The 66,483-nt window shown below is 44.3% G+C and overlaps 4 protein-coding genes across 5 annotated transcripts in view; 2 read left to right on the forward strand and 2 right to left on the reverse strand.

Annotated features, from left to right (window-relative positions):
- LOC124675177 (trimethyltridecatetraene synthase-like) overlaps positions 1-1,400 on the forward strand; it is a 1,832-nt gene extending 432 nt beyond the window's left edge. The window contains exon 1 of the mRNA XM_047211248.1: positions 1-1,400. This exon is cut by the window's left edge and continues 432 nt beyond it. Within this exon, the coding sequence (XP_047067204.1) occupies positions 1-1,248 (1,248 nt within the window). The 3' untranslated portion in view covers positions 1,249-1,400.
- A 32,803-nt stretch (positions 1,401-34,203) lies between these two features.
- LOC124674625 (fasciclin-like arabinogalactan protein 16) lies at positions 34,204-37,279 on the forward strand. The gene is made up of 2 exons (XM_047210668.1): positions 34,204-35,744; positions 36,868-37,279. Exons 1-2 carry the CDS (start codon positions 34,358-34,360, stop codon positions 36,942-36,944), a joined length of 1,464 nt encoding a protein of 487 aa, XP_047066624.1. The 5' UTR covers positions 34,204-34,357; the 3' UTR covers positions 36,945-37,279.
- Positions 37,280-37,948: 669 nt separating this feature from the next.
- On the reverse strand, positions 37,949-41,302 carry LOC124677180 (CST complex subunit TEN1-like). 2 transcript variants are annotated; one of them, XM_047213178.1, is made up of 4 exons: positions 41,213-41,302; positions 38,759-38,875; positions 38,511-38,664; positions 37,949-38,426 (listed from the first exon to the last, which is right to left on the reverse strand). In XM_047213178.1, the coding sequence occupies exons 2-4, from the start codon at positions 38,860-38,862 to the stop codon at positions 38,307-38,309; spliced, it is 378 nt and encodes a 125-aa protein (XP_047069134.1). In that variant the 5' UTR covers positions 38,863-38,875; positions 41,213-41,302; the 3' UTR covers positions 37,949-38,306. The 2 variants fall into 2 exon arrangements, with proteins under 2 accessions (XP_047069134.1, XP_047069133.1); XM_047213177.1 differs by lacking the exon at positions 41,213-41,302 and having other exon boundaries at positions 38,759-41,118.
- A 110-nt stretch (positions 41,303-41,412) lies between these two features.
- LOC124677179 lies at positions 41,413-42,359 on the reverse strand. Its single transcript, XM_047213176.1, has one exon. It carries the CDS (start codon positions 42,154-42,156, stop codon positions 41,551-41,553), a length of 606 nt encoding a protein of 201 aa, XP_047069132.1. The 5' UTR covers positions 42,157-42,359; the 3' UTR covers positions 41,413-41,550.
- Between the last annotated feature and the right edge of the window lie 24,124 nt (positions 42,360-66,483).

Here is a 66,483-nt window from a genome sequence, read left to right on the forward strand (position 1 = left end):
GGCATAGTGCACACACCCTACGGGGCGTACTGGCGCATGGCACGCAGGCTCTGCGCCACCGAGCTCTTCTCTACGCGCCGCGTCGACTCCTACGAGTACATCCGGACGCAGGAGCTCCGGGCGCTCATGCGCGGCCTGTTCGAGCGAGCCGGCCGTGCTGTCGAAGTCAGAGAGCATCTGGCGGACGCCGCGCTGCGGAACGTGCTGCGCATGGCGGTCGGAGGGAAGTGGTCCGGCTGCTACGGCAGCGGTGACGGCGAGGCGTTCCGTCGTACGCTGGACGAGGCGTTCACGGTGACTGGCGCCGTAAGCAACGTAAGTGAGTGGGTGCCCTGGCTCGGATGGCTCGACGTGCAGGGCTGTGTTAGGAGCATGAAGCGGCTGAGCAAGGTGTATGACCGGTTCCTCGAAAGGATTCTCGACGACCACGACGAGGAGCGGCGACGGCAGCGTGAGGCTACGACATACACCGCAGCAGCCAAGCCTGCGGCGGCGTCGAAGGACCTTGTCGACGTGCTGCTGCAGCTCTCTGAGGAGGAGGACGAGACGGTTGGGACATCAGCGTCGGAAGCCAGGCTCACCCGCGACGGCGTAAAGGCGTTCATCCAGGACATCATAGCAGGAGGCACGGAGAGCTCGGCGGTGACCATGGAATGGGCCCTATCGGAGCTCCTCCGCAGGCCGGACGCCGCAGCTGCCGTCACCGAGGAGCTCGACCGTGTCGTGGGCCGCGGCCGATGGGTCGAGGAGCGCGACCTGGAGCACCTCCCTTACATCGACGCCGTGGTCAAGGAGACGATGCGGCTGCACCCGGTGGGCCCTCTCCTCGTCCCGCACATGGCCCGGGAGCACACGGTGGTCGCCGGCTACGACATCCCCGCCGGCGCGCGCGTGCTAGTGAACGTGTGGGCCATTGCGCGAGACCCGGCGTCGTGGCCCGACCGGCCCGACGAGTTCCGGCCGGAGCGGTTCATCGGGAGCGCCGTGGACGTGCGCGGGCAGCACTTCGAACTGCTGCCGTTCGGCGCCGGGCGGCGTATTTGCCCGGCGCACGGCCTGGCAATGAAGGTTGTCGGCGCCGGTTTGGCGAACCTCTTGCACGGTTTCGCGTGGCGGCTGCCTGACGGGGTGTCGCCGGAGGACGTGAGCATGGAGGAGCTCTTCGGGCTGTCCACGCGACGGAAGGTGCCGCTCGTTGCTCTCCCAGAGCCCAGACTGCCGGCGCACCTCTACGCAGCCGATGACTGATCGATTGAGGCAAAGCATGCATGCAACTTCTCGAAGGTTCTATTGATATGTGCCCTAGTTGCCACCCAAGTTACAAATGTTCTACTGTACCAATTTGTGCAACAAGCTGCACTACCGGTGGCAGTATTGCCAGTATTAGCAACCGCGTGTCATTTTCTCTTTTCCGTTTGCAAGCCGTTCGGCCTCGGCCTTTGAACGTTTTGGATGTGCATAGCTCAAGATACACAGGCCCAAACTGAACCTTTCAACAAAACTGAAATCAACTCTCTGTCTCTAGTCTCTACTGAGTGGGCGACGTCTTTCAACCTGGCTGAAAAGTGCAATTTGATCTGATAATTGAGGAGGAAATTTTGATGCCTTGACTCTTTATAAAGTTCTACTGCTTCTTTTTTTTTTTTTTGAACTGAGTTCTACTGCTTCAATAAAAGAGGCCTTTTCCCCCTTTCATAAATTATAAAGAGACGTTAACTGTGAGTATCATATTTGCCTGACATCTGTTTCGAAGATGCTTTGTCTTCAGTTGTAGGGCCTTTTTGTGTTGCTGGGCTGGGCTACATTGGCTGGTGAATATACATTAGAGAGTCACACTAGTGGAAATACACAAAATTTCTAGAAAAGGGCTAACCCTGTTTTTTTTAGAGCAACCAATATTTCATTAATAGAAAATCATTTTTTTAAGGAAAGCCTGATGCCGCTTTATTGCATAGAGAGTATAGTTACATCATTCAACACCAACGGTTTGATGAATCCCAGAGGATCACCATCCCAAACTAAATATTGTTTTGACATAAAAGCATTCCTAGCTAATTGATGCACCACCTGATTTGCATCCCCGAACAATGCCAAAACGATATTCCTCTCATTGTGCTATTTTTTTATGAAACACTCTGCCATGCTCACGGAATTTGGGGTCCGAACCTCGATCTCACCATTACATGATTGGATCAACTCCAAAGAATCGAACTCATTAGACACGATTTGTCCTCCCTAGTTGGTTCAAGGAACTCTACACCTCGTAAAAGAGCCAGAGCTTCGGCAATCACAACACTAAGAATATTTTCAAGGACACATGACAGTGATTGCTTCTCCTGTGTGATTCCGTAGTACTGCTCCTACTGCCCCTGATCCATTGGCATGGTAAGACGCATCAACGTCTAGCTTGTATAATCTCGGTGTTGGTTTTGCCCACTTCTTTCTACTTAGACTTCGACTCCGCCGCATTAAAGTTTGTTGCAAGTGTCTGGATTGAGAATGCCGAGCTACTCGGTGGTGCCACATTTTTGAGAAACACAGTACAAATGTAGACGCTCACATACACGCGCATACACTCACCCCTATGAACGCACACACGCACACCCTACCCCTATGAGCACCTCCGGAAGACTGAGCTGGCGGATTGGATCTTGAAATTGACGAAGTCACCACAGGCGCCTCGCTATCGACGGGAACGTCACCTCCCACTGAATGAATATTCCACCTTTATGAGACACACAGATGTCAAACCTGGGGTTTGAACTCTGGTGGGCTGGGGGTACAACCACCCTCCTAGCCACCCAACCTCAGATTGGTTCTCTCGGTGGTGCCACATTTAATAGAAAATCAAGTCACATGAACAAAAAGACGTGGAAACTAACAGACATGCCAGGAGAAAACAATCGTCCTGAAAACTTTGTAGATAGAACCCTAAAGAAAAGAAAAATATAAAATTATTTGTAGGGTTTCTTGCACTCGTTGAAGCCGTCGGCCGCCGCCAAACTCCAAGAATACACGTTGGAAGAGACACCGAGTCTCCACCATTGCCAGGTACAAAGAAGCACTGATGGCGTGTATTTCACACGTTCGTTGGGCAACCCCAAGAGGAAGGTATGATGCGCACAGCAGCAAGTTTTCCCTCAGAAAGAAACCAAGGTTTATCGAACCAGGAGGAGCCAAGAAGCACGTTGAAGGTTGATGGCGGCGGGATGTAGTGCGGCGCAACACCGGGGATTCCGGCGCCAACGTGGAACCTGCACAACACAACCAAAGTACTTTTCCCCAACGAAACAGCTGAGGTTGTCAATCTCACCGGCTTGCCGTAACAAAGGATTAACCGAATTGTGTGGAAGATGATTGTTTGCAGAGAAAACAAGTAAAAACAAGTATTGCAGCAGATTTGTATTTCAAGTATTAAAAGAATGGACCGGGGTCCACAGCTCACTAGAGGTGTCTCTCCCATAAGATAAAAGCATGTTGGGTGAACAAATTACAGTCGGGCAATTGACAAATAGAGAGGGCATAACAATGCACATACATGGCATGATAAGTATAGTGAGATTTAATTGGGCATTACGACAAAGTACATAGACCGCCATCCAACCGCATCTATGCCTAAAAAGTCCACCTTCAGAGTTATCGTCCGAACCCCTTCCAGTATTAAGTTGCAAAGCAACGGACAATTGCATTAAGTATGGTGCGTAATGTAATCAACAACTACATCCTCGGACATAGCGCCAATGTTTTATCCCTAGTGGCAACAAGACAACACAACCTTAGAACTTTTCGTCACTCGTCCCGGTGTCAATGCGAGCATGAACCCACTATCGAGCATAAATACTCCCTCTTGGAGTTAAAAGCAAAAACTTGGCCAGAGCCTCTACTAGTAACGGAGAGCATGCAAGATCATAAACAACACATATGTAATAACTTGATAATTAACATAACATGGTATTCTCTATCCATCGGATCCCGACAAACACAACATAGAGTATTACGGATAGATGATCTTGATCATGTTAGGCAGCTCACAAGATCCAACAATGAAGCACAATGAGGAGAAGACAACCATCTAGCTACTGCTATGGACCCATAGTCCAGGGGTGAACTACTCACTCATCACTCCGGAGGCGACCATGGCGGTGTAGAGTCCTCCGGGAGATGAATCCCCTCTCCGGCAGGGTGCCGGAGGAGATCTCCGAATCCCCCGAGATGGGATCGGCGGCGGCGGCGTCTCGCAAGGTTTTCCGTATCGTGGTTTTCCGTATCGTGGGTTTCGCGACGGAGGCTTTAAGTAGGCGGAAGGGCAGAGTCGGGGGGCTGACGAGGGGCCCACACCACAGGGCGGCGCGGGCCCCCCCTTGGCCGCGCCGCCTTGTGGTTTGGCCACCTCGTGGCCCCACTTTCGTATGCTCTTCGGTCTTCTGGAAGGTTCGTGGCAAAATAGGCCCCTGGGTCTTCGTTTCGTCCAATTCCGAGAATATTTTGTTACTAGGATTTCGAAACCAAAAACAACAGTAAAACGAGAACCGGCACTTCGGCATCTTGTTAATAGGTTAGTTCCGTAAAATGCACGAATATGACATAAAGTGTGCATAAAACATGTAGGTATCATCAATAATATGGCATAGAACATAAGAAATTATCGATACGTCGGAGACGTATCAAGCATCCCCAAGCTTAGTTCTCGCTCGTCCCGAGCAGTGTAAAACGATAACAAAGATAATTTCTGAAGTGACATGCCATCATAACCTTGATCATACTATTTGTAAACATATGTAGTGGATGCAGCGATCAAAACAATGGTAATGACATGAGTAAACAAGTGAATCATAAAGCAAAGACTTTTCATGAATAGTACTTCGAGACAAGTATTAATAAGTCTCGCATAAGAGTTAACTCATAAAGCAATAAATCAAAGTAAAGGTATTGAAGCAACACAAAGGAAGATTAAGTTTCAGCGGTTGCTTTCAACTTGTAACATGTATATCTCATGGATAATTGTCAACATAGAGTAATATAACAAGTACAATATGCAAGTATGTAGGAATCAATGCACAGTTCACACAAGTGTTTGCTTCTTGAGGTGGAGAGAGATAGGTGAACTGACTCAACATAAAAGTAAAGAGAATGGTCCTTCAAAGAGGAAAGCATCGATTGCTATATTTGTGCTAGAGCTTTTATTTTGAAAACATGAAACAATTTTGTCAACGGTAGTAATAAAGCATATGAGTTATGTAAATTATATCTTACAAGTTGCAAGCCTCATGCATAGTATACTAATAGTGCCCGCACCTTGTCCTAATTAGCTTGGACTACCGGATCTTTGCAATGCACACGTTTTAACCAAGTGTCACAATGGGGTACCTCCATGCCGCCTGTACAAAGGTCTAAGGAGAAAGCTCGCATTTTGTATTTCTCGCTTTTGATTATTCTCAACTTAGACATCCATACCGGGACAACATGGACAACGAGATAATGGACTCCTCTTTAATGCATAAGCATGTGGCAACAATTATTATTCTCATATGAGATTGAGGATATATGTCCAAGACCGAAACTTCCACCATGAATCATGGCTTTAGTTAGCGGCCCAAAGTTCTTCTCTAACAATATGCATGCTCCAACCATGAAGGTGGTAGATCTCTCTTACTTCAGACAAGACGGACATGCATAGCAACTCACATGATATTCAACAAAGAATAGTTGATGGCGTGTGGTGACCCGGCATACCACTGCATGGTGTAGTATGCAAGTCTGATATAACACCAATGAAACACCGTTCCACTAGTATTATATCGCTCAGAGTGGTACAACAGAAACATATGCGGGTCCAAGGCATGTCTATAGAATTACAACACCGACTCGTTACATAAGATCATCATAGCCTCCTACTTTACAATGAGGTAAACTGCAAATAAACTCCAGAAGATCGTCTCGTAGTCTAATCCTAACACGAACTCTGTTTGAAGAGTATTTAACTAGCTACAGAGGCTATGAATAGATTCTAGCTAAATAGGAGCTAGGTTTAGGAAGCTAGTTCCCTTCTATGGCTAACTAGGTTTTCTCCTTGTTGGATGAGGAATCTGACTCTTCTGACAAGGTCCTGTCTCGTGAAGTAGTTGTTGACTCCTCGGCCTTCGAGTTGTACTGTAGATCCTCCTTCGATGCCTCCATATCTAAGCGGGGATTTAAGAGTGGGATGAGTACGAGCGTACTCAACAAGTTCATTATAGGAAAGAGGTGTTTAATGCACTAGCTACGGCATTAGACCGTAAAGTCTAATACCAATGCAAGTTTTCATAACCATTTCTTCAAAAGAGTTGCTTTTATTCGGAAGAACTATGTCCGTCAGCCTTCACCGGTTTACTAGAACTTCATGGAGCTCCTTTCCGGCCGCGTTCGCAGCTCCATATCCCGAACGAGGAGTGACAGGTCACGCTTGTTACACTCTGCAGAGGTGTGTTGCTTTACCCATAAGAGATCTTAACCTTGGTGCCAACCGGCGTACTCCCCGTCCACACTTCCTTTGGTGTGAGGCCCGGTATAAGGTCTAGCCAATCATGTTCCTCCGCTACCTCGAACACCCACCCTTTTGTAAGATTGTCCTCCCCTATATCCATGATGAGACCGTTCCGGGCATTCATATGCCTTCCCCTATCATCATGGATAGACCGTTCCGGACACCTTACAATCCCTCATAGACCGCAATACCGTGGGGACTTAAGGCTTCCCCAGCCAACCGCTTGCACTTCGAGCGACAAGTGTCTACGGACTATGCCGTGGGGACTTAAGGCTTCCCCACCAACCGCTTGCCCTGACAGATACAAGTGTCTACGGTAAAGCGCATCCGTTGATGAACGAGAGGTGGAAACACTTTTGACTACTCCGTCCCACTCCGGATCTTATGGTTAACACGGGTATTACGGCACAAGAATCACTGGCGACATTTGTTGTTTAATCCTAGATGGATATAAACCCGTGCAATGGAACCTCCACCATATCAACACAATCCATGGTTCCATTGCCCACCACATAGTCATATTCATAGTTATGAAAGTAGTGGTTTTGATTTTTGTGCAATAGTGATAACCATAATACTTTGCCAGTAATTTGATAAAAATACTTCAAATGACATGAGCAAGTGATGAACTTGCCTTTCTTGGCTGCAAGATTATGCAGACAAGGTCTTCGATGCGTAATAACTCCAAATTCTGAAATAGCATCATCGTCCGGTAAGGATGATGTTTAAAAGATTGGCAAGGATGCAATAATGCGTAAGAATGAGATGCAATCGCTCTAAGCGTGACCTAACCCCGATGATTTAGGATTAGTGAGTGGTAATAATTGATTCAGGGTGTGTTGCACTTTTAGAGTGATTCACAAACAAGGTTCTTATTCAGGTTTGTGTTGCTTTAGAATCATAAGAAAGTGGTATAATTCAAAGTAACAGATCATACACACCAAAGATTAGTAGTAGTATAGTAAGTAAAGAGCAGGTTGTCAGCTTTAATACTATATGGCATGGTTAATGATTACTTATTATATTCTTCAAAAGAATAACTTTTGAAGAACATGTTCTTTAATAAAGAACAAGTATAACAATTGGGTTTGTGGTCTGCTATAATTTATTCTGGTTCCAGGTAGTTTCTGGGTAAGTATAAGATGGATCACAACATAGTTGGATTTATCAGCAACTAAGCTTGATTGGTTTTACTTAAGCATGAGCAACTTAAGCAATTAATTATTCATGGTTGCTATCAAGGTGGATTCATCTTGCTGATGGTTGCTAGCTAGGGTTTATAGGTCCTTATAAGCAGGGTTGATGATGATTCTTTATTTTCTTCAAAAGAATAACTTTTGAAGAACATACTTCTTAAATAATAAGAAGTATATCAATTAAGGTTGAGGTTACTCTCTATTTTCTTCAAAAGAATAACTTTTGAAGAACATACTTCTTAAATAATAAGAAGTATATCAATTAGGGTTGTGGTTGTCTAGTTTTTGTTATTGGATCCACTAAGTAAGGAATGGTGGTTTCCTAAATAGGATGTTTAATAATTATCTCACACTAATAGGGTTTAGTGGAGTATGGTTAGGTGAGGCAAGATACTCGGCATGGTTGCTATTAGGGTTCATCATAATGATGTGATGATAGTTAGGGATCAATCGAGATGAGGTCTTTGGTAATAGGATCTAGGGTTTTCACTTGGTTGACCCTACTGGATTATTTAGGCCTGATGATGATGAACACATGGGATACCCACATATTAGTGATAGGTTTTCTACATTTTATGTGGCCAAGACAGGTATTTACTTGCTACTAGGGTTCTATGCTTTGAGAGAAGGTACCATAATCACATGTTCTAACCTAGGTTTTAGGTTAGAAACCATTTAGGGTTTACAGGTAATAATGGAACTAGGGTTCCTAATTAATTTAGAGTTTTAGGATTCCACATGAAATGATAGGGTTATAAAATCATTCCATGTGGAATTTAGGGTTTGTTATTAACCATTTAATTCTATGATTAATAACTTCATTTTAAAGTTGAAGTTATTAGTAACTTGGAGATAAAAATAATATTGAATTTGGCATTTTATTATTTTTAAACAATTAATAATTAAGGTAATTATTAATTAGGGTTTAAATTTCCACTAATAAAGATTTAACAAAATAACACATAAAGAAAAATAACTTTAATGTTTTCTTTATTTTTCTTACTGGTTTTTATTTATTTATTTTAGAAGGTTTTCCAATTTATTGAATTTTAATTCAATTTAGAATTAAAGAAAAGGCTCATTTAATAAGTATTAAATAATTGAATTTTTATTAAAAATAAAAGATTCATATTGTATTTTTATTGGATAGAGTTTTCATTTCTGAGAATTTTGATATCTTATTTATATTTTTCTGACTTAAATTGAATTTGCTAAATTCATTTGAAGTTGCAGCAATTATGAATTTGAATTTAAAACTGAAAAATGACTAAGTGTACCCGGCCAGGGCTACCCACAACCACTGGCTGGTGGGTCCATGCCCACGCTGGAGGCCACATGGCGCCGAGGTGGCAACCCTGTGCCTCACCGGCGGCCAGGGACGGTACTCGCCGGAGGCTGGAGCGTTCCCGCGGGGCGTGTGCGGTTTCGTTGGAAAGGAGACGCCGAGGCGAACCCAATGGTGGCGGCGCCGCTCCGGTATGGTCACCGGAGCGTGCCCGGCGGCGAGAAACAGCGGCAGTACATACGGGTTGCTCGATGCGGCGAAGCTACGGCGTGCAATCGAGCTTAGCGAGCATGCAGGGGAGGTCAGTGGCTCACCAGGAACACAGCGGGCTTGACGGCGAGGCGAATGGAGGCTTGTATCGCCGGAATTCATGGCGCCGGCCGTCGGAGGGAAATGGTTGCTGACGACGCTACGGGCGCCCTGACTCGATTCCTTTTGCGAGAAGACCATGTCGAGGATGGCGGTGACGATGGTGGTCGCGGCTTGGCCTGGGGAGGTCTCTACCGGCGACGACGTCGGAGGCAGGGCCGCGCTAGGGTTTCGATTTGGGGCAAAATTAGAACAGAGGAAGGGAAAATGAAGGACTCCAGCGCGTTTTATAGGTCCTCCCGAGTGTGCTGGCGGTCAGAATCGGCGGCGACGACCACGGGACGTGGCTCACCTCGTCGCGGTGGCGAGCTCCTGTGCGTCGAGTGGAGGAGACGAAGAAGACGACGCCTCTCTGTCTTTATCCACGCGAAGGGTTACCTGGGCCATGTTGGGCTGTGCTGGGCTGGTGCGGTTGGGCCAGTAGTTGGGCTGGTTGGTGGGCTGCGTCGGCTTGGCAAGGTCCAGGTAGCCAGGTAAGGCCTTTCTCCCCTTTTCTTTTATCTGTTTTTATTTTTCTGTTTTAAAATTCTATTTTAATTCCTGGTTTAAATTCAAATTTGAATTCTTTTCTATGTTACAGGTATTTCTTAATTGAATAATACAAGGAATAGCCCAAGATTCATCATCCACTTAGATAATGTATTAGAAAATTTAATGTGAGTATTATAACCTTGGTTTAGTGGTTATTATTGGGTTTTGAATTCAAATATCCATATGGACCTGAATTTGACTATTATCTTTAAGAATGTTAAAAATTGTTTTCCATATGATAATTTTATTACTTAGTGATATATGGAGTTTTGTTGGTATTACTTTGTATGAAACAATCCCAAAGTAATACTTATTAATGAATTTAAATAAGGGGTGACTTAATGGCATAGGTTCATGTGTTAAAACATCTCTAAAGATTTGACCTCCTATTTGAAAAGGTTGTCACTTGCCTATTATTTTATGTGTATAACTATGTGCTAATGGATTGTATTAATTCTATCTTGAATGCTCTAGGGTGAACATTATTCTCAACATAGCTAGGTTTTGACTTATGAGGATAAATGGTTGATCACACATATGATTTTAATTATGGTATTTAACACTAGGTTAATCTTAGGTTCATAATTGAAACATAAGATTTAGTTTGTGAGCAATCCTAGGGTTCTAATGAGATTCACCTAATGACAGTTGGTTTGACTCTCAACTATGGCCTGGTTTGTATTATGATCACCATAGTGATACATAAACTAGGGTTGAGATTTACTTCTAGGTTATAGAGATGGGGTGTCTCCATATTGCATGTGCTAGGGTTTAAACTCCCTAACCATGGTAAGGTGTTTACTTGCTTAATATTTCATGTGCTTCCCTAATTACTAAGGATTTGAGAATTGATTTTATCTTCTACCAATTTATCTTCTATTTTTATCCTCAATTTATCATTAAAGTAACTATATTGGTATTACTTATTTTTATAGTTAACTTTGGTCAAATGGATTGTTGGTTTCTCACAATATAAAGTATGGAGTTTTACTCTAAGGTTTTCTTAGGTTGTTTAGTTTCTGAAGTATGGATATGGTAGGATTCTTCTTATGATCACCAAGTGATTCACAAGTTAAGGTTGGGATATAAGCTTAGGTTTTCTTACTAGTTACCTCCCTATGATTTCATGTGGTGAAGGATATCTACTTATACTATTAGGTTTTAACTTATCCTCTCATAACTCAATAGCATGATCATGGTTTAAGCATGTTCAACTTGTTCTTAATAACTTCTCCTCAAGTTCTTAGGGTTTATGATCAGTACTCATTTTATAATGATCAAGATTTGTCTTTCTAAAGTATATCTCTCCTGAGTTAGGTTTCTCACTTCTAAGGTCTAGTATTGTCTTGATCAACTAAGGTATAGTACTTCTCTTATAATTCCTTAGGTTGGCATGGTCATGGTTGTCTCAATGGATTATATCCCAGGAGAATGTCTGAGATATTCTGTTAGGGTTCTTCTTAAACAATGATGATTTAATCATCAGGACACATGGATAGTTCTCTCTCATTTGGGAAGGACTTTAATACTAACCTGAGGTTAGGCTCCATAGAGATTTATGTGATCATCAAAATCTATATTTAACATAATTGGTTTCTCTCTATAGGGATTGTTTTGATTAACATCCTAGGGTTTCTCTTAAAGATGATGATTTAAATGCATGGATGTATATCCAAGGTTTAGCTCAAGGTTGTCATTGCTTCTCTAATAAATATGATAGAACTCTCACCTCTCTAGGTTTGATGTATAATAATATAGAATAGAAAAGGATATATATTTTGAGAGTTGATCTCCTTATCTTGTTTCCAAGATTAAGGTAGAATGAATATCATAGGTTTTATGATAAGTGCATGGATTAGTTTAAGACATGGAGAAGATAAGTGAAGAATAGTTTCTCCAATTATTGTTACTTGATTTGTACTTCAACAAGATGTTCTTATGTTATGGCAAGGGTTACCATATTATGATCTTTAATAAGATCAAGTAATGAATCCTTGAGTAAAGTGTTATTGTGTTGATTATTAATTCCATTTGATCTAACCCCTTAGATCAAATCATCTCTACCCAAAACAGGTTTTAACAAAGGTCACACTCGAGGTTTATAGCGCTTGACTTGATGAGCTACTTCAATTCCACCAAGGTCAAGTGAAACTTCGCTATCGTGACTGTTTTACTTTAAAGCGCGAAAATTCCCCAGATTTTCTATGCATGAATGCAATGCACACATCTGTTTCCTCTATTTTTTGTAACCCCATTACCTGGGATATTACAGTCTCTACCCCTTAAACTAAACTTCGTCCTCGAAGTTTGATCTCTCTCACGTTTCCGTAGTGTGGGTCTGACTTGTGCAGACTATGATTTTTCTCGAACTCCGTGGTGATCTCACTGGATATAATTGAATATATCCCTTGTCCAGATTCTTCCTGGAATCCATTAGTGTTTGACATCAAACAACTATTACTTCCTTTACTTCCATGATTTCCTCCAATATTCTAAGCTTGTTTCTTTTCTCATGGAATATTCAATTATTAGGACTTCTTCTTGTCCCGACAAGTCTTAATTGAGGACTAATTGAATAACATTCTCCTATTTGATAAAATAGGTCTTTGTTCTTCTCTTACTACCAAAACTACAATAATGGTACTTGGTAAGGTACTACTATGGAATTGATCATGGTGATTTATTCCTCTAAGAATGGATTAGACTCATTTAGTCCATCCAATCATGGTTTATAGTTGATACCTATAACTATTTTGGGTTATTTAGGTTCCATGAAAGGAATCATTCTATTCGTCTTTGATATTGGTATGTTCAATCTTCTTCATTCTTTGACCATCTTGGCTTTATTGGTCTATGGTATTTTCTTCGTCCAACTTCATTATACTTAGCTTACTTGAACTTCCGTACTTCTGAGTAAATTTTACTCACTCTCTCAAGTTATAGTCCACTTCTTACTTCCTCGAGGTATGAACCTCGGCTTCTGGTCTGACATCCTTCTGAAAGTAGTGTTCAACAATCTTATGAAAATAAGATCGAACTTCCTCTCAGTTCAGACCATCTGCTTCTATCTAGCTCAAAATATTGAGTTATTGTACAATCAACTCAATCTTTACTCTACCCCTTAGAGTTTTCTTATGGTCTTCAGCTCCTTTTTCTTCCAACCATTGGTCTTGTGGTTAGAATATTGGTCTATGTCAAGTTTATGGTTTGTACTCTTATAAAGTCTTGCGGAGAATATCTATGGTGTATCCACTCAATTGTGGACATCCAATGTGAATCCTTCGACTAAATGTTTATAGATCTAGCTATTTGGCTGACAAGATTTTTATTTGTTCACAAACTTTTGTTACAAATAATTAAATCGTGGACTATTTGTATTACCAGCTGATACCGGCTGTGGTTATTATACCAACTGTGGCTATTTGATATCTAAAAATGGATTCTATTATAGGTTCTTATAAACTGGTCGAGACATCTTCTATTTTATCTCGCAGTATTGATCCTATATCAATTGTGATCTTCTGATACCAACTATGGTCTTCTTATATCTTCTATGGGTTCATAGGTCATCTTTCTTTCTTCGAGGGTTTATTGTTGCAAGAAAACCACTAGCTGACACTATGATTATAGTATTCGAAGTGATTTCCCATGCATTCCCTCTTCTATGTTGCCTATGGATCTGCTTGAGCTTCACCATAATCACCAGCTTTCTCACCTTCATGCTTCTTATGTACTAAAGTACTCCTCTGTTGAGGTAAAGCATGAGTTTAGGTTGATACTTCCTTCAGAGTATTGTGGTTGCTTCCCACAACTTTGTTTCCTTTATCTGATGAACCTTCTTCTTGTATTCATAATCTTCAGAAATCGTCACTTCCTCACATGTTTTCCATTACCCTCTAGATCTATAGCATCAAGTAAGAACTTGATATTGCAACATGCATTTGCATATTGAAGTCAAACTTCATGCATGGATCTAGTCAAACAATAAAAATCCATTAAAATCCAAGAAGATTCAGCTTTGTGTTTGTAGTACACATCATCATAAGCCTGAATATGATTGTTGAGTAAGACATCTCTAAGCATCAGGCTCTGATGTGTAGTATAGAACACCACATACTATAGGTTTATATCGTGATACTTAGCACGAATATAGGGAATTCTACTATTTGTCTCAACCTTTACCTTAATTGCACATTTGCAATGAGATAAACTTGAAACAAAGTGGTTTGGGATGGTTAAGGTTCACCTAATTTCCTTTGGAAGTTCAAGCTTAACTTCCATTTTGTTGAGGACTATTTAATGAGAGATATATGTCTAGGTTCTATCATTGCTACTCTAAACACATAACTATGGAAATATAGCTCCTATACTTCCAAGTGTTTATACTATCATAAGACTATGGTCATGATGTGCTTGGCACACTTCCCATATTTTTGGAACACAGTTCTGCACTATTGTCTGGCTTCTTATTGTTCTCCTCCTAAATGATGTTCTATTCCGTCATATAATGATTCTCAGGTGAATCCTATATGATTAACAACTCTACCATGTAAATAGACATATATTATTCCTATCATTCTTCCTTATTTCCCATGATTGACTCATCATGGTCTATGCTACCTCATTTGACTCATAGTTATTACTTACTATCAATTGTTTCGCATGTCTAAATAATTTTACTTACTCATTATTTATCTGGGTCTACATCTTCTATTAGGATATCTTTATTATCTACATCACTTGATATTACTCCTATTACAGTGTCCGGATAACTCTTACTTAATCATAACATATGTTGGTACACATATTCCAATAGGATATCTTCCTTATGGTTGTATCCTCTCTTTGGACTACCATGTATTGTATACCAACCGTGGTCTACTCATAATTATTTTAGGGTCTTAAGAGTATCCTACATAATTTGAGATTAGCTAGCTAACATTACTTAGGAAATATAGGTAAGAAATGTTGACTCAAGTGTGTCAGGATTATTCTCAAGTGAATATCCATCTCAAGTCATAAGAATATTTGGTTTACCTGGGACAATTTCCTATAGACACTACCAATCCTATAGGTCTCCTTTAAAGGGTTTTTAATCCTAAGGTCAAAGCATTTGCTCTGATACCAACTGTGGTGACCCGGCATACCACCGCATGGTGTAGTATGCAAGTCCGATATAACACCAATGAAACACCGTTCCACTAGTATTATATCGCTCGCAGTGGTACAACATAAACATATGCGGGTCCAAGGCATGTCTATAGAATTACAACACCGACTCGTTACATAAGATCATCATAGCCTCCTACTTTACAATGAGATAAAACCGCAAATAAACTCCGGAAGATCGTCTCGTAGTCTAATCCTAACACGAACTCTGTTTGAAGAGTATTTAACTAGCTACGAGGCTATGAATAGATTCTAGCTAAATAGGAGCTAGGTTTAGGAAGCTAGTTCCCTTCTATGGCTAACTAGGTTTTCTCCTTGTTGGATGAGGAATCTGACTCTTCTGACAAGGTCCTGTCTCGTGAAGTAGTTGTTGACTCCTCGGCCTTCGAGTTGTACTGTAGATCCTCCTTCGATGCCTCCATATCTAAGCTGGGGATTTAAGAGTGGGATGAGTACGAGCGTACTCAACAAGTTCATTATAGGAAAGAGGTGTTTAATGCACTAGCTACAGCATTAGACCCGAAAGTCTAATACCAATGCAAGTTTTCATAACCATTTCTTCAAAAGAGTTGCTTTTATTCGAAGAACTATGTCCGTCAGCCTTCACCGGTTTACTAGAACTTCATGGAGCTCCTTTCCGGCCGCGTTCGCAGCTCCATATCCCGAACAGGGAGTGACAGTCACGCTTGTTACACTCTGCAGAGGTGTGTTGCTTTACCCATAAGAGATCTTAACCTTGGTGCCAACCGGCGTACTCCCCGTCCACACTTCCTTTGGTGTGAGGCCCGGTATAAGGTCTAGCCAATCATGTTCCTCCGCTACCTCGAACACCCACCCTTTTGTAAGATTGTCCTCCCCTATATCCATGATGAGACCGTTCCGGGCATTCATATGCCTTCCCCTATCATCATGGATAGACCGTTCCGGACACCTTACAATCCCTCATAGACCGCAATACCGTGGGGACTTAAGGCTTCCCCAACCAACCGCTTGCACTTCAAGCGACAAGTGTCTACGGACTATGCCGTGGGGACTTAAGGCTTCCCCAGCCAACCGCTTGCCGCCGACGGATACAAGTGTCTACGGTAAAGCGCATCCGTTGATGAACGAGAGGTGGAAACACTTTTGACTACTCCGTCCCACTCCGGATCTTATGGTTAACACGGGTATTACGAGCACAAGAATCACTCGGCGACATTTGTTGTTTAATCCTAGATGGATATAAACCCGTGCAATGGAACCTCCACCATATCAACACAATCCATGGTTCCATTGCCCACCACATAGTCATATTCATAGTTATGAAAGTAGTGGTTTTGATTTTTGTGCAATAGTGATAACCATAATACTTTGCAAGTAATTTGATAAAAATACTTCAAATGACATGAGCAAGTGATGAACTTGCCTTTCTTGGCTGCAAGATTATGCAGACAAGGTCTTCGATGCGTAATAACTCCAAATTCTGAAATAGCATCATCGTCCAGTAAGGACGATGTTTAAAAGATTGGCAAGGATGCAATAATGCGTAAGAATGAGATGCAATCGCTCTAAGCGTGACCTAACCCCGATGATTTAGGATTAGTGAGTGGTAATAATTGATTCAGGGTGTGTTGCACTTTTAGAGTGATTCACAAACAAGGTTCTTATTCAGGTTTGTGTTGCTTTAGAATCATAAGAAAGTGGTATAATTCAAAGTAACAGTCATACACACCAAAGATTAGTAGTAGTATAGTAAGTAAAGAGCAGTTGTCAGTTTTAATACTATATGGCATGGTTAATGATTACTTATTATATTCTTCAAAAGAATAACTTTTGAAGAACATGTTCTTTAATAAAGAACAAGTATAACAATTGGGTTTGTGGTCCGCTATAATTTATTCTCGGTTCCGTGTAGTTTCTGGGTAAGTATAAGATGGATCACAACATAGTTGGATTTATCAGCAACTAAGCTTGATTGGTTTTACTTAAGCATGAGCAACTTAAGCAATTAATTATTCATGGTTGCTATCAAGGTGGATTCATCTTGCTGATGGTTGCTAGCTAGGGTTTATAGGTCCTTATAAGCGTGGTTGATGATGATTCTTTATTTTCTTCAAAAGAATAACTTTTGAAGAACATACTTCTTAAATAATAAGAAGTATATCAATTAAGGTTGAGGTTACTCTCTATTTTCTTCAAAAGAATAACTTTTGAAGAACATACTTCTTAAATAATAAGAAGTATATCAATTAGGGTTGTGGTTGTCTAGTTTTTGTTATTGGATCCACTAAGTAAGGAATGGTGGTTTCCTAAATAGGATGTTTAATAATTATCTCACACTAATAGGGTTTAGTGGAGTATGGTTAGGTGAGGCAAGATACTGGCATGGTTGCTATTAGGGTTCATCATAATGGTGTGATGATAGTTAGGGATCAATCAGGATGAGGTCTTTGGTAATAGGATCTAGGGTTTTCACTTGGTTGACCCTACTGGATTATTTAGGCCTGATGATGATGAACACATGGGATACCCACATATTAGTGATAGGTTTTCTACATTTTATGTGGCCAAGACAGGTATTTACTTGCTACTAGGGTTCTATGCTTTGAGAGAAGGTACCATGATCACATGTTCTAACCTAGGTTTTAGGTTAGAAACAATTTAGGGTTTACATGTAATAATGGAACTAGGGTTCCTAATTAATTTAGGGTTTTAGGATTCCACATGAAATGATAGGGTTATAAAATCATTCCATGTGGAATTTAGGGTTTGTTATTAACCATTTAATTCTATGATTAATAACTTCATTTTAAAGTTGAAGTTATTAGTAACTTGGAGATAAAAATAATATTGAATTTGGCATTTTATTATTTTTAAACAATTAATAATTAAGGTAATTATTAATTAGGGTTTAAATTTCCACTAATAAAGATTTAACAAAATAACACATAAAGAAAAATAACTTTAATGTTTTCTTTATTTTTCTTACTGTTTTTTTTATTTATTTTAGAAGGTTTTCCAATTTATTGAATTTTAATTCAATTTAGAATTAAAGAAAAGGCTCATTTAATAAGTATTAAATAATTGAATTTTTATTAAAAATAAAAGATTCATATTGTATTTTTATTGGATAGAGTTTTCATTTCTGAGAATTTTGATATCTTATTTATATTTTTCTGACTTAAATTGAATTTGCTAAATTCATTTGAAGTTGCAAAGAATTATGAATTTGAATTTAAAACTGAAAAATGACTAAGTGTACCCGGCCAGTGGCTACCCACAGCCCACCGGCTGGTGGGTCCATGCCCACGCCGGAGGCCACATGGCGCCGAGGTGGCAACCCCGTGCCTCACCGGCGGCCGTGGACGGTACTCGCCGGAGCCGGAGCGCGCCCGCGGGGCGTGTGCGGTTTCGTTGGAAAGGAGACGCCGAGGCGAACCCAATGGTGGCGGCGCCGCTCCGTATGGTCACCGGAGCGTGCCCGGCGGCGAGAAACAACGGCAGCACATACGGGTTGCTCGATGCGGCGAAGCTACGGCGTGCAATCGAGCTTAGCGAGCATGCGGGGAGGCCGCTGGCTCACCAGGAACACAGCGGGCTTGACGGCGAGGCGAATGGAGGCTTGTATCGCCGGAATTCATGGCGCCGGCCGTCGGAGGGAAATGGTTGCTGACGATGCTACGGGACGCCCTGACTCGATTCCTTTTGCGAGAAGACCATGTCGAGGATGGCGGTGACGATGGTGGTCGCGGCTTGGCCTGGGGAGGTCTCTACCGGCGACGACGTCGGAGCGGTGGCCGCGCTAGGGTTTCGATTTGGGGCAAAATTAGAACAGAGGAAGGGGAAATGAAGGACTCCAGCGCGCGTTTTATAGGTCCTCCCGAGTGTGCCGGCGGTCGGAACCGGCGGCGACGACCACGGGACGTGGCTCACCCCGTCGCGGTGGCGAGCTCCCCGTGCGTCGAGTGGAGGAGACGAAGAAGACGACGCCCGTCTCGTCTTTATCCACGCGAAGGGTTACCCGGGCCACGTTGGGCTGTGGCTGGGCTGGTGCGGTTGGGCCGTAGTTGGGCTGGTTGGTGGGCCGCGTCGGCTTGGCAAGGTCCAGTAGCCGTGTAAGGCCTTTCTCCCCTTTTCTTTTATCTCGTTTTTATTTTTCTGTTTTAAAATTCTATTTTAATTCCTGGTTTAAATTCAAATTTGAATTCTTTTCTATGTTACAGGTATTTCTTAATTGAATAATACAAGGAATAGCCCAAGATTCATCATCCACTTAGATAATGTATTAGAAAATTTAATGTGAGTATTATAACCTTGGTTTAGTGGTTATTATTGGGTTTTGAATTCAAATATCCATATGGACCTGAATTTGACTATTATCTTTAAGAATGTTAAAAATTGTTTTCCATATGATAATTTTATTACTTAGTGATATATGGAGTTTTGTTGGTATTACTTTGTATGAAACAATCCCAAAGTAATACTTATTAATGAATTTAAATAAGGGGTGACTTAATGGCATAGGTTCATGTGTTAAAACATCTCTAAAGATTTGACCTCCTATTTGAAAAGGTTGTCACTTGCCTATTATTTTATGTGTATAACTATGTGCTAATGGATTGTATTAATTCTATCTTGAATGCTCTAGGGTGAACATTATTCTCAACATAGCTAGGTTTTGACTTATGAGGATAAATGGTTGATCACACATATGATTTTAATTATGGTATTTAACACTAGGTTAATCTTAGGTTCATAATTGAAACATAAGATTTAGTTTGTGAGCAATCCTAGGGTTCTAATGAGATTCACCTAATGACAGCTTGGTTTGACTCTCAACTATGGCTCTGGTTTGTATTATGATCACCATAGTGATACATAAACTAGGGTTGAGATTTACTTCTAGGTTATAGAGATGGGGTGTCTCCATATTGCATGTGCTAGGGTTTAAACTCCCCTAACCATGGTAAGGTGTTTACTTGCTTAATATTTCATGTGCTTCCCTAATTACTAAGGATTTGAGAATTGATTTTATCTTCTACCAATTTATCTTCTATTTTTATCCTCAATTTATCATTAAAGTAACTATATTGGTATTACTTATTTTTATAGTTAACTTTGGTCAAATGGATTGTTGGTTTCTCACAATATAAAGTATGGAGTTTTACTCTAAGGTTTTCTTAGGTTGTTTAGTTTCTGAAGTATGGATATGGTAGGATTCTTCTTATGATCACCAAGTGATTCACAAGTTAAGGTTGGGATATAAGCTTAGGTTTTCTTACTAGTTACCTCCCTATGATTTCATGTGGTGAAGGATATCTACTTATACTATTAGGTTTTAACTTATCCTCTCATAACTCAAGAGCATGATCATGGTTTAAGCATGTTCAACTTGTTCTTAATAACTTCTCCTCAAGTTCTTAGGGTTTATGATCAGTACTCATTTTATAATGATCAAGATTTGTCTTTCTAAAGTATATCTCTCCTGAGTTAGGTTTCTCACTTCTAAGGTCTAGTATTGTCTTGATCAACTAAGGTATAGTACTTCTCTTATAATTCCTTAGGTTGGCATGGTCATGGTTGTCTCAATGGATTATATCCCAGGAGAATGTCTGAGATATTCTGTTAGGGTTCTTCTTAAACAATGATGATTTAATCATCAGGACACATGGATAGTTCTCTCTCATTTGGGAAGGACTTTAATACTAACCCGAGGTTAGGCTCCATAGAGATTTATGTGATCATCAAAATCTATATTTAACATAATTGGTTTCTCTCTATAGGGATTGTTTTGATTAACATCCTAGGGTTTCTCTTAAAGATGATGATTTAAATGCATGGATGTATATCCAAGGTTTAGCTCAAGGTTGTCATTGCTTCTCTAATAAATATGATAGAACTCTCACCTCTCTAGGTTTGATGTATAATAATATAGAATAGAAAAGGATATATATTTTGAGAGTTGATCTCCTTATCTTGTTTCCAAGATTAAGGTAGAATGAATATCATAGGTTTTATGATAAGTGCATGGATTAGTTTAAGACATGGAGAAGATAAGTGAAGAATAGTTTCTCCAATTATTGTTACTTGATTTGTACTTCAACAGATGTTCTTATGTTATGGCAAGGGTTACCATATTATGATCTTTAATAAGATCAAGTAATGAATCCTTGAGTAAAGTGTTATTGTGTTGATTATTAATTCCATTTGATCTAACCCCTTAGATCAAATCATCTCTACCCAAAACAGGTTTTAACAAAGGTCACACCGAGGTTTATAGCGCTTGACTTGATGAGCTACTTCAATTCCACCAAGGTCAAGTGAAACTTCAGCTATCGTGATCTGTTTTACTTTAAAGCGCGAAAATTCCCCAGATTTTCTATGCATGAATGCAATGCACACATCTGTTTCCTCTATTTTTTGTAACCCCATTACCTGGGATATTACATGGCGTCCCCAGAAACATGGTTATCGCACAACAAGCAACTTAATAAGAGATAAAGTGCGTAAGTACATATTCAATACCACAATAGTTTTTAAGCTATTTGTCCCATGAGCTATATATTGCAAAGGTGAATGATGGAATTTTAAAGGTAGCACTCAAGCAATTTACTTTGGAATGGCAGATAAATACCATGTAGTAGGTAGGTATGGTGGACACAAATGGCATAGTGGTTGGCTCAAGTATTTTGGATGCATGAGAAGTATTCCCTCTCGATACAAGGTTTAGGCTAGCAAGGTTATTTGAAACAAACACAAGGATGAACGGTACAGCAAAACTCACATAAAAGACATATTGTAAACATTATAAGACTCCATACCGTCTTCCTTGTTGTTCAAAACTCAATACTAGATGTTATCTAGACTCTAGAGAAACCAAATATGCAAACCAAATTAGCAAGCTCTAAGTATTTCTTCATTAATGGGTGCAAAGTATATGATGCAAGAGCTTAAACATGAGCACAACAATTGCCAAGTATCAAATTATCCAAGACATTTTAGAATTACTACATGTAGCATTTTCCAATTCCAACCATATAACAATTTAACGAAGATGAAACTTCGCCATGAATACTATGAGTAGAGCCTAAGGACATACTTGTCCATATGCTACAGCGGAGCGTGTCTCTCTCCCATAAAGTGAATGCTAGGATCCATTTTATTCAAACAAAACAAAAACAAAAACAAACCGACGCTCCAAGCAAAGTGCATAAGATGTGACGGGATAAAAATATAGTTTCAGGGGAGGAACCTGATAATGTTGTCGATGAAGAAGGGGGTGCCTTGGGCATCCCCAAGCTTAGACGCTTGAGTCTTATTATAATATGCAGGGGTGAACCACCGGGGCATCCCCAAGCTTAGAGCTTTCACTCTCCTTGATCATATTGCATCATACTCCTCTCTTGATCCTTGAAAACTTCCTCCACACCAAACTCGAAACAACTCATTAGAGGGTTAGTGCATAATAAAAATTAACATGTTCAGAGGTGACACAATCATTCTTAACACTTCTGGACATTGCATAAAGCTACTGGACATTAATGGATCAAAGAAATTCATCCAACATAGCAAAAGAGGCAATGCGAAATAAAAGACAGAATCTGTCAAAACAGTAACAGTCCGTAAAGATGGATTTTATTAGGCCACCAGACTTGCTCAAATGAAAATTCTCAAATTGAATGAAAGTTGCGTACATATCCGAGGATCATGCACGTAAATTGGCTTAATTTTCTCGAGCTACCTACAGGAGGTAGACCCAGATTCGTGACAAAGAAAGAAAAAAATCAGTAATCGCGTAGTAATCCAAATCTAGTACTTACTTTTCTATCAAAGACTTTACTTGGCACAACAAAACTCAAAACTAAGATAAGGAGAGGTTGCTACAGTAGTAAACAACTTCCAAGACTCAAATATAAAACAAAGTACTCGTAGCAAAATAAACACATGGGTTATCTCCCAAGAAGTTCTTTCTTTATAGCCATTAAGATGGGCTCAAGTAGCTTTTAATGATGCACTCGCAAGAAATAGTAGTTGAAGAAAAAGAGAGCATCAAGAGGCAAATTCAAAACACATTTAAGTCTAACATGCTTCCTATGCATAGGAATCTTGTAAATAAACAAGTTCATGAAGAGCAAAGTAACAAGCATAGGAAGATAAAACAAGTGTAGCTTCAAAAATTTCAAGCACATAGAGAGGTGTTTTAGTAACATGAAAATTTCTACAACCATATATTCCTCTCTCATAATAATTTTCAGTAGCATCATGAGCAAACTCAACAATGTAACTATCACATAAAGCATTCTTATCATGAGTCTCATGCATAAAATTATTACTCTCCACGTAAGCATAATCAATTTTATTAGTTGTAGTGGGAGCAAATTCAACAAAGTGGCTATCATCATATATAGGAGGCATATTGTAATCATAAAAGAAAATTTTCTCCTCAATGCTTGGGGGACTAAAAAGATCATGCTCATTAGAGCCAGCTTCCCCAAGCTTAGAATTTTCCATAGCATTAGCAACAATGGTGTTCAAAGCATCCATAGTAATAACATTCCCATTAGCATGCATATAAAGTTCCATTGGTTTTTTAATTCTCTCTTCAAACACATCATGTCCTAATTCAAGATAAAGTTCATAAAGATCTCTCATATTTTTGTTGTTTTCCATTATGCTTAACTAGTGAAATAAAAACATGCATGATATTAAGTAAAGTAAAACAAGTAACTATTTTTTTTTTGTATTTTGATATAATGCAGCAAACAAAGTAGTAAATAAAATAAAGCAAGACAAAAACAAAGTAAAGAGATTGAGAAGTGGAGACTCCCCTTGCAGCGTGTCTTGATCTCCCAGCAACGGCGCCAGTAAAATATGCTTGATGGCGTGTATTTCACACGTTCGTTGGGCAACCCCAAGAGGAAGGTATGATGCGCACAGCAGCAAGTTTTCCCTCGAAAGAAACCAAGGTTTATCGAACCAGGAGGAGCCAAGAAGCACGTTGAAGGTTGATGGCGGCGGGATGTAGTGCGGCGCAACGACAGGGATTCCGGCGCCAACGTGGAACCCGCACAACACAACCAAAGTACTTTGCCCCAACGAAACAAGTGAGGTTGTCAATCTCACCGGCTTGCCGTAACAAAGGATTAACCGAATTGTGTGGAAGATGATTGTTTGCAGAGAAAACAAGAAAAACAAGTATTGCAACAGATTTGTATTTCAAGCATTAAAAGAATGGACCGGGGTCCACAGATCACTAGAGGTGTCTCTCCCATAAGATAAAAGCATGTTGGATGAACAAATTACAGTCGGGCAATTGACAAATAGAGAGGGCATAACAATGCACATACATGGCATGATAAGTATAGTGAGATTTAATTGGGCATTACGACAAAGTACATAGACCGCCATCCAACCGCATCTATGCCTAAAAAGTCCACCTTCAGGTTATCGTCCGAACCCCTTCCAAGCATTAAGTTGCAAAGCAACGTACAATTGCATTAAGTATGGTGCGTAATGTAATCAACAACTACATCCTCGGACATAGCGCCAATGTTTTATCCCTAGTGGCAACAAAGACAACACAACCTTAGAACTTTCTCGTCACCGTCCTGGTGTCAATGCGGCATGAACCCACTATCGAGCATAAATACTCCCTCTTGGAGTTAAAAGCAAAAACTTGGCCAGTAGCCTCTACTAGTAACGGAGAGCATGCAAGATCATAAACAACACATATGTAATAACTTGATAATTAACATAACATGGTATTCTCTATCCATCGGATCCCGACAAACACAACATAGAGTATTACGGATAGATGATCTTGATCATGTTAGGCAGCTCACAAGATCCAACAATGAAGCACAATGAGGAGAAGACAACCATCTAGCTACCGCTATGGACCCATAGTCCAGGGGTGAACTACTCACTCATCACTCCGGAGGCGACCATGGCGGTGTAGAGTCCTCCGGGAGATGAATCCCTCTCCGCAGCAGGTGCCGGAGGAGATCTCCGTAATCCCCCGAGATGGGATCGGCGGCGGCGCGTCTCGCAAGGTTTTCCGTATCGTGGTTTTTCGCATCGTGGGTTTCGCGACGGAGGCTTTAAGTAGGCGGAAGGGCAGCAGTCGGGGGCCGACGAGGGGCCCACACCACGCGGCGGCGCGGGCCCCCTTGGCCGCGCCGCCTTGTGGTTTGGCCACCTCGTGGCCCCACTTCGTATGCTCTTCGGTCTTCCGGGAAGGTTCGTGGCAAAATAGGCCCCGGGTCTTCGTTTCGTCCAATTCCGAGAATATTTTGTTACTAGGATTTCGAAACCAAAAACGACAAGAAATGAGAACCGGCACTTCGGCATCTTGTTAATAGGTTAGTTCCAGAAAATGCACGAATATGACATAAAGTGTGCATAAAACATGTAGGTATCGTCAATAATATGGCATAGAACATAAGAAATTATCGATACGTCAGAGACGTATCAAGCACCATCACCAACAAGTCTCCGTGAGTATATGAATAGGTCTGCTGCAAGCAGTGATGCACATGTTGTTGTGGAACGCCAACCGAGCGACTTTCCCGTGTTGTCTTGGACCAAGATCCACCGTATTCCACGAAGAATTCAGGGAATAATGACTTATCCACCTACTCCGTACCAACGTCCTCGCCCCGAGCCCCCAACTGTTGGAGATAAGCCCGAAAGTCAATAAGAAAGTGTTTATTTTTATACCTTTGTATTTATGATAAATGTTTATTTCTCAAGCTATAATTGTATTAACCGGAAATACTAATACATGTGTGTTTTGTAAGCAAACCAAACTCCCTAGTAAGCTTCTCGTTTAACTAGCTTCTTGATTTACTGGTGATCAAGGGTTTCCTCATCATGAAAATGGATATTATTAATAACAAGATCATGTCATTAACAGAATGATATGGTGGACACGCACCCAAAGTAAGCATAGCAATAAGATCAAGTCATTAAGTTTGTTTTGCTGTAGCTCTCAAATACACAGTAACATAATCATTATACCATGATACCATGTCAATCACTAACACCGGGGGAATACTTTGATGACATCAAACGTCACACTGTAACTAAGTGATTATAAAAGTGGCATTGGGTATTCTGAAAGTGATAATTGAGCCTCATGGATCAAGAGTGGGATTTGTCCATCCAAATGATAAAGATATATACTTTGGTCCCTCTCTGTGAGATAGCCTCCAATTAGCTTGCAAGCATGTGACTAGGTCACGAGGGATGTCATATCACGAAACGAGTAAAGAGTAATTATCGGTAATCAGAGTGAACTAGGTATGGACGATACCAGCGTCGAATCTCGGATAAGTAAAGTATCACGAGACAAAGGGAATTGGTCACAATGTATATGGTTCATTCGCTCACGAGGGCATCACTAAGTATGTAGGAGCCATTATGGATCTCCACGTCCCGTTGTTGGTTATTGATCGAAGAGACGTCTCGATCATGTCTGCATCATTCACAAACTGTAGGGTCTTAAGGTCTGATGTCACTTAGGTTAGATACGAGAATCCGGGTTGGAGACCAAATGTTGATCAGAGTCTCGGATTGGATCCATGATATCATGAGGAGGTTCAAAATAGTCCAAGAATAAGATTCATATATGGAAGTTGCTTTCCAAGTTTTGGAAAAGGTCAGGAATTTTCCGGTGTCCTCTCGGAGGGTTTCTAGAAGGTTCTTCAGGGGCCACCTATGGGCCCACTGACCCAGGGCGGGCTACATGAGCCGAGGGGGTGCAGCCAATCCCTAATGAGCTAGGCGCACTAGTCCTCAAGACCTAGCCGGTCACCCCCGTAGGGATAAGATCAAATCCCTAAAAGGGGGATACAACTTGGGGGGCAAGTTGCACCCCCTCCCCCCAATGCGCCAGCCCTAGAGGGAAGGGGCCAAGGGACAACCCTAGTTGCACCATCCCTCTATAAATAGAGGTGAGGGGGCAAGGGCGGCCAAACCCTTCTACCCCTAAACCCTAGCCGATGTCTCTCCCCCTCGACTTCTCCTACGCAAGTTTGACGAATCCCTGCAGAAATTCTCCTCCACCACCACCACTACGCCGTCGTGCTGCTGGAATTTCTTGGAGGATTGCCACTTATGTTGCCCATTGGAATGGGGAGATGACGTCTTCATCAACACGATACGTGTGCCCAAGTGCGAAGGTGTTGCCCGCTGAGTGCGGAAGGATCTTCATCACGGTCTTGAGATCGGTAAGTGTATGATTACATCATCCACGAGATCTGATCTCATTACCACTTTGGTTCTTCAAGGGTAAGACTTTAATCTATCTCTTTGCTCTCATCTAGTAGATTGGTTCTTGATTTTTGTTGGTTCTTGCGATAGAATTTTTTGTTTTCTATGCTATGAACCTATCACCAGCTTTGCCGTGGATAACGACGAACGTCAATGATAGGCCAAGAACCTAATCTCTCCAGATCTCACCGTTGAGCTCCGGAGGACGAGATCTTCAAAATTAGATTCCATATTTATAGATATTGATGAAATTTATTTGAACTACAAAACTAGCATGCTTTTACTCCAAGTTTAGTGCAAGTGGTTTTTATTGTAGTACCAATGCTCCATTTTTTGTGTACTTGTACACCCATTTTATGTATACTTTTACTTTCTTTCGTGTACGTGTACTCCATTTTATGTATACGTGTACTTACTTTTGTGTACTTGTACTCCATTTTATGTGTACATATACCCATTTTTATCAGTACTTGTACTTGTACTTCCTTTTTCTTTGTACTTCTACTTCGCTTTCTTTGTACTTGTACGGTTGTACTCCATTATCCATGTAATGGTACTTCCATTTTTCGTTGAAACTACACCTGTGATGCATATTTTGGAATTACACTTGCGACACATTTGGAAGTACACCTGTGTGGCACATGCCAGCACAAGAGCACCCGTGCTTCACGAAAGTGGCCTTCCTAAATGTCACCCTTTTATTTGCGGTACTAAAAAATGCATAAAGGTCCACTAGCTTTCCTTTATTTAGCATGAATCCCTAAAACCGTCGCACACTACATCGTACAACAGGAGTCAAAAACAGAGTCTTGTAGAGTTCCTATTGGATTTTATCCCTAATCTTTTTGGAAGACCTAATCACCCCTCTCCACAAAGAGGTCCCAAACCCACTCCCCAAACCTAAATTCCATGCACGGGAACTTCCAACTGTGGCCACTGAATTTTTAGTCGCCACCGCCCTTCTGTGGACTCGAACCCCACGGTTCCACCAGCGTCAGGCCTCCCTCAACCTCCTGCCAACACCTAAATCCAGAACTGGATTTATAAAATCCACAAGCTTCGGACTTGAAATACATTGGACCCGATTGGACTAGCCTTCATTCGACACGGACATGAACTAGACATCAGGTTTAATAACAATGGATACCTATGGACCTCGTAGTTGGATAGTCCACTATTTATTGGACCTCAAGACGACGCCTGGATTTAGATGTAATTTATCTATGCACTAAAGTATATCTAAACACTCTTTAGTGTATAGGTATATTTGAATTTAGACAGAGGTATAAATAAAACTAGTAAACCTAAAAACATTTCCACTTACGAAATACAAATACACAAAAAGCTTCCCGCGGCCAAGAAGCGGAGGCTCCATTCCCCGGATCATGCTCCTCGGCCATGATTGCTTGCGAAGGTACCTACAATATTATATGTAAGAGCTTTGTACTTAGGGTGTGTTTGGTAGGTCGGGTCTACCCAGAAAATCTCCTCTCAACCAAGATTTTTGGGCCATCCAGTGTTTGTTAGGTCGGATCGGCCGAACTGGGCAGTGCCCACCTCGCACGAAAAAGAGCTCTCAGCCCTGCCCGGTAGAGAAGCCCAAATCGAGCTTCTCTCCTCATCCCGGTTGAGCTCATCCCGCAAAGAACTGTAGCGTGGCCCGTGGCACCCCCAGACCCCCACCCCACAGCTCATTCTCCCCCAAATCCTCTCTCTCTCTTATCCCTGCATCGCACCTCACGAGGACCCAACGCCGTGGCAGAGCCAGCTCTGCCTCCTCCCGCCGCTCAGCTCGTCGTCGAGACATCGAACGCCCGCCACTGCCTCAGCCTCGCACCGCCATGGCCTCGGCCGGCCGCCACTGCCTTGGCCTCGCGCCGCCATAGCCTCGGCCGGCCGCCACTGCCTCGGCCTCGCGCCGCCATGGCCTCGACGGCCTTGGCCTCGGCCACGCGCCGCCTCCCGCCGAGCACCCGCCATGGCCACGCACCGGCGGCTCCTCTCACCGGCGGCCGCTCCTCTCGCCGGCGGCGTTTCTCAGGGACCCGATTGCTTTTCTTTTTCGCTTTTAGGGACCTGATTGCTTTTAATTTTTCTGTTCGAGGTTCTTTGTGTAAAAAAATCGGACCAGCTCGGTTGTGCTCAGATTGCCTCACCAAACACCATCTCTGTTCAGCATGTGTGAGCACACCCGATCTACCAAACGTGTGGTAAAATCTCACCTGAACTTGTATAAGGTCAGCTTGTATGGGTTGAGAATGTCTTTCTCTAGTGACCCGGGCTAACAAACACACCCTTAATGATGCAGCTGGTGCGCTGTTTAGGACTTGGGAATAGTAACCAACTCTCCAACCAAATATTCGTTTGTTAATCATATCGGTCTCATGACAGAATTTCATTTAGTAGGTTCGCGTGTTAATCATGTACAGATGGGTCGCCGACGCCGAGATCGGTCATGTGGCTCCGTTCTTTGACTAATCCGCGTGGCCCAAAGATTTATACACATGCAACCAAGCTGTGCGTAGCAAGATCCGCTGCCCTGTCAACATCTAGGCTTGGCACTAGGCAGTTCGCAAATGCACATCGATCCAACATATACCCACCGCCCGTACAATTAAGAATACCCTTATTTCTAATACTCCCTCGTTCCAAAAAACAATATCACTATCTAAACTTATGTTCAAAACGGAGGGAGTACTACACTATAAACAGTGCAACAACTTTTCGGAGAGCTAATTACACTGTCCACATAGTTGTCATTTAGGTGCATTTTAGTCCCAATAGTTGTAAATTGGTGCAAAATCAATCCCACATAGTACACATTTTACACATGGCAGTCACTTTGGCACCTGGGTAGCTCAGGAAAATTGCATGTAAGCCCATGGGATTTCTGGCAACCGAAAATATAGTCCCGCTACGACACCCACTCCAAAAATTACAAAGGGGTACCTATTTTGTTGCATATATTTTCCCGCCCCGTCGCTTTTGTTGGCGGCACACGACAATCTCGCCTCCATTTTATCTTATACCAACATTGACAGTGTGGTTCTCGCCGTCCTCGATGTCCTCGCGCTACCGTGGACGGCTTTGAACAACCGCCGTGTTACGGTGCACCCTTGTTCTACTCATTTTCGCTTGGATTTCTGCTCGAACCCTGGGGTTTATCTATGGTTCTTTGTTTGGGATGATCAATCACAATGTGGTCAATATTTTAGATGAAATAACGTTTGATTGTGGTGTGGCAACGGTTACTGTTACTATGCCTAATCAGTAATCACTATAACCTCAAGATTGTGGATGATCAAGGGGAAAGTTATGCTTTTTTAGTTTTGAGATAGTTAACATCTATTTAGCGGTCTTTATGTATACAATGTGGTGCACGCTCAAATTACTAATTTTTATTAGTGCCTTGTTTCTCCGAATTTGACTAAATTTGGGTGTCTTGTTTCAACTATTCAGAAGTGTAGCCTTGTTGGACTAGAATCTTAGTAGAACCAAGACACCTAACTTGCTTGGAAAAAAAAAGCTTTGATGTTGATGTATTATCATGTTTCACATAGAATGTGGTTTCCACTCAATTTAGTAGTGCCATGTTTCCCTGAATCTGAAAGTTGCATAGTCATGTTGCTCTTTTCTGAACTTTGAATTTATGATTGTCTTGATTTACATATGTGTCTGGATAGTGTTAGCAAATGTAGCACTAAAATCATTAACATTGGTAGTATGTTGGTTTTCTAGTGTAATTAAATCTTGTGTTATGAATGGGGTTACCGTGTTCATTCTCTACCTCGAATATCTTGATTTTCTAGTGTCAATAAGTATAGTGTTATGAACAATGAAGTGGAATAATGTAGATTGTGTATAGTACCGTAACTTGAATTTCTACATGTTTCTGTATTGATTGGAAAATAAAGACTTGTTTTTATTCAGCTGGACCACAATGGATTTTTCTGTGATTTAAGGTTTAATTGAACTTATGATAATGGAACTACATATTTCGTAGATGTGAAACTTTTCACTGTGTTGGATTGAAGATTTCTTGAAGCATATTAGATGTGAGATGGATGGTATGTTGCATGTATAGTGGCATAAGTCAAGGAAAGACCTACTAGATGGATTATAGTGCATTAAGTGTGACACTGACATTGTGGACATTATTGAATCCACAACAGAGAAGAAAATACTGACACTGCTAATTTATTACAACAATTTCCTACTGACATTTGAGGGATGATCTAGTATGGATGAAACCTAGGAATGTTGCAACAGGCAAAGGAAGTAGCTTAGCATTGATGACGTTAGGTTTAGGTGTAGCTAGCAATTCAGTAGAAGAAGGAAGTAGATGAGGAGAATACCATGCACAAAATCTCCTAACTGAAGTAATACAAACTCCATACAAAGATAGTCATTAGCGAATTTGATTCCAGCTTTGCTGATAGTGACTATGATTTGAAAGATGGAGATGATGATTTATTCACTTACAATATTAACAGAGAGGTACTATATCACAATGAACATGCCAATGAATTTTAATTGGAGGATGATGCAGCATTACAAGACACTTCACTGAATTTGATGATGGGAGATGAGGAGCCGTTGTAGGAAAAATTTAGGTTGTTCAATCTTCAAGTTGACATGGACTATAATGAGTTCAAACTAAACTCGACTAGTCTGACTTGCAAAAAGGTGGTTCTTGGAAGGGTGCATGATGTAGCCCGATCTTCGGTCTTCGCCACATCATGTGCGTTAACGCCGACACGTCACATAAAGGTAAATCTTCTCCTTTATGCGTGCCTATAATTGACTATGTGGAATGGTATGCTACTTCATACTCCGTCTTTTGCCTATGATAGGAATGCATCGACAAGCACAGAGGGAAGGGCGACTGCCATGGTCTCTCGAAGACTCAACACCTATGTCGTGGAAGCATGGAATAGGAGATGGAAGAAACTCCAGCCGCAGCTACGCCGGAGTCTTCGACCTCGTCGACTCACACCGAAGTCTCTGGCCCATGAAGATCAGACCGGAGTCTCCGGCCTACATACACCAAAGTCTCCGGACTAAGTGAGGCACCTGCCACAAGTCATTTAGGGCCAAGACCCACGTACCCCCTTGTATACCTAAACTATCCCTCCATTAGTGGCTCCATATATATAGGATCCCACCTCCCCCTTCATGAGACTAGTATAGGATATGAATTGGCTTAGGCCTTCCCATATAGGATCAATAACACCTCTTAGTAGCTAATCACTACCAAGTTGTATCAAGGCATCTTTATGTGATCGGTCTCACTCGTATGATTCTACTGCGGTCTCTCATCCGAGTGATTCTACCGGTTGTATATCGATCTTTCTTTCTCGGGGATTCTACCCCGTGTCTCTTCCCGAGAGATTCTATCGAAATGGTGGTTCGGGCCGTTGAGGTTAAACCGAAATTGTATCGGGTAGTGTTTTGCGTGTCTTCGTCATGTTCTTCACGTTCTTCCTTTTCCCCGCCTTTTCCTTGGTCAATTCGTGAGATTGGGCCACACAATCGAGGCTTAGCCCGCATCATTGCAGGCCCTTGATTTGTGTAGATGGTTGTCGGTTCTTGGGAGTGGTCAGGTGCGGGATGATGTCAAGATTTAAAACAATTATCCATTCACAGAAATGAGTGACAAACACAAGGTATTAGTTGCATTGATTTTTTCATGCATTTTACTATGTTTGTATTTTTTATGATTTTCCAATATTACTTATAGACTAGAAAAATAGTTTATGATTTTTTCAATATTATTTATGGACTGCAAATTATTTTATGGATTGTACTATAAATTGCTTAGTAATTTTTGGTATTTTGTTAAGATTTTGCAATATTATTTATGGATTGTAAAAGTATTTTATGGATTGTACTTATTATTTAATAGTTTTTGTACTTGTCATGATTTTTCCAATATTATTTGTGGAATGAAAAAAATATTCATGGATTGTACAATATTATTTAGTAAGTGTTTGCATTTTCCATGATTTTTCCAATAATAAATTGTATTATTCCAATGACAATAAAAAAATGCTGGCTATTTTTGTGGGGATTAACAAATGATGTGAAGAATGTTTGGCCATATGCAAAATATAGCTTTGAATTTGACTAAAATCATGGATTTAGAGCACTCAAAAGAGATAAATCCTTGATATCAATCAAATTCAAAGCTACACTTCTAAAAGTAGAAACAATACACCTAACTTGCTTGGGAAGAAGGCTTTATTAATTGAACTATATTATTTATTTATTTGTATTTTTCCTGGTTTTTCTAAGAACAAATGGTATTTTTGAAACCCTAAAAAAACTAATTTTATTTTTTCCAATGACAGGAATAAATGCTGGCTATTTTTGTGGGATTAACAAATGATGTGAAGAATATTTAGGCATATGCAAAATACAGATTTTGTGTAGGCTTGTTCTCTAGAAAGCAGGTCGTAGATAAGAAACGTCACCGGTACCGAGTATTTTGGGGACACGAAGTGCAAAAGGTAACAAGGACATGTCCAGCTTTTCACCACCTCCTTTGGGCTTTGGTGATGGTGCACGAAAGCTACACGGTGTGCAGTGCAGGGAACGGCAAGCCGAGATGCCAGTAGAGCTCAACAAACAGAGCGAGTAAGCCAAAAGCAAAGTCAAAGGCCAAAGGCCACGCAAACGCAACCACCCGATATAAAGAGAGGCCAAAAGTTCCTTCACGCGAGCAAATACTGTACAAAAGGCAAACTGAAAATTTAAAAACTGGAAACGAAATACACGTCTTCAACTCACGGGTAGCGAAACATCCCCGTCGCTGCGCGCCGCACAGGCGCACACCGACACTTCCCGGTCGGCCCCACCTGACAGCCTGCCACCCACCACGCGTTCCCTTCACTTATAAACAACCAGCCAGGTCTACTCTCTCTCTCCTCAAGTAGCAGTAAACCCCACCTCCACTTCTCACTCCCCCTCCCACCACCGCAAACGCAGCACCGACCGCACCTAATCCCGAGCCAGCTGCCAGAACCCGCCGCCATGGGCGCGCCGCTCTACGGCGCTGTCCTCCTCTTCCTGGTCCTCGCCGCGGCCACCGCGGATGTGGTGCCGGAGCAGCAGCAGCAGAAGCAGCCCGCATTGCCCTCCTCCCAGTCGGCGGCGGGTGGCGCCGGCAGCAGCAGCAACAGCTCTACGGTGGGGGTGAACTCCAACTCCGTGCTGGTGGCGCTGCTGGACTCGCACTACACGGAGCTGGCGGAGCTGGTGGAGAAGGCGCTGCTGCTGCAGTCCCTGGAGGACGCGGTGGGGCGGGGCAACGTCACCATCTTCGCCCCGAGAAACCAGGCCCTGGAGCAGGACCTGGACCCGGAGTTCCGCGCCTTCCTCCTGGAGCCCCGCAACCTGCGCTCCCTCCAGCGCCTCCTCCTCTTCCACGTCCTCCCCTCCCGCCTCCACTCCGCCTCGGGCGCCTGGCCCGCCGCCGGCGCCGCCTCCACCGCGCGCATGACGCTCTCCGGCGAGCACCTGGAGCTCTCCGCCGACACGGAAAACAGCATGCGAGTCGGCGCCGCGGCGGTGACGAAGCCGGACGCGGTGGTCCGGCCCGACGGCGTGATCCACGGCATCGAGCGGCTGCTGGTCCCGCGGTCCGTTCAGGAGGACTTCAACCGGCGGCGCAGCCTGGCGGCGATCTCGGCGGTGCTCCCCACGGGGGCCCCCGAGGTGGACCCGAGGACGCACCGGCTGAAGAAGCCGGCCCCGCCCGTGCCCGTCGGCGCGCCGCCCGTGCTCCCCGTCTGGGACGCCATGGCGCCCGGCCCCTCCATCGCGCCGGCGCCCGCGCCCGGGCCCAACTCCGGGAAGGCCCACTTCGACGGGCACAGCCAGGTGAAGGACTTCATCCAAACCCTCGTCCTCTACGGCGGGTACAACGAGCTGGCCGACATCCTGGTGAACCTCACCTCGCTGGCCACCGAGATGGGGCGGCTGGTGTCCGAGGGGTACGTGCTCACGGTGCTGGCGCCCAACGACGAGGCCATGGCGCGGCTCACCACCGACCAGCTCAGCGAGCCAGGCTCGCCCGAGAACATACTCTACTACCACATGGTGCCCGAGTACCAGACGGAGGAGAGCATGTACAACGCGGTCAGGAGGTTCGGCACCGTCAGGTACGACACGTTAAGGCTGCCGCAGAAGGTCACCGCCAGGGAGGCCGACGGCTCCGTCAAGTTCGGCCACGGCGAGGGGTCCGCCTACCTCTTCGACCCGGACATCTACACCGACGGCAGGATCTCAGTGCAGGGCATCGACGCCGTGCTCTTCCCCCCTGTCGACGACACCGCCAAGACCGGCGGCACTGTCGAAGCCGCGCCCGCTAGGAAGGCCCCCGCCGTCACCGGCACCGCCAAGTCCAAGCTCCGACGAGGTCAGTACACACTAACCTCTGCTCGCGTTATTCACACTACTTAATTAGTTAGCTTAAGATACACGAGTATTATAAATCAACCCGGTATCGTCGTGATGGTGAGTAGAGTTGAGCGGGTGTGTCGGTGGCGGGTCGCCATCGCTTCTCGTTCTATAGTAGTCGCATTCGCCATTGCCGGCAACGCAAGCAAAGAGCAGCACAATCTGTGGCGTTAATTAACCCGTATAGTTCCACGTCGAGCCGCTAGTGGGACAGAAAGACAAAAGCTTCCGGTGGTCCCGACGCAATTTAGTGGGGAAGTTAAGAGCCGTGACTTGGTACCGAAGAGAACGGCGTAGTACCAGATGCTGATGAATGAAAATTTTACTGAAGCACGTCATTCGATTCGGTGAAAACGGTGCGTGGCACGGTTGGAGAAACCGCGTGCGTGTGGGTGCGCGCACCGCTTTGTACGGGGAGACAGTGAGCTGTGAGCTGTGCATTGACATGGACGGCTCAACCTCAAGTGGTAGTGATGGGAGCCTAGCTGACCTAGCTGGCCCCGTGCTGTCAGTCCACGGGATCAATCCATCAAAATCCCGTGGCCCGCGCACCGAGGAGATCATTGCTGCCAATACAGCAATACAGCTGTCCCTCCTGGCTGACTTGCGGGCCCCGTTTGTCGGTGGTCGTGCAATATCATATGCTTGGTGCCAGTGCAAGTTGTGTACGTGTCCGCCACGAGAGATCTTGTTTTATTTCTTTTTGAGGCTGAAGCAAGCTACACCGTTATTATAACCAGGAATGTGTGCAAATTTGGGACAAACAATTTTAGGAAGCAAGGCACAAAACAAAAGGTAGCAATGTAGCATGACATAGAGATGTGGGAGTATGTTTGGTGCTCACTCCTTGTCTCCAACCAGCACCGGATCATTGGCATCCAATGCTGATGTCTGACAAGTCACCTGTACACACGGGAGAGGGCTACACACCACCAATCTAGCACCAACGCCTGAAAGTCATAGACACAACTATGTACCTCATTAGCCTTTTTTAATACTGTTGGTATCTTCCTGGTGCCACTGTTAATACACAAGTTTGTGATGCTCTGTCTGACGATCTTTTCTTCTCTTTGATTTTCCAGGGAGGTTGTTGGAAGGGGCGTGCCAGATGATGGGCGTCTTCGTTCGCCGATCACGCTTCACCAGCTGCGAGTACTAGACCAGGGCTGTTGATGGCGATAGCGGGTGGACGCATATGTATGTATACCTGCTCCTGCGCCTCCTGAGGGTGATAGATGAACAGAAACCAAATATCATGCGTGGAGTTGAGCCACGAGGAGGAAGACCGCAGAGCTGCTGGTTGTTGGGCCGTCACAGAACTAGTAGAGGAAAATGTGGATGCAAATTTGTTTATACTGGAGGTCGACATCGATGTATAGAAAAATATTTTTCTCTTCTTCTTTTTGGTTCTTTCATTTGTTGTTTGTGATGTTACATGGTTTTTGATAAAGAGGAATTCCCCCAAAATGGGTAGCGTTCACGGACCATTCAATATTTCTGCGTCTCCCTATGCCTGTTTGGTCCTACCCTTGATATATACATACAACAAATTGTATTAGCTCCTGGTAGGAATTTGCATGATAATCAATCATCATGCAATATTTAAGAGAATACGATCAATCTTCCATGTGCAAGGGGTGGAAAGACACAAACCATTGTGTTAAACATGCCCAACCGACAAAACAGTGTTATCTATATTATACTACATCATACTACAAAGACTGCCGACAAAAATCACATAAAAACAATTGCTCCGCAATGATCATGCCCAAGCTCCTCCAGCTGTAGTTTGAAGCAACATAAGAGCAATTCCAATAGTATAGCCAATTGTTTGCTATAACAAGATATCATATCATTTGTAGTCATCATATAGCTAATACTGCATAATAATGGCTATAAGAATGTAAGTACTTTACTAATATATGGCCCACCTTTCACTCTCACAAGGTGTCTAGGAAGACGCTGCAAGAAGTCTGACTATTGCATAAGTAACCTCACCTCCCTTCTCTCTCCTCTTCTCTCTCTTCCAACTCATCTAAAATATATTATTTAATATCTTATAGTCAGCTGACTGGACTCTATTGTACTTGCTCTAACTAAATAGATTGAAAAGTTAAAGGTAGGTAGGCATGACATTATATTCGAATCCATCTATCCATGCAGTTTTCCTCGATACACAGACTGGCAGGTTCCTAGCTGTTCACAATAATAGGATGTCACTCTGTGAACAACTCTGCTGCAAGAGAATGCCAGCCCACAAAACAATCTGAAATTGATATGCGGACCCTACAAAAATATGAGCTCATGGAGTACAGAGCTTAAAAGCCTTGATACTGAGGTGGTCTAGAGGAATAACCCGTGCTCAGGGATTCAGTTAACAACTACTAGTACTATTTTGTAGGTTTGCACCAATGATCTACCGAACTGAAGCACAGCAGCACGTGTTAGGTGATCCTGCTCTCATGTGCTACACACTTCAAGAACTGAGCTAAGGTGGTCAGCCTGGTTCCACAGCTTTGGATCATGCCCTCCTGGAGCTCAGTAGTTTGGCCTCATGTTGCCGTCGGATGATCAAAGACTGCTGGTAAAGGTTCAGGTCGAGACCGTCAACATTCCTGCCCACTCGTGCTTGTAGAATTGCCTGTTCGAGGTAAAATGATATAGCATCATTCCAATGGTACAAGACAGATTGATTGAGAAAAGCTGGACAAGGAGAAATAATTACATCGCTGTTTGGCTGGATAAGGAGTTCGCCGATGAACTGGTATGTCGAACTACAGCGGAAACTGATGTCTCTCAGGTGTTGAGTGTCGACCTTGAGCTTCGCGCTGCCATCTTGAATAATGGCAACCGCAGAGTCGACATCATATGAATGAAGGCTAAATAATTGCAAGGAAAGAACATTAACAGAGTTTAAACTTGTGATAATGTTCAGAAGTAAAAAAACAAAACATAATGTAGCACTGCACATACATTCCTGTTACTCGGAGGGATGCCCCTTGCTTGAACATCTCTGAGGATGGCTCTAGCTCTTGCAAAGTAACAGGCACACCTGGTTTTAGAGTAGAAGATGCCATCTAGGACCCAGAACTGATAAAACACAATAAACAAGTTATTTTCTTGTCTCTGTCGGATCTCCACAAACAAGAAATGCACTAATACTGTTTCAACATTACAAGATAGTACAAACCAACAACATGCCACTGGACTGATAGTTTGCTTGGGGCTACTGGAATGCATACTTGGGGCTACTTATTCACAGAAGCATTGCCCACATCAATTTGTTTGCTTGGTTTCTGATGATCTTACTACTGGAATGCATAGTTGGGGCAAGTACTGATACTGTTTCAACATTAGTACTGGAATGCATACTTGGGGCTAGGTATTCACAGAAGCATTGCCCACATTAAGTTGTTTGCCTGGTTTCTTATGGTCTTACCTGTCCACATTACACATCCTAGAACTCTAACAGACCTTAATTACACTAGCGCTTGATAGAATGGTTAAGCTAATGATCCACGTTGTATCCAGATGAATGTAGACAGCAATATGCATACTAAATTTCACTAAATAAACAATTCCTTTTTGTATGGAAAAACAAAATAAAACTCTTTTGAAGTACAAATAAATAGTATGGCCTTTGCAGTAAATCAAACAAGTCCAAAATTGCTAAAATAATATGATCTGGTTATCTTTTTTGAAGAAAAGCTGAAGTATAGCTTATTTGATATGACTAGGATTTTTATCAAATGAAAAAGTACATGGTGCTGTTGCAAACAAGTTCTTGACAGATGTATCAATTTTGACAATCGTACCAAACACGAAAAGTAAAGGGTGCTAAGGTCTCATGTCCATCACAAACCCCAGAAGAAAGCAGTATGTTACACATTCAGAATCTGAGCATCTGAGCTGTCACGGAATGAAGTAAAAATAAATAGTATGGCCTTTCATGTAAATCAAACAAGTCCGGAATTGCTAAAATAACATGATCTGGTTATCCTTTTTGAAGGAAAACAGAAGTATAGCTTATTTGATATGACTAGGATTTTTATCATAGGATAAAGTACATGGTGCTGTTGCAAACAAGTCCTTGACAGATGTATCAATTTTGGCCATCGTACCAAACATGAAAAGTAAAGGGTGCTAAGGTCTCATGTCCATCACAAACCCCAGAAGAAGAAAGCAGTGTGTTAAACATTCAGAATCTGAGCATCTGAGCTGTGATGAAATGAAGTAAAAAAAATGTAGTTATCCTTTTGACATCAACTTTGGTTTCTAAAATAGCCACTGAAGTGTTATGACTGTAAGTGTACATATTATGATCATTCTTTTACTTCCAGCATGAACACAAAGATGAAGTGATATCAACATCAGCAAAACCCTGGTTGGCAATAATAGGCTAACAGTTCTCACAAAGATTCCTAATTCCTAGAAAGACATAATGGAGTCCTCTACAGGAATCATGTTAGAATAAACATTGATGAGATAAAACAGCTATCACTATGAAAAATATATTGTGTACAGTGTACTGATCTGGCATTGTAATCTCACTTATGAGGAAGTCATTGTACAGGAGGAAAAGAAAAGAAATACTTTTATGGGCATAAGACGTTAGCAAACAAGTTCTAGGCAGACTTATGCAATCTGATAATGGTACCACACTGAAAATTGAAAGATGCTAACGTCTATGCCCATCGCGAACCCCAGAAGCAGAAAGCAGTATGTTACACATTCAGAATCTGAACATCTGAGCTGTGATCAACTAAAAAAAAATTGTAGATAGTCGCTTGTCGTCAACTTCGGTTTCTAAAACAGCCCCTTAAATGTTATGACTGTATGTCTACAGATGATAATTTTTTTTTAATTTCCATCACAACCATAGATGGAATGATACCAACAAGAGCAAACCCTGATTGACTATAACAAGTTAACAATTTCCACAAAGATTCCTGATTGCTGGTAAATGGTAATGCATTATGGAGGCCTCTACAGAATCATGTTACAACAAAAATGCATAGTGCTGTAGCAAACAAGTTCTTGTCAGCCTTACGCAACGTGACAATGGTACCTAACATTAAAGTTAAAAGTTGCTAACGTCTTATGTCCATCAAGAACCCGAGAAGAAAGCAAATTGTTACGCATTCAGAATCCAGTGAAATTAATTTAAAAAAATTGGATATTCTTTTGTCATCAACTTTTGTTGTGAAACAGCCACTGAAACGTTATGACTGTACGTGTACATATGATTTTTTTTTTTACTTTCAGCAGATACATAAAGATGGATTGATATAAACAGGAGCAAACCCTGATTGACAATAACAGGTTAATAATTTCCACAAAGATTCCTAATTCCTAGCAATGCATTATGGAGTCCTCTACAGGAATCATGTTAGAATAAAAAAAATGATGAGATAAAGCAGGTATTACAATGGGGAAATTGTTGTGTACTGATCTAGCACTGTAATCTCCTTTATGGAGATGCCATTTCAGTGGAGGAAGCCAAAAAGCGCTTCAAAATCAGTAACATACATAGGTGGATCATTTCGGGGCACCTTTGAGCTACAACCATAAACAGAGGGAGAATATTACCATCAGAGGTTCAAAAGAAAAGATGGAGGAGAGACAAATGAAAAAAGAAATCATATGTACATCCAAGCCTATACAATACATACATAATTTCAACATTCAGATATGAAATCCTTATGACTTGATTCTCACATGAACCTTGTCTTCACCAATACATTTGGCAACAGCTAACAACATACCTAATATGCACGGGGTAGAAGAGACATAATAAAGTCCACAACCCTGGCAGCAATTTCCTCTGCACCGAACGCCGGGTCTGTTGTATCTACGACGATCCTCGGAACATCCCCAATTTCATAGTCTGTGCAACCTTGGTAACCCTCAACAAGACTTTCCAGCTCGGCCCAGGTCTTTGGCTTATGCCACCCATCACCACCACCATTGGCCAAAGCACCCCCACGCTCCTCCAGCCTGCGGCGCCACACACCTTCGTCGCCCGGTCGGCATTCCACGACGACAACAAGTGTGGCGGGCAGGCGGGCCAGCATGTCGAGATGCGCACGACGTGAAAGCGGGGAGTCGAGGACGACAGACAAGCCGAGCTGGAGCTGCCTCTCGGCCAACCTCCACAGCACGGCGTAGGAGAGCTCGTTGAGCATGCCGCTGCCGCCGGCGGCGCCCTCCAGGTGCAGCGTGCAGTCCCGCACGTCGTCCTTGTCCAGGAGCGGGCACCGGAGCGCGGAGGCGATGGCGCGCGCCGCCGTGGACTTTCCGGACCCAGGGTGGCCCTTCATCGCCACCACCACCCTCTCCGCTGCCGGCGGACCAGATCGTTCCCCGGCCATGGCCGCGCCCCCTCCTCCCTAAACAATTTAACAACCCCAGTTGCTGCTCTGCCGGTTCCTTGGCTCGCTCCCCCTCAACCCGCAAATGGCTTTTTGGCTCCAATTAACCAGCACAAAGAAAACAGTGGGATCTTATCCCTAATTTAGCAAGAAGCCAAGAACCTCGCAATCTATCTAAGGCCCAGAAGCATCTAGGCCGGGATCCGACAAAAAAGAACAGCGAGTGCGAGGGATAAGTATGAAAAATCTGTTGGGGCAAGTGTCAGTACCTATCTGCGGTGGTGGCCGGCGACGGCGACGCCAGGCGATGGTGACCGCCGTGCTCCAGGAAGCCGTGGCAGGACGAGGATCAGGAGGGGGAGCGCACTGCACACGCACGCGCTTGTCAAATGGGCCATGCCCGGAAGAGAATAACTTACTCAGCACTGAGGCCCAAATATGACGGGCTCGGATGCCTGGATGCCCATAAACAAACTTGCTCAGGTGGCCCATATGGGTAGGGGTGCGTTCGGTCTGAACAAGAAAATTTGTTTTCGTTTTTCAAAAAAAAGAAAATTTGTTTTCATTTCACTCAGGAAAGAGATAATATGGTTATTGAATAATACTGAATACTCGAAACCGAAATTAGGACTTTTCTCCAAAAAAAAACCTAAATTAAGACTTAGAACTAGAAAACTGAGAATTCAGTTAACCCTAAATTTCAGTTAGGTTTTGGTTTAAAACCTAATTTATTTGCAGATATGCACATAAGACCATTTAGTAGCACCTTGAGTTCTTGACAGTGATTTAACACAACTTCTGACGATTCACAAAAGGAAATGCAAGTTTTGACGGCTAACACCGCAAACGAGTAGTGCAGTACATTATTTTTTTTAGGAGGTAAAGAAAATATATTATATTTTTTAGGAGGTAAAGAAATATATTAATTAAATATATGTGTAATTGCATTCCCTTAGTACGGAATCTGGAATCTCTTCTGGCCCTGACCCAAGCCATATAGCAGTATGATACGATTTATTTTTCTCTAAAGACCTTTGTTTATCGAATACGAGTACCTAAAAGTACTTGTTTGGTGTAAGATCACTATGAACGAGTGTTTGCGAACTTTATAGAATTATAATAAAAGTACTTCATTTGATTTTTATAAATAGATGGAAATAGGTCAGAGCCAAGGCTTTACTTGAAGCCGTGCATACACAAATGGGATAAAAAGATCAAATGAAGCACAAATACGTGTTATCGAACAAATAGAGATCATGATACATGTGGAAGATGCATCCTAATAATACCATAGCCTATTGCTGCATGCATTATGTATTCAGTTATCTAACCGTGACTCCATCGACTTGTGTGGGGCTCCCACGGGTTGGCAGGATCTATGACATCAGGGTTGATCTCAAAAAACTCACTTTCGAGCTAGCTAGCCTACAACCCAACAGTCGACGAGGTTAGCTCATAGCTCTCAAGTTAAAAAAAAGCATACTTATTTGTGGACAGAGAAAGATGATGTGGGCATTACCCTTCAGGTACCCAACATTAGTCTACCTCCCTTGGTCCACGTAGGGGCCCATGAAGATTGCCCAAAGACTAAGGTGGGCCCATACATCGATTCCAACAAAGGAGACCTGCCAGAAGATGGATTCTTGATGAACAAGGCAAGAAAACATCGTTAAATGAAAGACTAGATTAGATTTCATTGTAACCTAGTCGAGTTCGAACAGGACTCTCGGGACCTGGCCTGCTATATAAAGGCCAGGAGAGGGCATGCCGAAGAACACAACAACAGTACGTAGAACCACCGCAACTTAGAGCACAAACCCTAGAATCCTTGCCTCCCGGCGAGTTGACCATAGCAGCCTATCGGCTACCCCATTGTAACTCGATATTCGATAATCAAGATTAGACAAGCAGGAAGTAAGGGTTTTACCTCATTGAGGGCCCCAGACCTGGCTAAATCTCTCTCCTCGTTTGTTTGGTATTCAATGTCTCGTGCTAGCCTGCAGGATTCCGTCAACCCTAAACCCCTCATGGTGGGCATTGCCGAGGAGCACCCTCGTCATCCTTCCTCTTACTATTCCTCCTCCACATGGGCGTGGGGATGTTCCCATTGAGTTCATCATCATCCTTGTCCATGGAGGAGCATTGGAAAGAGTCTCCCAAAGAAATCCTAAAACCCTGACAGATAGAAACAACGAAAACAAAGAACGCTCAAAAGCTCTCTGTGCGAGATTAGAGCAACAAATAGGGGTATATGTTGACGTTTTTAGGTCAAAACGAAGCGTCAGAGTCCAAAACGAGACGGAATGGGACTCCGAGGGACAAAAGGGGTAGGCCCACGTGGCCAGGGAATCTAGCCGCGTGGGGTGTTCCCTTTTCCTCCTCGGTGCTCAGTTCCTTCCAAGTTTCTTGTCTGGCACGTCAATTTCCATAAAAATGACTCCCGTAAAATCTTACGTAATTCCGAGAAAGCTGCAAACACGAAAGTTGCCTTTTATTGATTTAGGGTTTCTGAAACTGCATAATTCTTCGCAATTACCTCTTCCGGTGTCCATAAATTCAACTCTTGCACCATTCCAATGAAACTCTTTCATGCAATATAATGTTTTAGGTGTTGTCCATTGAATACATGGTGTTTACCTTTCATATCACCGTGAAGACGGATAGCTCCTGAACGGTACACATCCTGTATCACTAATGGTCCTTGCCATTTTGAAGCTAACTTTCCTGCAGAAAACTTGAAATGAGAGTTGTATAATAGAACTTGATCACCTACTTTGAATTCTTTCCTTTTAATTTTCTTATCATGCCAAATTTTAACTTTCTCTTTAAACATCCTAGCACTTTCATAAGCTTCATTTCTCCATTCATCTATAAGGTTTAAATCAAGAATTCTCTTCTCGCTCGTAGTTTTAAAATCAAAGTTCAATTGTTTAACAGCCCATCTAGCTTTATGTTCTAATTCCACAGGTAAATGAAAAGCTTTTCCATAAACCATTCTGTAAGGAGACATTTCCATAGGGTTTTTAAAAGCAGTTCTATAAGCCCATAATGCATCATTAATTTTAAGTGGCCAATCAGACCTAGACCTATTAACTGTCTTTTCCAAAATGATTTTAATTCCCTATTACTTAGTTCAATTTGTCCACTTGTTTGAGGATGACAAGGAGATGCAACTCTATGATTAACATCATATTTTGCTAATGTTTTCCTAAGAATACCATGCATGAAATGAGAACCACCATCAGTAATTAAAAACCCGGGAACACCAAACCTGGGGAAAATGATGTCCTTTAGCATCTTCATTGTTGCGGCATGATCTGCACTTCTGGTTGGAATTGCTTCCACCCATTTTGTAACATAATCACTTCAACCAAAATATGAGTATGCTTTGTCTTTGAGGATGGGAAAGGTCCCATAAAGTCAAAACCCCACACATCAAATAATGGCTCAAGTGGCAAAGAATAATTCATAGGAATTTCATTTCTCCTACGAATATTTCCTACTCTTTGACATTTATCACAAGTTTTAACATATACAACACAATCTTTAAATAAAGTAGGCTAATAAAAACCATATTGTAATACCTTTTCACCTGTTCGATCTCCTGCTGATGCCCTCCATATGGACTATCATGACAATTTCTTATAATAGCATGTTGTTCATTCTCAGGTACACAACGTGTCATTGATGTGACCACAACAGATGCTACAGGGTGTAGCACTTTGTTGATGCGGGAGCAAGGTGACGTAGCCATCTGCGGAGCGAGGTTCACAAGACGCAAGGTTTTACCCAGGTTCAGCCCTCCGAAGAGTAAAAGGCCTACGTCCTGCTAGATCTATTACTAAGTGGAGATTACAATGGGGGGCTCAGTCGGCTTGTCGCCGAGAGCAATGGTGGTGAGATGCGATCTCGGATTGTGTGTCTTCTAGGGTTTAGCTCGGGGGTTTATATAGGCACCCCTGATCTAGGGTTACAAGCATAAGTCCGAATCATATCACTTGCTATAAGGCCGAGATTCGTTATCCCGCGCCCAAGGAAACTAAGCTTCGGCCGCTTGGGCCTTCGATCCATTCGTCTGTCCCTGGAGTTTAAGCCCAGTCGCTCCAGGGTTCTAGGCCCAGTCGCCCTAGCCGACTTGACCCCTTCTTGGGCCTTCTCTCCTGTGGCGAGTGAGACTAATGGTCAATGTTAAGGAAACCGGTAATCGTTAACTGCTCGGTCGGCTTGGGAGTAGCGATTAATCAGAATTCGAATGATAAACTAATTTAATCGGTCGGCTATTAATCGATGCAATCTACACAAATTAACACTTAAAATAGTTTATGTAAGAAAAATAATAGTATATGAGCCTCTATATGTCTGGCCCTACTTCTTTAGAGTCTAAAATCCCAAAAAAACATGCACGCTTCTCCTTCGTGACCTAATCTTTCAAGGTCACGAGGGAATCAGAATCCACTAGACGAAACTGTGTTCCTTCCTTCCACTTCTTCTCCTTTCACCTTTGAAGTTAATCTTCTCCCACCATCTACCTAGGATACAACCCCTCTTACACCTCAACCACCTAACCTATTCAAGCCGTCCTCGAGCTCATGTATCCGAGGTCTGGGAAACTGCGATGAACTGGTTAGGGAGGGCAAGGAACTAGCTGGTGATAGTGCGAATCGAGCTGCTGGAGGCTGCAATCAAGCGGGAGCTTCGCAAAACATACCTTATTGGGCCGGGGTAGTGCCTGTACTGGTGATATGCATTGAAAATTTTGCAACTTTTTGGACCAAGTGTAGTAGTTAATCGGAAACATACCTAGTAATCGGACTTTTGAACTGATTAATCGGGCTAAAGGATTAATACAAGCGATTAATGATAATCAACACGGTCAGGCCCCTTGTAGCGATTAATCGGCCTATTAATCGCTGAATCGGCCTAGTTTTTGAACAGTGCTAATGGTACACCCCCTTGGGCATATCTCCATCAGTAGTCCCGAAGAGCATCGTGGATTCGGCATGAGCTTGAGGCAAGGCGCGAAGAGGCTTGGCGATGGGTCGAGGTGAATCGACGGCGAGCTCCTGAAACAGAAGAAATAAACAGGATTCCAACCTTTAGTCGAAATGAGCCAGTCGGAGTTGTCCAGTCAGCGCGTGCTAGTCGATGTTAGTCAGTCGGCGTATGTCAGTTAGGAAGAACCATTCGGCGTCAACCAGTCGGTGCAAAGCCAGTCGATGCATGTCAGTCAGTGCGAATTGTCCAGGGGACACACGTGGCAGTATCAATGGCTATTTTCACGTTGACCGAGGCGCGAGCCGTTGCGCTGCAGTTGACCATTGGGCGTGACGTGACGGGTAATGGCTAGTTAATGGCCGCGCAACTAACACCGTCGTGAATCCGGGCCGTTGATTTCCAGGCGCCGATTCCAGGGCGGATTTGAACGGTGGATAGCATTCCTTATCCGGGGCGAGTGAGGCAGTATAATAGCCCGACCGTGACCTAGTACAGGCCACTTCACCCACTTCTTCTTCTTCCTCATTTTCGCCCGCAATCCCCCAGTCTTCACCTGCTCGAGCTCCGGTAATCGCGATGGCGGCGAAAGGGTGGACGAGGTCCAAGGTGACCAAGCAGGCGTTGATCCCATACATTTCCGCGGGCATAATCCCTGAGATGAACCGCGAGAGGTGGAGGGTGCCGGCGGCGAACGAGATGGAGCCGCTGCTGCGGACGGGGGAGTTCGTGATATTCATGAGCTTCCTTGATCGCGGCTTCGCGGTGCCGACCTCTTCCTTCGCGCGCCAGTTGCTGGCCTTCTACATCATCAAGATCTCCGACCTTGGACCCCATAGCGTCCAGCAGATCTCTCTGTTCGCGGCGCTGTGCGAGTGCTACCTGGGTTGGCCACCCTACTTTCCTTTGTGGGTCACCATCTTCCATGGCAGGGCAGCCCGGGTGAGCAAGAGCGATCAGTCGCTCATCCCGAACGGCGGGATCACCTTCCAAGTGAAGTCTGGGGAGGCCTTCATTGACATGGCGCTCCCAAAGAAGGCGCAGGCCCAGTGGCACAAGTACTGGTTCTACGTCAAGGACCACACAACGAAGGACGACATCGCCATCCCGAAGTATTCGCCCAAGCCAAGTATGCCGCGACGACTGAACGTGTGGTTGCTACCGCGCGAACAAGAGAAGGTGGTGAAGGAGATGCGGTCGGTGATCCAGTCGCTGAAGGATTCGGGGTTGACGGCGGCCTATACAACTGTTGGCTCGCCCGACGGCTGGTGCCCCTGTGGAGCCAAGGCCATTACATGTGGGAGTACATGGGGCAGAACGACTGCACCCGCGTCACTACCGCGGAATGGACCGAGGCCGAGTACCGGAGGGCACTCTCCAAGATCACCACGATGACGTTCACCTTGTTCGATGTGGAGCTGCAACCTTACTCAGTGGACAAGCCTACACCGGAGGTATGTGACGACTCGCCTTCTTGTGATGAGTGGCCGGGGTTTTATAAGAGTTGCTCATCCTTTTACTTTGACGCGGAGGTGGCGCAAGATCGCCAATCACCTGCCCCCGCTCGCCGGAAAGGAGCCTCCAGAGATGATCACCGACGAGGAGGGCGACGAGGAGGAGGAGGAGGACGAGGGCGGGTGCATAGAGTCAGACTCCAATGCGCTTAGCCAAGAAGCTGTGGGTCGCGCCCGTGGTGCAAAGAGAGGGGCGACTTCCTCCTCGTAGACGTCGCGGGAGGAAAACATCGAGGAGGAGGAGGAGGAGGAGAAGGAGGAGAAGACTTCTCCGCCGGAGGGGAGGACGGTCGCTGACCGACCCGACGAGTCGCATCCTAAGCGGCTGCGCCAAACCATCCTGGAGGGTGGGATGGCGCTCCAGCGCCCGCTTGGGGCCACGCAAGGGCGGAGGAGCGAGTTCAGCCGGGCGTGAAGACGCTCCCCACCGTGAAGTGAGTTCACATTTTCTCCATTTTGCTCGTTGTCGAGGGAGTCAACCTGACGATCGTTTCTTGACAGGGCGAAGCAGAAGATCCTGAAGAAGCCCACGCCCGCGCGCGGGGCGGCCGCGCGTGGGGCGGCCACGACGAAGGCGGCTGAAGCAAAGAAGGCCGCCGAAGCAAAGAAGGTGGCCGACGAGGCTGCTGAGGCGAAGAGGGTGGCCGACGAGGCTGCTGAGGCGAAGAGGGTGGTCGACGAGGCCGCGGCGGCCACGAAGACTGCCAGCAATGCGGCAGCGGCACATGCAGAAGCAGCGGCGGTGAAGAAGGCTGCTGACGCCGAGGCCACAAGCCGGTCGCCGAGGCTGAGGCGGTGAAGAAGGTCGCCGAGGCCGAGGCGGCGAAGAAGGGCGCTGAGGCCGAGGCAGCGAAGAAGACGGTTGAGGCCGCAAAGTCCAAATCGTGGAAGGGCACCGAGGCCGAGTCGCCAGATGTGGCGACTTCGGCAAACAAGGAGCAAGTCGCCCCCAAGGGGGGCAAGGCGCCAATGGGTTCCGGCGTGGCGTCGATGGCATCGTTGAAGGAGCGGCGATCGAAGCTGAACGCTGATCCCGCACGGTCCGATGATCCCCTTGCGCCAGAGGTGGACACATCATCGACGGAGGTCACCATGCACACTCCCCGCCCAGAGGAGGGGGAGGAGCTGCGTACCGCAAACTAGATGCCCATGGCCTCTTGGACATTCACCGAGATGCACAAAGCTCTCGGCGATCTTCATGTGGTAAGTGTTTTTCTTGCGGAGTATGGCATCCCCCAGTCCCCGAGGGGCGACTCGGGCTGGAAGCGCGAGTCGAGTCTCTTTCCAATCGGAGCGGACGACTGAAGTATTTTTTGATTTTCTTGGTTGACTTGGTAGGCCGAGATGAAGTCCATGGGAGATGAGATTAAGCACCTGAACGCGCTTGTGGAGGAGGTGGCGAGAAAGAATCGGGCCCTTATTTCCATTGGCAGTAAGTTTCTTTTGCTTTCCTTTTGTCCTTTGTTGTGTCAAATGGAATATCCTCAGTGTTGTGTATCTGTAGCGGAGGCACCCGAGAAGGAGCTCGCCGAGGCCCGTGTTGGGTACGTGAAGGAATCTCTCCTGAGGGAGGTCAAGGAGCGGGCGACTGCGGCTGAAGCGGCTGCCAAGCACTCCAGTCGGAGATGACGGACCTCACCCAAGTCCTGAACGACAAGAACAAGGAGCTTGAGGACGTCATCACTGAGCACAAGGGCAATCTTGCCACGACGCTGTAGGAGAGGGAGAAGGCACGCACAGTGACCACTGCGGCCCAAAAGCAACTGGCCGCGTGGAAGAAGAAGCACGACGCCGAGCTTGCTGTGGAGAAGGAGGCATCGGGCGGAACTATCTTGGTGTTGCAGAAGGAGAAGACTTCCTTCGAGGTGTTCGTCCGGGAAATGTCGCGGTGTAAGGGTATATTGCCCCTATGTGTGGTTTTGGTAATTAATGACAATCCCTATGGACTAATGTTTGCATTGAGTTTATATGAAGGAATATTTCATAGGCACTACTTGTAGTCCATGTGTTGGATTCAAGTATGGATGCCATGAAGATAAAGATATACCTTGAGTATTGGCATCAAGATCATCGATTTGAAGACATATAAGTGATATGATCAAGAAGAAGAAATGAAGATGGAGTTCTGACGTGGAACTCAATATTAGCCATGCTCTAGCTTATGTGTTAAGCAATGAATGATCAAGATCTTGAGTGCTTGATTCCAAGTGAAGAACTCAAGATATGGCTCTAAGTCGGTGTCATGATAGGCTCATGAGTTGAGCTATGGTTGACTAAGATTTAGAGCATGCAAACAAATGAAGAGTTCTTTATACACATCAAGATAGTATGATAGAGCATGAGAAGATACAAGGTTGACCAATACAAAGAGTGAAGAACAGAGTCAAGTTTGGTCAACACATGAAGCATGAGGAATGTGCCACGTGAAGTCATGTGGTATGGTAAGCCTTGTAAATTATTCTTTATAAACTAACCCATCACATATGTGCCCTTGTGTTGTCTATGTGGGTTAGGTATCTTTCCATGGGCATGCATCAAAAGTGAGATCTCATATAGCCCATGAGAGGATGACATCAAGTGGTGATCGTCATCAAGGTTGAGTTGGGAAAGTTCAAGTTAAGCATCTCAAGAGGATCATATACTTGAAGCTTTCCGTCCATTTAGTGATAATAGACATGTGAAGATGTGCATCAATGGAGCTTTCCCATCATGGTGTATGGGGGAGCATTTGTGAGTCTTCACGAAGTAACAATGATCAAGTAAGGCATTCCGGCTTGAGTGGAGCTTGAAGAGTTATCATCAAGATCAAGCGGGATGCGCAAGGCAAAGGTATGGCCCTGCTAGGTTTTCCTTTTACCGCTCTCAAGGTGGTTGTTGAGAGACCGGATTATAGGATAGATAGCCGCACTATCAAGAGGGGCTTTTGGTTGGGTAACTTGATCACATCGTCGTAGAGAGCTCAATCCTTTGCATACTTTGCATATCCCTATTGCTTCTTGATGTTTCTCTGTGTAAGTTCTTGAGCTTGTTGCTAGCTTTACAACAAGCCCAAGTTCATCGAAAACGGAATCCGCATGCATCTTCTTCTGCATTTTCGAGTTTGGACGTCTTCACCGTTTCTTGACCGTGGGAGACTCCCTCTCTAGAATCTCCGTTTTTGTTGGGGTTCTATTTGTCGTTAGCTTTCCAACAAAATTGGTTTCATGTCAATCGGAGTTCGGGAGCATTTTCTTTTTAAAATGAAAAGAAAAGGTATTCAGGGGTCCTGCGTATTCTGGCACTGTCGCTCGGTGCCCACCCGGCCTAAGGTCCGGCTGGACCGGCCGTGGCACCGGCTAGCCCGGTGCAAACCGGCTCCTGGACCGGTGCCAACCGGGCACTATCCAGGGAGGTCTCCAGCTTCTCCCAGTGCTGGCCCGGCGTACGGTCCGGTTTGGACCGGCCGGTCCGGCCTCTCGCCCGACCACAACGGCCTGTGGACCGGCCTCCCCGGCGCGGACCGGCTCCTGCTCCGGTGACAACCGGGGGCAGGTTCTGTATGTCCTGGGCTCGCCCCGGTCTCGGCCCGGCGCACGATCCGGTGCCAGCCGGATGGTCCGGCATGTGGCCCAGTCTGACCGGCCCCTGGACCAGATGGCCCGGCCCCTGGCTCGGTTGACCGGCTTCCTCGACTGATGCTGAGCTGGACACTTCCTCAACGGTTAGATTTCGGCTTGGGCTATAAATAGGCCTTCTTCCACCTTGGGCTCAGTTAGTTCTTCCACTCTCTCTCCTCCATTGTTGACTTTGAAGAACTTGCCCTATCTCTTGATTCCACCCATGATTCTTGCTCATTAAGAGGAGATCTAGATCTACAATCCCCACCAATCCATTTCTCCTCTAAGTGAGGGGAACCCTTTGGATCTAGATCTTGGAGTCATTTGTTGATTTCCTCCTTGTTCTTCCCCCCTAATCTCATCCTAGCATTTGTTGCTTTGGTGGGATTTGAGCGTGAAGGATTTGAACACCTCTAGTGTTCTTGCTTTGCATCATTGCATATTCTTGAGCTCTCCACCACGATTAGTTCAAGTGAGAGACCGTGAGCTTGTTACTCTTGGAGGGTGACCTCCTAGTTGGCTTGGTTGGTGTCTCGGTGACCTCTTCGTGGAAGGTTGTGAAGGGGCCCGGGCTTCTCCTTCGTGGAGCTTGTGAAGTGGTTGTGGAGCTTGCCATCTCCGACGTGGAGGAAAAGCTAACCATAAGGAAAGGGCCATCATCCTTCATGGGTTTGGCTCGGAGAAGAAGGTGAGCCTTCATGGCGTTGGGGAATCCTTCGTGGGACCCCCACCTCTCCAAACGTGATGTACCTTCTTGCAAAGGAAGGGAATAATAACGCGTGAAGCACACGTCCGTTGGGAACCCCAAGAGGAAGGTGTGATGCATACAGCAGCAAGTTTTCCCTCAGTAAGAAACCAAGGTTATCGAACTAGTAGGAGATGAAGGCCACGTGAAGGTTGGTGAAGGAGTGTAGTGCGGCGCAACACCAGGGATTCTGGCGCCAACGTGGAACCTGCACAACACAATCAAAATACTTTGCCCCAACTTAACAGTGAGGTTGTCAATCTCACCGGCTTGCTCGTAAACAAAGGATTAAACGTATGGTGTGGAGAATGATGTTTGTTTGCGAAGAACAACGAGAGAACAGAGATTGCAGTAGATTGTATTTCAGATGTAAAAGAATGGACCGGGGTCCACAGTTCACTAGTGGTGTCTCTCCAATAAGATAAATAGCATGCTGGGTGAACAAATTACAGTTGGGCAATTGACAAATAGAGAGGGCATAACAATGCACATACATATCATGATGACTACTATGAGATTTACTTAGGGAATTACGACAAATAACATAGACCGCTATCCAGCATGCATCTATGCCTAAAAAGTCCACCTTCGGGTTAGCATCCACACCCCTTCCAGTATTAAGTTGAAAACAACAGACAATTGCATTAAGTATTGTGCGTAATGTAATCAACACAAATATCCTTAGACAAAGCATTGCTGTTTTATCCCTAGTGGCAACAGCACATCCATAACCTTAGAACTTTCTCATCACCGTCACAGCATTCAATGGAGGCATGAACCCACTATCGAGCATAAATACTACCTCTTGGAGTCACAAGTATCAACTTGGCCGGAGCCTCTACTAGCAACGGAGAGCATGCAAGATCATAAACAACACATATATGATAGATCAATAATCAACTTGACATAGTATTTCATATTCATCGGATCCCAACAAACACAACATGTAGCATTACAAATAGACGATCTTGATCATGTTAGGCAGCTCACAAGATCTAAACATGATAGCACAAGAAGAGAAGACAACCATCTAACTACTGCTATGGACCCATAGTCCAAGGATGAACTACTCACGCATCAATCCGGAGGCGGGCATGATGATGTAGAGTCCTCCGGTGATGATTCCCCTCTCCGGCAGGGTGCCATAGGCGTTCTCCTGTATCCCCCGAGATGGGATTGGCGGCGACGGCGTCACAGTATGTTTTCTCGTATCGTGGCTCTCGGTACTAGGGTTTTCGCGACGGAGAGAATAAATAGGCGAAGGGGCAGAGTCGGAGGGCGGCCGAGGGGCCCACCCCATAGGTGGGCGCGCCCCCTCCTGGCCGCGCCGCCCTAGGGTGTGGGGCCTCCTTGGCCCCTCTCCGTCTCTCCTTCGGTGTTCTGGAAGGCTCCGGAAATAAAGACCGTGGGCTTTTGTTTCGTCCAATTCCGAGAATATTTCCTGTGTAAGATTTCTGAAACCAAAAACAGCAGAAAACAGGAACCGGCGCTTCGGCATCTTGTTAATAGGTTAGTGCCGGAAAATGCATCAAAATGATATAAAGTGTATATAAAACATGTGAGTATTGTCATAAAACTAGCATGGAACATAAGAAATTATAGATACGTTTGAGACGTATCAAGCATCCCCAAGCATAGTTCCTACTCGCCCTCGAGTAGGTAAACGATAACAAGGATAATTTCTGAAGTGACATGCTGCTATCATAATCTTGATCAATACTATTGTAAAGCATATGAGATGAATGAAGTGATTCAAAGAAATGGTAAAGATAATGACTAAACAACTGAATCATATAGCAAAGACTTTTCATGAATAGTACTTTCAAGACAAGCATCAATAAGTCTTGCATAAGAGTTAACTGATAAAGCAATAGATTCTTAGAAGGTTTTGAAGCAACACAAAGGAAGATATAAGTTTCAGCAGTTGCTTTCAACTTCAACATGTATATCTCATGGATAATTGTCAACACAAAGTAATATGATGAATGCAAATAAGCAAGTATGTAAGAATCAATGCACATAGTTGACACAAGTGTTTGCTTCTAAGACAGAAGGAAGTAGGTAAACTGACTCAACATAAAGTAAAAGAAAGGCCCTTCTGTTGCGGTCAGAAACCCACCGGCGGGCAGCGACGGGCAACACCGTAGAGCCGGGAATCTCCCAGGACTGCGGCTGGCCCTGGTCCCTCCGAGCGACGGCCCGCAAAGCCTTCGGCACGCACGTCCGATGCTGATGCAAGGGCGTGCCACCCGACCTATACCTGGTCGGGAAGGTGTTGGATGATGCCTCGCTTAGTTTCTCGCATGGCATACACGTAAACGTTAAATACGAGCCTCGATCGGCTCTCGGGTTATCCCGTGAATCAGCTCAAGGAGCCGATCCACCCATGATGCGTACGAGGTGTACGATCGGATGGTGGTCCCGCTTGATCAAGATAAAGCTAAAACGACCTACTACGATTTGGGGTTTTCACCGCATAATCGGAACATCCTACTCGTGATTGAGCTCGGCGGCCACGCACGGTGATCGTAAACCGACCCTAGACAAGGCCTAAAAACCAACACGAAGTTGATCCTCGGAACATCCTGTCTAGGGCTAGCAAACTACACCCTACGCGCCACTGGATCCTTCAACCCGTTTGTAAGGCCTAACAACGCAGATATTAATCTAATCCTTGAAGAACAAGGAGCAATCATAACGGATCGGATCTACTAGATAATGATCAAGCGGGGTGCCGCCCTTACACCCAAGATAGGTGTAAGGGAGGCTAGATGCCTAAGGGTTGCACGACGATAGCATATGATATGATGAACAATGCTAACCCTAGAACATCTATGATAACTACGTTGCTCGCCATCAAAAAGGCTTCGATACGAGCAACGCATGAACAACGAATAAACGTGTCTTGCCTAGATCGCAAGATGCGATCTAGGCAGCATGGTGCTTACCCGGAAGAAACCCTCGAGACGGGGGAGTTGGCGATGCGCCTAGATTGGTTTGTGGTGAACGTGATTGTTGTTTATTTCATAAACCCTAGATACATATTTATAGTCCGGGGGACTTCCTAATTCAGGCGTGCACCTAACCGTGCACGGGTTAAACTCTACTTCTAAACGACACGTATCCTACTATGTTACAGATACACGGGCAAACTAGCCCAAATTTGGTATACAAGGCCGATTCATGTATTCCTTCTATGTATATTCTTCAAGCCCATCTCCAATCGCGGCCCACCTCTGATCCGATCAAATTCTGGTGATAACACATGCCCCCCTGGTTTTGGAGATGACATTTCCAAAATCATTATGCTTTTCCTTCGTCGGGTCATGTCGTGGCAGAGCAGAATCGTTGCAGAGTCTTTCACCACGTCGCCTCGCCTTCTTGGCTTCTCTGCATGAATTGATAGTTTCGGCATCACGTCCTCGAAAACCGTCGCGGCATTAAATCTCCACTATATCTCCTTTTATTTAACCGCATTGAGTAATTTGCTTCTTCATCCTCTCCCTCAGTATCAGACACCGAAAAAACCCTTTCCCACCATGGATTCATCCTCCTCCTCCGCTGCATCGGCCATCTCCTTCCAATCCTCTTCCTCAAGCGAGCCGACGCAAGAGCACAACCAACATGAAGAGCCGGAGTGGGACTTTGGCTTCGTGCCCGACGGCCCACCTGAGGCCCTCGTCGGGTCAGATGGGGATTCGCCCCTGCCCGATGAAGAAGAGGAGGATGGAGAAGACGAAACCTCCTCCGACGAGGAAGAAGAGGAGGGCGACACTTCCTCTGATGAGCCGCCGGCGAAGCGCTTCCACGGCTGGGCCTGGTCAGATGACGACGAGGATGACGATGACGAGGAAGAAGCCCCCATCGAGGGCTACGGCAGTAGCGACGAGGAGCTTGCCAGCAGCAGCACCGGCGGCGGCTACAATGGCGACGATGAGGACAGCGACAGCCCCTAGAGCAGGGGCCAATTAGCGTAGGACTAGTAGTAGCAGTGCATTAGGCATCGGATGATCTTTTTGAGAGCCATCGGCTCTTTCTTGTAAAGCCGTCCCTTTGAATCAATAAGAATTGTTCCTCCAATTTGTCTCTCAATTCATCTAATTTCAAGTCCTCCATTTGCCGCACCAATACCGACAGCAACGTGTCGGATTCCTCGCCTCAGACGCCCATGAAGCCAGATTCACATATCAATTTAGACCGTCAGTCAAGCAGTTCAGACTGTAATTTGATATATGACCATAATACTTTGCAATTCTATAGCCGATGGTTGTTCATCGGCTGTTTTGAAAAATCCAGTTCCCTTCACCTTCTTGCAGCAACAGGACGGTCCAGACCCGTTTTCGAAGAAGTTCACGATGCAGGGTCAGCCGATGATACTCTACCGAATTAGCTGCCCCCCGAGCCTCAGTTAAGGCGAGAATGGCGGTGGGGACGTACCGTTCAGACAAACGGACCCAAACTTGAGCGAATCCGAGCAAACTTGCACCATCGATCACCTTTTCTTCCGTTGAAAGCCGATATCGAAGGCGAAGCATCAATCAGCTTGACCGACAAAGGGTTGTAAGTCCTTGAAGAGAAAGTTCTGGCACCAAATCGTCTCATTGTCGCTGAGGAAGCTCTCACTATTTACTCCCTCCAGGAATCAGAAGGTGATCCGCGTCATGAGAAATTTTTTTTACGGGCCGATTTTTCCTATCGGCCCCCAATGTTTCACTGCACATGTATCGCACATGTTCATCTGATTAGGTGCCCCCCGAGCCGATTCTGCCAGGTAACTGCTGAAATCGGCTCTGTGGTTAGCCAAGGCACTATATGTGAACGTCGGCTCTGTTAGGGCCAGTGTGGATTTCTTCCAGCGCATCAGCCGACGCCAACCCATTGCCCATTAGATCGACGTTGAACCCAGGCAGAATGAATGGTGAGGATAATTTTGGCCGATTGCTGGAATCGGCCTCCATGTTGTTTGCTCGATGAAGGTTTTGCAATGTTCCTCCATAGATCCTTGGGGCCGATCACATGGATCGGCATCGCCATGTTTGTCCATAGATGTTGCTCTTGTTACACGGTCAGGCCGGTGGATAAAACTAGCCTAACCCCGTCCTTTGTCACGTCGATGCGCTCGCAGTCGTCCAAATTGATGCCTCGAGAGTGGCTCTTGGCCCGATGTCTCCCAGACATTCATGCCAGCCGTTGAAATCTCGGCTGAATCATCTGCGTGGACGACTTCTACTTCATCTCCATCCCACCTGTATTAGGCATTGGTGCATCGTGGATGGAATGCAACAGATTGGCGTGGATCCAATCTCTCCCTAGTAGGACAGCATAGGTGCTCTTGCTGTCGACAATAAAGAACGTCGTAGGGACAGTTTTCCTTCCTACGGTCAGATCCACGTTCAGAACACCTTGTGCGTCAGACGCTTGGCCGTTGAAATCGCTCAACGTCACATTGGTCTTGATCAGATCCGAGCTAGAGCGTCCCAACCGACGTAGCATGGAGTAAGGCATAATGTTGACTGCCGCTCCGGTGTCCACCAACATCTTGTTGACAGGTTGCCCATTGATGTAACCTCGCAAGTACAGGGCCTTCAGATGCCTGTAGCTTCTTTCTCGTGGCTTCTCAAAGATTACGGCCGTGGGCCGCATTCAAGTTGTGCCACAGGTGCTTCGTCTACTCCCGGAGCACTAAACTCCGTTGGAAGGATGAACACCATGTTTGTGCCAGCTGATGTCTCATCATCGGCTTTCTTTTGTCTGGGGCGCCACTCTTTCCTTTGTGGCCGACCTTCTTCGTCCAGGGTTCGCTGAATTTTAACGGCCAGATAAGGCCGCGCCTTCCTCAACGTGTGCAGGTATAACCTTTCAGCTTCCTCCAACCCACGTAGACGCTGAACCCTTCGCTTTTGGGAACGGCTGAGCCCATCAGGGCACCACCTTGGGCGATTATACTTGTCTTCTTCTTCATCATCGTCCTCTAGTTCCTCGAGATCCTCCATCCGAGCGGACTCAGCATGCTTGTTCCGAGGCGGGAGAGGCCCTAGACGTTTGAACACGGACACGTTAGCTGCATCCTTCTTCTTTTGTTTACATTCTAGGCAATTGCCGATTGTGGGCAATCGGCTCATTCCTGAATCCCAGCAGTGTCTGAAGAAGGGGCAGTCCCAGTGCCTATCCACGTCGTCTTGCTCTCTCGACTTTTCCTTGGCGTGGCGCTTGATACGTCTCCAACGTATCGATAATTTCTTGTGTTCCATGCCACATTATTGATGTTATCTACATGTTATATGCACACTTTATGTCATATTCGTGCATTTTCTGGAACTAACCTATTAACAAGATGCCGAAGTGCCGGTTCTCGTTTTCTGCTGTTTTTGGTTTCAGAAATCCTAGTAACGAAATATTCTCGGAATCGGACGAAATCAACGCCAAAGTTCCTATTTTCATCGGAAGCATCCGGAACACCCGGGAAGGACCGGAGGGGGCCACGGGGCCACCAAACCCTAGGCTGGCGCGGCCGAGAGGGGCCGCGCCGCCCTATGGTGTGGCCCCCCTGTCAGCCCCTCTGCGCCGCCTCTTCGCCTATAAGAAGCCCCTGGATCAGAAAACCCGATACCAATTGACGAAACCCACGAAACCCGCCGAGCCGCCGCCATCGCGAAGCCAAGATCCGGGGACAGGATCTCTGTTCCGGCACGCTGCCGGAGCGGGGAAGTGCCCCCGGAAGGCTTCTCCATCGGCACCGCTGCCATCTCCACCGCCATCTTCACCACCGCTGCTGCTCCCATGCGGAGGAGTAGTTCTCCATCGAGGCTCGGGGCTGTACCGGTAGCTATGTGGTTCATCTCTCTCCTATGTGTTTCAATACAATAATCTCATGAGCTGCCTTACATGATTGAGATTCATATGATGATGCTTGTAATCTAGATGTCATTATGCTAGTCAAGTGAGTTTTACCTATGTGATCTCCGGAGACTCCTAGTCCCACGTGTGTAAAGGTGACAGTGTGTGCACCGTGTGGGTCTCTTAGGCTAGATTTCACAGAATACTTACTCATTGAATGGCATAGTGAGGTGCTTATTTATATCTCTTTAAGATTGCAGCATGTTGTATCACAATTTATCCATGTGCTACTCTAGTGATTTGTTATTAAAGTAGTTTATTCCCCCTGCATGTGTGCAAAGGTGACAGTGCGTGCACCGTGTTAGTACTTGGTTTATGCTATGATCATGATCTCTTGTAGATTATGGAGTTAACTATTGCTATGATAATATTGATGTGATCTATTCCTCCTACATATGCATGAAGGTGACGAGTGTGCATGCTATGCTAGTACTTGGTTTAGTAGCGTTGATCTATCTTACACTAAAGGTTACTAAAATATGAGCATTATTGTGGAGCTTGTTAACTCCGGCATTGAGGGTTCGTGTAATCCTACGCAATGTGTTCATCATCCAACAAAAGTGTAGAGTATGCATTTATCTATTCTGTTATGTGATCAATGTTGAGAGTGTCCACTAGTGAAAGTCTATTCCCTAGGCCTTGTTCCTAAATACTGCTGAGTTACTACTGCTTGTTTACTACTACTGCGTTACTACTGCTTGTGTTACTCTCGCTTGTTTCATTGTTTCTATCTGCGTTACTCTGCTGCAATACCACCACCATCAATTACACGCCAAGCACTTTTCGGCACCGTTGCTACTGCTCATACTTATTTATACCACCTGTATTTCACTATCTCTTCGCCGAACTAGTGCACCTATTAGGTGTGTTGGGGACACAAGAGACTTCTTGCTTTGTGGTTGCAGGGTTGCATGAGAGGGATATCTTTGACCTCTTCCTCCCTGAGTTCGATAAACCTTGGGTATCCACTTAAGGGAAACTTGCTGCTGTTCTACAAACCGCTGCTCTTGGGGGCCCAACACTGTCTACAGGAAAGGAGGGGGAACGTAGACATCAAGCACTTTTACGGCGCCGTTGCCGGGGAGGAAAGGTAAAAAGGCTCTCATACTACGGTCTCAGGTAAAGTATTTTTCTTGCGCCGTTGTGTGTGTGCTCAAAGCTATTTCCTTTAGATCCTGCAATTGCATCTTGTTGTTTCTTGTTTACACTAGTTTGGCATAATGTACAAGAGTGAGCTTCTTATTCTATTTCCTGATTTAAAACATGGATTGTTTGATGCGAAAATTAAAAAACCTATGAAATCTTCTTTGCATGCTGGTAGTAATATTAGTATGAACGCTTTGAACACCATTGTTGACAATGATATAGAAAGTTCTAAGCTTGGGGAAGCTGGTTTTCATGATATTTTTAGTCCCCCAAGCATTGAGGAGAAAATTTTCTTTGATGATACTTTGCCTCCTATTTATGATGATTATAATGATAGTGGTCTTTTGATGCCACTTACTGCTGAGAGTAAATTTTGTTGTGATTATACTATGCCTCCTACACTTGATGAGAATAATAATGATAGCTACTTTGTTGAATTTGCTCCCACTGTTACTAATAAAATTGATTATGCTTATGTGGAGAGTAATAATTTTATGCATGAGACTCATGATAAGAATGCTTTATGTGATAGTTATATTGTTGAGTTTGCTCATGTTGCTACTGAAAGTTATTATGAGAGAGGAAAATATGGTTGTAGAAATTTTCATGTTACTAAAATGCCTCTCTATGTGCTGAAATTTTTGAAGCTACACTTGTTTTATCTTCCTATGCTTGTCACTTTGCTCTTCATGAACTTATTTATTTACAAGATGACTCTTCATAGGAAGCATGTTAGACTTAAATGTGTTTTGAATTTGCCTCTTGATGCTCTCTTTTGCTTCAAATACTATTTCTTGCGAGTGCATCATTAAAACTGCTGAGCCCATCTTAACGGCTATAAAGAAAGAACTTCTTGGGAGATAACCCATGTGTTATTTTGCTACAGTACTTTGTTTTATATTTGTGTCTTGGAAGTTGTTTACTACTGTAGCAACCTCTCCTTATCTTAGTTTTGTGTTTTGTTGTGCCAAGTAAAGTCTTTGATAGTAAAGTAAGTACTAGATTTGGATTACTGCGCAGAAACAGATTTCTTTGCTGTCACGAATCTGGGTCTAATTCTCTGTAGGTAACTCAGAAAATTATGCCAATTTACGTGAGTGATCCTCAGATATGTACGCAACTTTCATTCAATTTGAGCATTTTCGTTTGAGCAAGTCTGGTGGCCTAATAAAATCCATCTTTACGGACTGTTCTGTTTTGACAGATTCTGCCTTTTATTTCGCATTGCCTCTTTTGCTATGTTGGATGAATTCCTTTGATCCATTAATGTCCAGTAGCTTTATGCAATGTCCAGAAGTGTTAAGAATGATTGTGTCACCTCTGAACATGTTAATTTTTATTGTCCACTAACCCTCTAATGAGTTGTTTCGAGTTTGGTGTGGAGGAAGTTTTCAAGGGTCAAGAGAGGAGGATGATATACTATGATCAAGAAGAGTGAAAGCTCTAAGCTTGGGGATGCCCCGGTGGTTCACCCCTGCATATATCAAGAAGACTCAAGCGTCTAAGCTTGGGGATGCCCAAGGCATCCCCTTCTTCATCGACAAATTATCGGGTTCCTTCTCTTGAAACTACATTTTTATTCGGCCACATCTTATGTGCTTTTTCTTGGAGCGTCTGTGTGCTTTTGTTTTTGTTTTTGTTTGAATAAATTGGATTACATCATGCTTGTGTGGGAGAGAGACACGCTCCGCTGGTTCAAATGAACACATGTGTTCTTAGCTCATAATATTCATGGCGAAGTTTCCTCTTCGTTAAATTGTTATATGGTTGGAATTGGAAAATGATACATGTAGTAATTGCTATAATGTCTTGGGTAATGTGATACTTGGCAATTGTTGTGCTCATGTTTAAGCTCTTGCATCATATACTTTGCACCTATTAGTGAAGAATACATAGAGCATGCTAAAATTTGGTTTGCATAATTGGTTTCTCTAAGGTCTAGATAATTTCTAGTATTGAGTTTGAACAACCAGGAAGACGGTGTAGAGTCTTATAATGTTTTCAATATGTCTTTTATGTGAGTTTTGCTGTACTAGTTCATACTTGTGTTTGTTTCAAACAACCTTGCTAGCCTAAACCTTGTATCGAGAGGGAATACTTCTCATGCATCCAAATACTTGAGCCAACATTATGCCATTTGTGTCCACCATACCTACCTACTACATGGTATTTCTCCGCCATTCCAAAGTAAATTGCTTGAGTGCTACCTTTAAACAATTCAAAATTTATTACCTCTTATTTGTGTCAATGTTTTATAGCTCATGAGGAAGTATGTGGTGTTTATCTTTCAATCTTGTTGGGCAACTTTCACCAATGGACTAGTGGCTTCATCCGCTTATCCAATAATTTTGCAAAAAGAGTCGGCAATGGGATTCCCAGTCCCAAATTAATTAACAAAAATAGACACTCCTCCATGGTATGTGATTGTTGGACGGCACCCGAAGGATTCGGTTAGCCATGGCTTGTGTAAGCAAAGGTTGGGAGGAGTGTCATCATAATAAAACTAAAATAAAAAGGCACTCCTTCATGGTATGAGATTGTTGGCAGGCACCCGAGGATTCGGTTAGCCATGGTTTGTGAAAGAAAGGTTGGAAGGAGTGCCATCCAAAAATAAAATAAAATGGGAGCCGCTCTTTGAAGGTTTGTCCGGCAAGGGGGTTAGAGTACCCGCTACCATTCGTTGACAACAACATACACCTCTCAAAACTTTATTTTTATGCTCTCTTTATGTTTTCAAAATCAAAGCTCTAGCACAAATATAGCAATCGATGCTTTCCTCTTTGAAGGACCATTCTTTTACTTTTATTGTTGAGTCAGTTCACCTATTTCTCTCCATCTCAAGAAGCAAACACTTGTGTGAAGCTGTGCATTGATTCTTACATATTTGCATATTGCATTTGTTATATTGCTTTGCATAGACAATTATCCATGAGATATACATGTTACAAGTTGAAAGCAACCGCTGGAACTTAATCTTCTTTTGTGTTGCTTCAATGCTTTTACTTTGAATTATTGCTTTATGAGTTAACTCTTATGCAAGACTTATTGATGCTTGTCTTGAAGTGTTATTCATGAAAAGTCTTTGCTTTATGATTCAGTTGTTTACCCATGTCATATACATTGTTTTGATCGCTGCATTCTCTACATATGCTGTACAAATAGTATGATCAAGTTTATGATGGCATGTCACTCCAGAAATTATCTTTGTTATCGTTTTACCTGCTCGGGACGAGCAGAACTAAGCTTGGGGATGCTGATACGTCTCCAACGTATCGATAATTTCTTGTGTTCCATGCCACATTATTGATGTTATCTACATGTTATATGCACACTTTATGTCATATTCGTGCATTTTCCGGAACTAACCTATTAACAAGATGCCGAAGTGCCGCGTTCTCGTTTTCTGCTGTTTTTGGTTTCGAAATCCTAGTAACGAAATATTCTCGGAATCGGACGAAATCAACGCCAAAGTTCCTATTTTCATCGGAAGCATCCGAACACCGGGAAGGACCGGAGGGGGGCACTGGGCCCCCAGACCCTAGGCCGGCGCGGCCCGGGGGCCGCGCCGCCCTATGGTGTGGCCCCCCTGTCAGCCCTCCTGCGCCGCCTCTTCGCCTATAAGAAGCCCCTGGATCAGAAAACCCGATACCAATTGACGAAACCCACAGAAACCTGCCAGAGCCGCCGCCATCGCGAAGCCAAGATCTGGGGACAGGATCTCTGTTCCGGCACCCTGCCGGAGCGGGGAAGTGCCCCCGGAAGGCTTCTCCATCGACACCGCTGCCATCTCCACCGCCATCTTCACCACCGCTGCTGCTCCCATGAGGAGGGAGTAGTTCTCCATCGAGGCTCGGGGCTGTACCGGTAGCTATGTGGTTCATCTCTCTCCTATGTGTTTCAATACAATAATCTCATGAGCTGCCTTACATGATTGAGATTCATATGATGATGCTTGTAATCTAGATGTCATTATGCTAGTCAAGTGAGTTTTACCTATGTGATCTCCGGAGACTCCTAGTCCCACGTGTGTAAAGGTGACAGTGTGTGCACCGTGTGGGTCTCTTAGGCTAGATTTCACAGAATACTTACTCATTGAATGGCATAGTGAGGTGCTTATTTATATCTCTTTAAGATTGCAGCATGTTGTATCACAATTTATCCATGTGCTACTCTAGTGATTTGTTATTAAAGTAGTTTATTCCTCCTGCATGTGTGCAAAGGTGACAGTGCGTGCACCGTGTTAGTACTTGGTTTATGCTATGATCATGATCTCTTGTAGATTATGGAGTTAACTATTGCTATGATAATATTGATGTGATCTATTCCTCCTACATATGCATGAAGGTGACGAGTGTGCATGCTATGCTAGTACTTGGTTTAGTAGCGTTGATCTATCTTACACTAAAGGTTACTAAAATATGAGCATTATTGTGGAGCTTGTTAACTCCGGCATTGAGGGTTCGTGTAATCCTACGCAATGTGTTCATCATCCAACAAAAGTGTAGAGTATGCATTTATCTATTCTGTTATGTGATCAATGTTGAGAGTGTCCACTAGTGAAAGTCTATTCCCTAGGCCTTGTTCCTAAATACTCGCTGAGTTACTACTGCTTGTTTACTACTACTTGCGTTACTACTCGCTGAGTTACTACTGCTTGTTTCTTGTTTTTCTGCGTTACTACTCGCTGCAATACCACCACCATCAATTACACGCCAAGCACTTTTCTCGGCACCGTTGCTACTTGCTCATACTTATTTATACCACCCGTATTTCACTATCTCTTCGCCGAACTAGTGCACCTATTAGGTGTGTTGGGGACACAATAGACTTCTTGCTTTGTGGTTGCGGGGTTGCATGAGAGGGATATCTTTGACCTCTTCCTCCCTGAGTTCGATAAACCTTGGGTATCCACTTAAGGGAAACTTGCTGCTGTTCTACAAACCTCTGCTCTTGGGGGCCCAACACTGTCTACAGGAAAGGAGGGGGAACGTAGACATCAGCGCTCATATCGCTCCTCGTCGCGATCATGCCGACGACGTCTCCTGTCGTCCCTAGCCAGACGATCTTTTTCATCATCGTCGTTGTATCGCCGGCGTTGGTCATATTGACCCACATACTTGTTGAGGAGGTGATCGAGAGAGGTCGCCGATATCTTACGTTCCTCACTTCTCCCTCCGTGATGTAGCGCTTGCCATCGTGACGGAGCCGATCGCGTGGAGCGGCTTCCTTCCGTGTCCTTGATATGAGAGCAGTCGCCCTCATCTCCGTCCTTACCGCAGTGGTGCCCAGTGTCCTACCATGTTGATATTGCACGAGAAATCTGGCTGGCACCCTCCATGGTAAGTGCACTCCACCATGTTAACGGCGGGGAAGGGGTGTGTGTCGACCTTCATGGCGTACTCGGCTGAAAATTAGACGCCCTTGTTCTATCGCCATT

This window comes from Lolium rigidum, chromosome 7 (assembly GCF_022539505.1).
Source record: "Lolium rigidum isolate FL_2022 chromosome 7, APGP_CSIRO_Lrig_0.1, whole genome shotgun sequence".
Classification (NCBI taxonomy): Eukaryota; Viridiplantae; Streptophyta; class Magnoliopsida; order Poales; family Poaceae; genus Lolium; species Lolium rigidum.

Bases quoted from the DNA above. Each gene is read 5' to 3' on its own strand.
- LOC124674625 (XM_047210668.1), top strand. From the start codon at position 34,358: ATGGGCGCGCCGCTCTACGGCGCTGTCCTCCTCTTCCTGGTCCTCGCC. The intron at 35,745-36,867 runs GTCAGTACACAC...TTGATTTTCCAG, and splicing joins CAAGTCCAAGCTCCGACGAG to GGAGGTTGTTGGAAGGGGCG.
- LOC124677180 (XM_047213178.1), bottom strand. From the start codon at position 38,862: ATGGCATCTTCTACTCTAAAACCAGGTGTGCCTGTTACTTTGCAAGAG. The intron at 38,665-38,758 runs GTATGTGCAGTG...GCAATTATTTAG, and splicing joins TCCCTCCGAGTAACAGGAAT to CCTTCATTCATATGATGTCG. The intron at 38,427-38,510 runs GTAATTATTTCT...TACCTCGAACAG, and splicing joins TTATCCAGCCAAACAGCGAT to GCAATTCTACAAGCACGAGT.
- LOC124677179 (XM_047213176.1), bottom strand. From the start codon at position 42,156: ATGGCCGGGGAACGATCTGGTCCGCCGGCAGCGGAGAGGGTGGTGGTG.